Raw genomic sequence first — 54,618 nt, forward strand, 5'->3', positions numbered from 1 at the left:
CCGGAATCAAACTAAGATGTAAAATTCTTAAGAGACGTATACTTGTTATTAAGATACAATATTTGTTATTATTTTTTCGGGTATTACAGTGTAAGTTTAAACTCATGTAAGTTGTATATTTTTACTGACAAGAAAACATCTGCTATATATAATGCTTAACAAGGTTTGTATACATTGCACTTGATAGCAGTTTTTGATCTTGAGGTGGGGGTGTGTCACTTCCCCTTTCTTACATGTGAGCCCATATTTGAAAAGTTACTTAAATTCGATGTCAAGTCGTTATATAGATCGAGTTCTTACTCAAAATATAACGTGAGATGCATTCAAGACATGTGGAGCGGGTCGTAGTCTTAGGTTCTCGAAACAGGTTGCTGTCGAAATGGTTATCTCGAAACAGCTAGGTTGCTGTCAAAATTGTTATCTCCGACCAATATATCTTCGATTCTTAGATACGTAAAGGTGATTAAAGTGTTTGGGTCTTGTGGTTAACCTGGCAATTTGCGAAACTTTTGTTTGGTTTTACAACAAGCACACAAGTAACAAGCAACATAAACAAGGTTCTTCATGATTATCACATCTACCATGGCTTGGCAAAAACAAATTAACCACGCAACCTTTCACCATAACCCAAACCCCATACAGTTTTCCAAAAACACTCCTTCAAGGATTCACATAATGATTCATAAGGCTCATTCTTGCATATGTAACCAGCGGGTTCCGTATTCTCATTCTCTCATCAATCAAAAGACTGCACGCAGGCGCAACCCCATTCCTCTCCGTTTCATCTAGTACACAATCTATGTAACGAGTAGTCATAGTAATTGAAAAGTAAAATCGTGTAGCATCACATATAACACAATGAGTAAATTGATTAGTTAAATCAACACAAGCAGGGAACTATAGCAACTTAACACATTTTTCAGTCAAACTATTAAGACAAAGACACACCAAAAAAGAAGAAGAGATCTAGCAGGCACTAAAAGGTATCGGGTTCCAATACGAGTGCAGTTTCAACATAACTTGGTGGTGTGTAATCCTTCAGCTCCTAAAGGCCCGCGAGCATGGAGAGATGTATAGCTAAGGCAAAGGTTTGATGCCGGTGAGAGGGTTCGAGAAATGTACTGGGTGTAGAAGTTTAACATATAACATAATTGTGTTTACAAACAGATCGAAGCACACACCAAAGAGATGTATAGGTAAGGCAAAGGTTTGATGCCGGTGAGAGGTGTTTTGACTATAGATAGATAAAGGTGTGGTTACAACATTGATAAAATAGGTAACTTTGGTGGACCCTTAGAGCTATTACTTCGGTCCTGTTGTTTTACAAGTAATGAATGTGTGTTACTTGTGTCGTTTTCTAAATGAATGGCTCCGCTGCAACTCGTTGGTATGTTCAGATGGGAGGACACCATCAGACGAACTTCTTGAAGGAGAAATTTAATTAACCTCCTTTGAATGAGGATAACTTGATTTCAACAGATGGGTGACTATTTAAAGAGCCATTTATCAGAGAGGGAAAGTAGATAGGGGGAAAAAGAAAGTTACCATCAGACGGGCTGTTCTGTTCTTTGTTTTATATGTGATGCACCGCCGGCCTTGGTTATTTTATTATCTGCATACGAAATGGAAGCATCATGAAAATTGTACAGTAACTGTCCACACACCTTCAAGGTAAAAGGAATGCATTCGATTCTCAGCCAAACACTAAATCGGAAATGACAAAAGTATATACCATCAGATGGGCAACGGCGACGGTCATCATACCATCCCTGCACACCAAAGAGAGTATAGTAAATGTGAAATGAAAAACGAGCTTAAGATTTTTTATTTGCTATCAGCCGTACCCGTATGTACATTTTCCATAACAAATTGTGTCATAGAGTATTTTCTAATTACAAAAGCACATAAATGTTTCAAAGAAAAGGGCAGGGGTGCATATAACCCCACATGGTCGTGCGCACATGGAATTACCACCCCTAACAACCTTTCCCTCCAAATTTTGAAGTTTACAACACCACCAGCACATACATCCCACCACCACCACCACCTACACACCATCATCATTTTTATATAAACCCTAATGATAAAACTCCACAACTCATTTCATAAACAACCAAATTTCAAATTTTGAAGTTTACAACACCAACAGCACATACATCCCATCACCACCACCACACCATCGTCATCATCATCATCATTTTTATAAAAATTCACATTAACTCCACAACCCATTTCACAAACCTACCAAATTTCAATAATATTCTCGTGAAACTTGAAAACACCATTAACCCATTTCATTAGTATTTTCTTGAATCAACAACTATGGATCATCCCACCTCTGATGACTTCCTAACTGAAGCAAAAGAAATTCTACTAAACGTGTCTATCCCAAGTCATACCTCTCTTCAGATTCTGGATGTATTGGATAACCAATTGGAACCCAAAATTGCTCAATTGAGGGAATCAGTAATTTCCGACCTTCGTACCGAAGCTGCTGCCAGAAGAAACGGACGACAAATGATGAGAGGAGTTGCCCCGCCGCCGCTGCCGCCGCCACCGGAAAGTGGTCAGAAAAGGAAAGACTTAGAACCAGCACCATCAACCCACTCTGACCCTCCTCACCGACAAGAAAAGATGAAGGGCGTTGCCCTGCCACCGCCGCCATCGCCACCGGGAAGGGGTGTGCCACCGACCTACTCCGACACTATCTCCGCTGAGGGATCAAAGTTTCCATCCGATAGGCTGCCGTGGAAACCTCCATCTCGGTGGGTCTCAGATAACATTCGAAAAAGGTATTATCTTTTTCCATTTTTTACTTACTCATAGATTCGTTAATGGAAGTTGGGATATGGGGATTTTGGCCCCACTTTCTTTCCTTTTCATCTTTCTAAATTAATTTCACTGGTGGCATTTTCCTTTCTTTTCTTTTTGTAATAAAAAATATACAATAATAATTATAATTTATTTGTGATTATTCTTTTTTTTTTTTTTTTAAAGTTAAATCAATTAATAGAAGTTGGCATATTTGGGGGTTTCGACCTACTTACTTTTTTATATTTCATTTTAGTATTTTTATATATTTTTTTTTTTATATTTGGGGGTTACTGTAATTATAATAATAAAAAATAGATTATGGGTTTTTTTTTAAAAATTTAAAATATATATAATTATGGGTGTTTTTTTTTATATAAAATACATATATAATGATCAGAAAATTATTTGATATTACATATATTTCCTTTTTAATATACATAGTTTTTATAAAATTTAAAAAAAAATAAATAAAAAGTACTGGATATTTATTTGTTAGGTTTTATTTGAAATTTAAATAAATGAGTCTTGTTATTCTACAGATTTTATAAATGTAAGAAAGATGGATGTCCGGCTTCAAAATACATCTGTGATTCAACAACAATTCCCGGAAAATTTGATGTCACGTACAAACATTATCACACTTGTGGAATCCACATGTTTGGTGTCAAACCTGGGCCTCCAGTTCAGACGCCTTCCGTTCAAACTACTCATCAAGGCAGCACCACCACCACCGGGCCTCTAGTTCAGACGCCTTCCGTTCAAACTACTCATCAAGGCAGCATCAGCACCACCGGGCCTCCAGTTCAGATGCCTTCCATTCAAACTACTCATCAAGGCAGCAGCACCACCACCAGGCCTCCAGTTCAGACGCCTTCCGTTCAAACTACTCATCAAGGCAGCACCACCACCACCGGGCCTCCAGTTCAGACGCCTTCTGTTCAAACTACTCATCAAGGCAGCACCACCACCACCGGGCCTCCAGTTCAGACGCCTTCCGTTCAAACTACTCATCAAGGCAGCAGCACCACCACCGGGCCTCCAGTTCAGACGCCTTCCGTTCAAACTACTCATCAAGGCAGCAACACCACCATCGGGCCTCCAGTTCAGACGCCTTCTGTTCAAACTACTCATCAAGGCAGCACCACCACCACCGGGCCTCCAGTTCAGACGCCTTCCGTTCAAACTACTCATCAAGGCAGCAGCACCACCACCGGGCCTCCAGTTCAGACGCCTTTAGTTCAACCTGATCATCAAAGCAGCAACACTCTAGCCATCAACCAAGGTAGCCATGCACGAGGAGAAACTGTCATCGATGGTAGTACTATGCTTGGTGATGGGGCCTTCTATCAGGGTAGTAGGTTTCGATTTGCACCAGCCGCTAGTAACGCCGGTATGCTTGGTGATGTGGCCTTCTTGCCCTTCTATCAGGGTGGTACAGCTGGTAGTAATGGTACTCTTTTTCTTACATTATACAGTAAGAACAATTATTTATGCTATTTCTTAATGTTCAATTATATATCTGTGCTGGTTAAAGTAAGGTTGACCTCAGCTGATAGCTTGACAAAAAGTACCAATTTGATTATGAGAAAATGTCACAAATGGTCCATGTGGTTTGTTATATTCGTATTTTGCCCATTGGGTTTGTTTTCGTTGCAACTGGTCTTTGCCTTTTTCATTGCCAGAAGCCCGTGGCATTGACTTCTATTAAATTCGGCCGTTAAAACCCCCATGTGCATTACACATGAGGGCAGTTTGGTCCTTTTACATTATAATGAGCCTTATCTTCTTTCTTCTTCTTTTTTCTTTCTTTCTGTTTCTCTATATATTCTTTTACACCGTGTTTCTCTCTCTTTATCAATTTTCTTCATCATTTCTTTTTTCAATTCATCAATCATTCACAAAAAACATCTAAACAATATTAATTTCAAAACCATATCTAATGAATGAATTATAACATCAACTAATCATCAAAATCTCATCTATCCCATATCACAAACAAAAACATACTAGTAAACATAAAATTAAATAATATCTTTAAGTTTGTTGTTGTTCGAAGCCAGCAAAGGGAGCCCAAAACATGCGCATCAAGTTCACATACCATACAATTATACTTCTATCTATATATACATCATAATGTATTACTAATAAAGGGAAAGTTAGACAAAATAAAGAAAGGGGAATCAGCATGTGGTGGTATTAATTTGTGCGTCTTACCATTATATATATGTATATATATATATATACTACACGTGCGATGCGCGATATTTTTAAAATTGTTTTAATTAGTTTAATAGTGCTACTTTGCAAATATTTATCTTTATGTTAGAAAGAAAGAAAATTTCAAGATACTTCGGTTTAAAAAAATTAGTAAATGAAACATTATGATAAAATATGTATAAGAACTATTTAAAATGTAATAATTAGAATAGATAGTTATTGAATGTCTAATGATACTGATAAAATATAAAGACAACAAATGGAGAACATTAACTTAAGAATAAAAAAAATAGTGAAACATAAAACAGTATAAAAAGTAACATAATTTAACCATTGTAGTAGATAAAAATGAATCTCATTCCATTATTACTTGAGTACATATAAGATAATAAATAAATGAATATCTAGTCAATAACATCAAGATTTGTTGCTTTCTGCTCGACCCAAATTGACTTTGATGGGTTTGATCAAAGCACTTCGAGCGAAATCCTGGATGAAAACGGAAGAATCTGCATTTTGATCTAGAAAAATGATGGAATACTTCTCATATGTCTTCCTCAAATTCCAGATCAGCTAATCTATCAGTATCATCTTAAGTCAAATACCCACACAATATTACATGTTAGTAATAATATATACTATACCAAGAGGAGTAATAATGTCATAAAAATAACACGGAATAGAACTTGATTGGTTGGTATTTGCCAGTGCGATTGCTAAATCTGTAGAACTGGCTGAACGGAAGATACAGACGCAATTCTAAAATCTAGACAAGCCAAGTTATCATCCTAAACAACTACCCAATATTACCAATTAACCAACCTGCTTTTTTGTAATGGTACAAATGCCTGAGTTGGGTTTATACTGTATTAGTATATCACTAATATGTTATGATAAATAAGTATATACGTAGTAATTAAGAGACGGGGTCACATCCAAAGTGCTGAACTAACATTTTGGGTTTTGTAGCCAAAATGATCAAATTACTTTTAACTCCTGTATTCGGCTGTAAGTGACGTTGAATGAGACTATAAGCAAAACGACACAAGATCATTCGAAGGAAAGTATGAGACCTAAGACGAACAAACAACTAGTGGACTAAAATTCTAGGCAGGCATCGTGGCTTAAAATAGAAGAGTCTGTCTTTGAGGGGCCTGTAAACTAAGTGAGTAATTTACATAGTAAGAAGAGAAATAGAGGTGCTACCTTTAAATTTGACATAAGTATTGGTGAACATTAAGTATAACCTTTATCTGCAGATCACCCGTATCTACACCCGTATTAAAAATGGAATTTACCTACATATCAAAACACAAATGGAAGATAAGTATAACCTTTACCTTTCCAACAAATAGAAGTTAAACACCCGTATCTAAAGATGGATATGAAGAGCTTCAGTTGTATTAAAATCGGATCATAAAGCACCTAAAAATGTCTCTTTAGTTCACTTGATCAAGGTCACCCATCCCTTTCTATTGAAATTGTTTCAAAGTAAATACATATTATATCACAATCAAAATAAGAAAACTAAGTAGAATAAAAAAAATGTAGATGTATCATATGCATCACTCCTTTCATTTACATCTAAGAACTCGTTTCGAGAACCTGCATACTATACCAATCTTATAATAACATGTGCATTCTTTCAATCATGTACAAAGACATTATCTACCTAGACTCTAAGTAGATAGCATACGGCTACTCCCACATAATATCAACATTGAACAGTAAATTTATATTTAATAAAAATGTTTCTTTAACTTCCTAGCTTAACAAATAAACTTGGATTGAACTTCAAGGTCAAAAGAATAACAACTACTATGTAGCAATATATCTTTACTAAGTAGCAGAATCAATACCTATCCCAAACGTGTGATTGCGTCGACATAGTTTTGCTAATTTAATTTGTAGTTTTGTAGTTGCCTCTGCATAATGTCACAGATTTACCTTCCTCATCACTGCTATTGTTACCCAATAGCATCATGAATGCAATCACATAGGAAATCAAGTGACGCATCCCCTGATCATGTCATTGAAAAAGAAACCAATTAGAAGAGCACATTTAACTCTTTACAAATCATGATCCAGCTAAACATTAAACTAATAAAGATTCATATATTAACAACTAACATTAACAATAGAGTAAACTTCCAAATATCAATATCAATAATAAATATATAACCAAACTTTAAAATACGAACTAAAAATGAGGTTGATTAATAATTGGATTTACCTTCGGACCTGAACCACGAATTTATTATTAAAAAAAACAGTTCGAATAAAACAATACAGGAACATCGCTCTGATATTCGTCAATGTAAGAAATCAAGATTTTCTTTCATCATTGAAGAATATAAGATTGATTAGGGATAGGGATTGGAAGACATTTACAACTTTACATCCTCTGTTCATGTAGAAAAAAAAGAAAAAATAGGGCATGAATGGTGTTGGATGGAAAAGATAAAACTTGAAAGGATAGATGGGGTTGGTTAAACGGGTGGGCTCCAAGGTCAGCGTGTGTCAGGTTTGTTAAAAAAAAATAAAAAATAAATAAACTAAATTTATATGGAAATGACATGTAAGCTAAAATCCTACATGTCAATATTTTAACATAACTTAGGTTAAGAAGGGCTTTCAAAAGTCTCGGTTAAAAGCTATTTTAATAATTATATAGATATGGGGATGGGAATATAAGCTTTGGTGTGGAACACTTACATATTGTTTTTTTTATCCATAAAATTCATAAGGGCCTAAGCATTTAGTCATTAATCAAAAAAAATTAAAAAATTTGTATGTGAGGGGTTCCACACCTAAGCTTGGGTGTCGGACAATCTTATATTCTCCTTTCCCTGTGTGTGTGTGTGTATATATTATATATATGGAATAGTGAGTGTGGGGGTGTCACAAACCCAACCGGCGTAAAGCGGTCCTCTCGACCCTTTGACATGAAATGTTTATGGGTCAACCATGCCCGTTTTGATCTGTTGGCAAACCTGTATGTATTTTGCATGCTGAATGTTTTAAAAGAGAAAAGAGTGTACCTTGCAAGACGTTGAGTTAAGAAGCTAAACACTATATATTTGAGATAGGATCTAAAGAAAACAGTATTTAATTGTAGTGGTTCATCACATTTACACTTTGAGTATTCAGTCCTTCATGTAGGTCTTCAATATCGGCTATGTTGATTAAAATTTAAAATCCCATCTCCCATGTGATAAATACTTTAAATAATAAAGAGAGGTTTTGAAAGATATATATTTGCCTATATGAAAATAAATCGGGATATATGTCAAAAGGATACACAATTTGCTTAACATGACCAAAAAGGGGGGCACACATGCAAGGAAACTACTCATATGATATTAGCCTCTGAAAACACGATGAGATGGAACAATAATAATGAATAAATAAGATTGTGATTTGTGTCCAACACATTCTTCAGTTTCATCTTCGCTGTTCATAGAGCATTATTTGTCCACTTCGGACTCGCGGAATGGTTATGATTGTATTTGCAATAGATATACCTGGGCTCATTTATATACCAATAGAATTATATGTGGCAAAATGGGTGGGTCAACAGGTCATTTTGTTGGCGACGTTAGGCTAGTTGACCAATAAACTTTATGCGAAAGTTTTTCTATAGATAATGAGTGTGTCTAACATGATTAGAATTATTATACTATTTTATACCCCGTTGCTTGCATACCAGGTCTTCAAAACAGGTCGTTTTCTTGGTGTGGTTGGGCTGGCTAACCCAAAACACGGATTAAAAGGTGTCATTTGTTTTTGCAGATATTGGGGTTGCTGACCCAAAACAGTCATTTTAACTGGTTTAATTGAGGAAAGCATAACACGACTTAATTCATTGGTAGTATTCTGTGCAAACAATAGCAAAATTACTAAAAGTATATATGCTGCTTTCGGTTTTTATCAACTGTGACAACTTGAACGTGAGCTTTATAAATAGACACGGAAAGATCAATAACGATCTATAACCCCCCACTAATAACATGACTATGTTTAGACGGTAAGTTAAGGAACAACCCACTTTAGTCGGTACTAAGAGATTTACTCAATTACTTTCTCGTTACCAACGAATAACCAGAAAGTGAACATGTCATAATAAAGCGACCATTTATGTACAGGGTGGTTAAAGAGATAGGGGATAATGGTGAAATTGACACACAAAAAAAAATAGGTGATGAAATTAATGCATAATGAAATTGCATACCTTGCTGGTGTAGAGTGTCGTCGCTCATTTTTAGGCCACAAAATGTTGGACTTTTCCATCTGATTTCACATTCGCATGATAATACTTACTTATTGAACCACCTAGCATGTCAATAACAGAAGAACTATTCTTGAAGCATTTAAGATGTGTAGAATCAACATATCAATCACAAGTCACAACATGGGTTCAATGTTCTAATTTCATTTTTTCTAAAACTTTATTTGCCATAGAAATGTACTATGATTATTAATTGACTATTTGAACAGCAAATAAAGTTCTTTTTTAAAAATAACTATTCGCATAGAAATGTACTCTGCCTATTTGAACAGGAAATAAAGTTTATGAACTATATATCATATATAGACACAACTCACTATTTCAGTTTCTTGTATTAGTTTTTCTTGCATAGTTGAAACTTTCATACTCACGATGATGATAGTATGTATGGCTTTTGATTTCAAACACATGCTTGTTGCCAATTAGGATTTCCGGAACAGGTGACAGAATGGACGTGACAACTGACTCGTCCTGTAGAAGTCAAAACAACACACCATGTTAGACCAAACAATGTGTCAGGTAACACACATAGCTAAAACTATATGCATACTACAGGACCTAGTAGTCAAATTGACCAATTTCTCCCCGGTTTCACATGATTTCATCATTCACATCAAGCTCCAGCCTAAACCGGTCGCCCATTGCATTAGCACAGAAGTAGCTTTGTTATGACATGCTCATGACTCATAAGTCATAACTAACTAAATCCGTAAACACAGAAAAATCTAAAAAGACCTATAACCCCCCACTAATACAATGGATAAGTTTAGACGGTAAATTAAGAAACAACCAGCTTTAGTCGGTGCTAAGAGACTTTTTCAATAACTTCCTCTCATATACACTGTCATAACCTGAAAACCTTGGTGGGGCCACGTTGAAGACCAACTTATGAAACAACATTAGGGTTACTTGTTACGCAACTGACATATTCTTTCTTATATAAGCAATGGGCATTAAGGTTCAACCTATAACATCAAAAGTTTAATCACATCATCTTAGTGACTCAGGTTTAACATTTGTCTTGAAAAGAGAACTAACCAGTTAACCTGTGCTCTAGATCGAGTTTTACAGTGGTGTAATGCCCATTAAAGATCCCCCACTACATACTCCTGCCAATTAAAAGCTATCAAATTCTAGGTAAATAAGTATCAACCATCATTTTAGATTTCACGGTTAGCTTTCATGAAGTTTTTAACCAAGAGATCTGAAGAGTTGGATTATGGGTTTTCACTTGTATACTGAATGGTTATTATATTTTTCCCCTAATTTTTTTGGATTTAAACATAACGAAAAATTGCATAAAGGGGGACCAAAAATCGCCAGCCTTTTTAAAATTTGGAAATAAGGTAATCTTCCCGTTTATCAGCAGGTGCCACATAAAAAAAGACAAACTAAAAAAAGACAAACTGATCAAAGTTATTCCCATATCATGATCTTGACCTAATTAATTGTCTGGGCTGCCAATAATCATCGTATTTGGATATCGAGAATTTCTAAAAAAAACGAAGTTCAATGTTTTCTCCTGGGCAAAAAGGTCACGATTTCCGAAAATAGAAATTGAACAAAATATGGTCACCATTTTAGCAATTATTCCATATAAACATTGGGTCTATTTCTAATCATCTGGTTTGATTAATATGTAATTTGGAAAACCAGCTACTTGGTAATAAATCACGATATTACCTACATAAGTCCTCTCTTGGTAATGATGTGGTAGTGTCCCTGCCAAATCCTCTGGATAGCCTTGGTGCAGCAAGAAAGCCATAGGCGATGTAAAGAATCACACATATGACCCCATGAAAGAGCACATGCATTCAGCATAAAAAAAAATAAAATTAAAAAAAAATATTGATAAAAATTAAATTATAATTAGAATATGGTACCTGGGAAAGACTCTAGTGAACCGATGAAAGCCCCAAATAAGATTTTCAACCAAAAAAAGGGGATATATTTACCTCGGAAGAGAAAGGGTTGTGAAAAAGACTCTAACACATCGATAGTTAGTTAATAATATGTGACTTAATTTATTGAAGAGAATTACACATTATCTAATTATTCTCTTTTTACCTTTTCCTAGTTTTCTACCAATCATTCTTTTTCCGCTTCAACTTCCAAACCCACTATAAGAACCACATTTCAAACTTCTCATCTACCTAATTCATTCTCATTATTAACAATCAGAACAATTAAGATCAACCCACCATTAAAATCAACCTTTCACAAACCTTGCATCATTAACCATCATAAACATCACTCAATTAGTGCATTTAACCTCATTTACGGTCTTTCATACCTGCTATTACAAAATACTATATCAAAACAACTATATGCATATCATATTACATATGATACAATGCTAATGATCATCAAAGCCATAAATATCCTCATAAATTCCATCAAAAATTTTGTACTAACAAAGCAACTATAACTCAACTTTATATTATATTAGATTAGATATATATATATATATTATCCTAATGTTTTTAAGAGTAATACATTTAGTTCCATACAAATTTCCTTATCACTGCATAAGTGACTGGAGTGGAAAACTAAATCACGAAGAAATTTAATGGATACAAAGTCACTCAACCACCTCATGGCAAGATAACAAATTCATGGATGGACACAATAATGGGGAAACAATAATACGTACTTGTGATGATAACATAGATAAAATTATTAACCAACTAGAGTGATCGATTAATATTATGATCTGCTTAGCAGATAAACATAAAACAATTCAGTAGCTTACACAAAAACAAACAAGCTGCACACGTGCATCAGTGAGCTAGAGTCTCCTCCATACGTTGTTCAAATTTGTTTAATAAGGTGACATGCCCATCATATCCAATTCCCAGCGGTCCAGCACAATCATCATCCGCAGCGGCATGATGCTTCTCCTTGCAAGATGGTTTCAACAAGTCCTTGACAGCAACCATATGAGATCCAGGTATGACGTGTACAATGCGGCTGTTGCCTTCAACATTGGTAGCAGCAACAAGATCCTGAAGCGCGCTCCTCCCAAAATGGTACCCACCTACCGTAAAGTTGCACCTTTCCTCCGGATAGAAGTTGACTACATCAAGAGCTATTGAATTCTCTCTATATTTCTCTGCGATCTCGTTCACAGCTGTTGGATACAGATTTGTAGGACTGGCAGCCAAGAAACAAACATAAATAATTAGCCAACAATATATATATATATACATATATATATAGGGAGAGGAAAGTTATTTTTAGTACAAGGGTTTAAAAAAGTACAAGGTATTTCCTCCTTTTTCTTCCTTCTTCCTTCCATCTCCGACCACCACCACCACCACCGTGATCATCTCCGACCACCACCATGATCCTCCGGCGACGGCGACCATCTCCGGCGAGAGTTACACATGTGTAACTAACTTACACATGTGTAAGTACAACTTTTTTTTAGCATTTTAGGGTCTAAAATTTCTAGGTTTTTTCTTTCGCGAGACAACCACCACCAGCCACCATCATCTCCGACCACCCCAACCACGGCGCCGGCATCAAGGGCTTTGCCCGTACCGTAGCAAACCGTCACCATCTCTTGGATCGCCGCCCATCAAATCGATACGATTCCCATATGCGTCCCTTGACGGTCAGCTTAGAACGGATGAGGGCCTCTGGCCCGTACCGTATCCACCCGAAAACGAACCTGATTCTCGCCGGAAAGTTAACTTACACATGTGTAAGTTGTAGTTACACATGTGTAAGTCTCGCCAGAGATGGTCGCTGTCGCCGGAGAATCATGGTGGTGGTCGGAGATGATCATGGTGGTGGTGGTGGTGGTGGTGGGAGATGAAAGGAACAAGCATGTGTAAGTTAACTTAGACATGTACTTTTTGTACTTTTTTAAATGCTTGTACTATAAATAACCCACCCCTATATATATATAAAAATATATATATAACTAGATGGATAAAATAAAAAGCTATAATGTTTTAAGAACAGAATTGCATGCATACCCTCCAGTAATAAGAAGGATCCTTTTTTTCAAACCTGGGCGACACTGGTTCAGTACAGGAATGAGAGATGTTGCCACACATACAACGTCCAAGTGACCATAATGAGGAAGCATATCTAAGAAACAAGGATAGACCGTTCTTTTGAGTCTAACTGAATGGTTCATAAGAATAGAAATCTTACATAGACATGATGATATCATGTAAAATTTAAAAGAAAAGAGTATGTAAATTAGAAAGAAATGAACCTTGAACTTCATCCATGATCTTTCCAATATCACTAGAAGGCCAGAGCAATAGCCCTTTACAATCTGAACTCATTGTGAATAAGCCCACAACGGAGTCTGGATTAGCCTATAACAAAACACACACACGTGTACACAGTAAGTTGTTACGTAAAAATAAAAAACACAATCAACAAAGTAATTAATGAGCACGGAAATAATTTTATCGAGCATGAAAATAATTACATTAAATTTAGTCTTGCAATAGAATTCAATAACTTTACATTGAGCATCAAAGTTATCAAAATCCTCAGCGGCCATCCAACAAGAATTGTCAATACCGATAAATATAACCTGGCATATATATCATCAGCAAATATGTTGGATTATTGATAGCATAAGAAAGAGATAAATGATGAACACAAACACACACACACAGAGAGAGAGAGAGACCTCAGCCATCAAGATCACCGTGTCAACAAACAATTTGAAATACCTCAACTTTCAGAACAGGTTCGAGTCAAATAGCAATAGGATGCCTGCATATTCATACAAAAAAAAACTACATCAAAACAGAAACATACAACATTAGCAACTACATCAAAACATCTCTACAAATATATGTAAGCTAACGAAGATCTTCACATATACTATCAAACAGCTATTTGCCAAAACAACCTACATCAGTTAAACAAAATTATTTAATCTAATCAAATATCAATCATGTTTATCAAAAACCCTAATCTTTGTACTGCTAGTGGACCATCGGATACTATACTTTTTAATTATCAATATATACACAACAAGACACACTAATCCAATAGACTCAAATACATGTAATAAAAATCAATATTGACTCAAATATATCAATATATGTAAACGGGATATAGTTGCCAAGGTTTATTATTGTGCCCTTCATGTGACAAAAAGTAATTATCTTAACTCAAAGCAAATAAGAACGCAACTTTACTCGTTACTCCTCAAACATCAAGATACCTAAACCATAGAATAATTAAGACACTACTACAAAGTAACTAAATATTTAAACATATCGAAAATAAATACATCAATTTTTCTAACTTACATCGTAACTAGTGCGTCTCGATTACAACTCCTAATACTTACAATTTACCCAACCTTAACTCGATGGCTGTTGGGATTAAAGACAATGACCAAATATACATTAACATACAGATATTACTTTAAAAACCTTTTCTTGAAATAACCCATGTTGGCTAATTAATTGGACTTGACATTCACTTTAAAGTTTTAAAATAAACATTTGTATTAAATTAAGTAGGCCATGAATGACATAAATCTGTGACAATTTTACTTCATGTGCTATTATGTAACAACAGTAAGGCCAATCACTAGCTATAAGTATTTTATAATCAAGTCTGTATATATTTGGTCCTACAAGTAACAAAGCTTAAACATATACTTATAGAAACGGCAATAGCAGGTGTTGAAAATATGACCTTATAAGCACTTTAAAGTTATTTATTTTTTAAACCAAAAGCTAAATCATATGGAAAAAAAATGTCGGCCATAACCCTTTATATCGAAATCTCAAAGGATATATCCATATATGCATGACCATCAATCTACTTGCTATGTTGATATTTATTTACTATCCTAAAACCTCAAACATAATATGTATTTTAATTAAAAATACAATAAAAGCATCCTATATTAATGTCTTAGTAACAAAAATATTATAATATGTATTTTAATATTAAAGCAATGCTATAATGACAAGCTAATGGATAATGACTAATCCTTCTAGCAAAATAGCCTAAAAAATCCTCATAACACTCTAAGAAAGTGACATGTTGTATCAACTAATTCTCTTTCCTAATTTTGCTCCCTGATTTTTTCACATGTCATCATCCAATAGTTAGGAGGATTTTTAGACTATTTTATTAGGAGGATTAATCATTTCTCCTAACTAATTACAAACATATTTATACAAACTTGTGAGTGACCAATAACATGAAGAGACAATGAAGAAAGAAAAAAATGATTTTGCATTTTATTGGTTCACTTGATTTGCCACATCAGTTTGTAGTGCTCTGTTTGTAATTGGTTTGTGTATGTAGCATTTCTCTTAATATTTATAGAAAGCTACAGCTTAATGGGTTAAACCCCAGCGGCATTTCGGAGTCCTGCAATGATAATTGGATCCTAGGAGACCAGGGTTCGAGTCTAAGCAGGCGAGGTTTTACCTCCAATTTAACGTCATGCCTTCTGTAGCGGTTAAATTGGTGGGTTTTCCCTCACCCATGGTTCCTGATTTCGTGGATCGATCGCTAGTGACTGTCTGTCCGTATGAATGTAACGGCTAGCCGTCCCATGACACGAGCATTCAAAAAAAAAATAGATAGCTACGAAAAACAACTTTGCAATATTAGTATTTATTATTTCAAAAGAAAAGGAATTGTTCATTACAAATAATATTACAATTTATTCGCATTTTTAGTTAGTGTAAACAAGTTATAAATTTATCACGGTTTTATGTGTGTAAAAATTATGTTGAACTTAAAATACGTACAAATATATTTATCCTCACTAAAAATTTTGGTATTCTAAAATTCATACTTTTAATAGTTACATTTAGTTAGTTTAAGAATGTACATTTATATATGTTAAAAACCAAGTTTCACTCCCTCACAAAATTACTGTTCATTCAACAGTAGGTAACTTTGTACAAATCTTTGTGCAACAGATATAAATGGCTTTTGCATATGAAATAAACCGCGGCCTCAGGTTCTATTTTCTTCTTTTATCTTCTAGAACTTACTCTTACATTCATCTATGTATCTGCCTCACCATTTCTAATTTTCATCTTCTTATGGTATCCGTATATCTATATCTATATCTAAATTTTTTTTTGTTTTCTCTATTCTAATTATAATATGTATGCGTACGCAATATGTGTATAACAAATTAACTAATTGATTTTGTATTTTTACTGTTGTTTTTATTTTTTATTGTTGTGGAAGAGAAAGATGAAACGAATATGAGATGATGGATATGCAACAACTTTCAATAAAATTGCAAGCTTTCTCTTTATATGTCTTTCATATTTCAATATATACAGTATCTATGTATATACTTCAATGAGCCATTTTGCTACACAACAGTATGTGAATAATTAGTAGCCTGAATAACAATCCTTTTTCCTATTACTCTTTAATTTCTTTTTTTTTCATCGATACTCCTTAAAAGGTCGTTACCCGCCACAACATGCGGGTAACAATCCTAGTATATTCTTATGAAGAAAGGATTATTAGAATGAGATCTTTTAATATGAGCCAAGATAAATAAAGAATACATTAACAAACATGTTAAATTAAGGGATATATTAATTAAACCACTCAGTCATCTCTTCGAATTATCTCTTCCCTAAGCGTTTATTGTATAATGGATAGGACAGAGGTCTTCTAAGCCTCTAGTTATTTCATTTTATAAATTCTATAGCTTTCTTACAATATCAGTAGTAAAAAAGATTATAAAGTTTAAATTCATTGTTTATTTTGCTTGCTTGCTATTGTAATAAAAATAAAGCAAACAAAGTAGGAAAAAAAAAAAGAAAAACTTTCATTTGTATTTGTGAACAACTTGGTTAGTAAGAAAAAAAAATCTATTTAAGAAATTTTTATTTACGTTATTTTATAATTTTTATTTCAATTTTACGTATTTAAGTTCTTATCGATTATTTTAAATTATATTTTTATCGTTTTTTTTAATTCCCAGCCGTCGGGAAAAAAAAGAGAGCAAACAAAGTAGTACTACTTGGTCGGCGAGAAGTAGAAAAAAACTTTTTCTTAAAAAAGACTTGGTTTTCAGCCACAAACAAAACTTTTGTTTCTTAAATCTTCCGAACAAAAGAAAATAAGGTGTGAAGTTTAGATTTTGTTTCATAATTGCATTTTAACTACTGTATATCTATTTACGTATATAATAACTTTTTATTTTTATTAATTTATGCATTCGAGCAGTAACATCTAGGACACGGAATACAAGTGTAAGTGTTTGAGTTTCGAATATACTTGGTGGTAAGATGCGATTGATAAAGATCTTATGATTTGAAACTTATTTTAGGAGATAAATAAGTTTAACCCATTATCGATTATAACCCGTCTCTTTCATTCCTACATTTTAAAAAAAAATGTTATTGTATGTAGATAATCAAGGTGATAGTAGATTGTGCCCTTTTTTCTTTTCTTTTCTTTTGTTTTGGTTGTCGTGTTTGTTACCATTTGATTCAAGTTGCATGCTATATGTAAAAAGATTAATGATTTATAAAAAGTCATAAAAGTGTATGTAAACGCTTGAAAGCAGGGGCGGTAATAAAGGGGGGCAACGGGGTCCAATTCTCCCCTCCAAATTTAAATTTTGTCATGTTTAATTTTTTATAGATTTTTAAAAATTTTCAATAGGTTTTTAACATTTTGCCTCCTTTTAGATTTATTTTTCATAAATTTTTTAAGTTTGTCCCTTTTGAGATTTTTTCCTGATATCGCCTCTACCTAAAAGTATATAATCTTCCAATTAGTTTTACTGTAAAAGAATAGGATGGTTTCTTTTAATCTTTACAACTAATTCTTCGTAATAATGTTTAATATCTTTCGATTTATTCTCATTTTATTTGAATCCACGTAAACGTATATTTTATTTATAATCATTCACTTCAACTTCAACAATAATTTTTATATATATATATATATATATATATTATTGAAAAATCAATAGTACATGTATAAATGCACATGCAGACAATTGATATAAACTTATTCCGATCGGTCTTTTCCTATCAAATGGTAGGTCCTCTTAAATCTGGCTCAGGCTCTGGTTGATACTGTGATATACTATATTTATGTGATGATTACGATCTCTAAATATTTGTCCTTGTAAAGCCATAACCACATGTCATGTTCTCATTTCCATTCAAACAGAAAAAGTCAACATAGATCACGCTATGTTATTTCCAAATTCGGAAACAAAAGACACGTCCCTTGCCACGTGGTGAACACAACCCGCCACCTATGTCCACTTTTACTGCCACCTGTACTCACCCCAAGCGGTCACTCATCTCCCAACCTTTTAACACCCCATTTCCGATCCATCAAAAGGGTTATCAATTTATCATCAATCTAGTCTTATCAAACACAAAAATCAGATCAATCGAATGATGGAACCTAGTCATGCCTCAACCCGTCCTGCTGTCCCCGGTGAGAAGACGAAAATGGGCACCTCCCTCGTTGACACCGCCGCGTCTACCATCCAATCTTTTGGTCCCACCAAGCAAATCCATCAACACCTTTGCGCGTAAGTTTTTTTTCCCTCATTCGTTTATTCTTACTATAACAACGCCAATAATTTATTGGCGTTTATGGATGCGTCATGCGTATTTCAAAACATAAAATCCGTACAACATGGGACAAAACATATGTAAATTTTGTTGTGTATATAATTTAGCCTAGTGATGTTGCATTTACAACATGCAACATTAGATGTGCATACAAATCGATTAGAATAATGTGACAATTAACAAGTATTGAACAATAGAATTGATATTGTTTATATTTTGGAATAAGATTTCACTTTTACGCGGATGATATGACACGACAAGTGGAGGCGCACCACTACTGCGGCCACCTAAACGACGAAGTGAGGCAGTGTTTGATCTACGACCGTCCGGAGGCGGACGCTCGGTTGATCGGAGTGGAATATATAGTGACCGAAGATCTGTTTTTAACATTGCCTGATTCGGAGAAACCGATGTGGCATAGTCATGAGTATGAGGTGAAGAGTGGTGTGCTTTTTCTCCCCGGTGTTCCTGGTCCGGTTGAACGGTCGGATTTGGAGAAAGTGGCGAAAACGTATGGAAAGACCATTCACTTTTGGCAGGTGGACAGAGGTGATGAACTGCCCTTGGGTTTGCCGCAGGTGATGATGGCTCTTACTCGAGATGGCCAACTTTATCCTAATCTCGCTAAAGGTATCTATAGATTTCAATCCTATGATCTCATGTACGTAATTATGTCTCTCTGAGTGTTTTGTCCGAGACAAGCTAGAGTTTTTAGAAACAAACCTTACTATATAAAGTAACCGTGGTCACTCTAATAACTGGGTATTGCTTACAGATGTGGAATCTCGCTACGGTATCTTCTACGACAAGGAAAGGCATAACAGAGAATACATGGAAGGTTTAGCCCATGGGATTCACCCAAAAGCAAACGCAGCTGGAATCGGGCTCAAGACTGTGCTACGAGAGATTGAATGCAAGCCTTCCGGCCACCCTAGTCTGGAACCTGTCCCCAGGGTTTTTGTTTGAGAAGTGGATTCTATATTTGGGTCTTTTCAAGAACATGTGACGTGTTTTTAGTGTTCTTTGTCTTAGAATAAAGATACTGATGCTATGAATCGAGCCAGGTTGCCATACACCAGTAAAAGAATAGTTACAGGTTCAGTGTGATTTCTGTACAATAAGTAGGAAACTGTAATAACTCGCCTTATATATCAACAACATAAGAGAATAATTCGACTCATGGAACGCGCTCCAGGACTCTCTGTAATGCGGTTTTTATCCCATCTTGATCAAGTGAAGTTACAAGTTGTATTTCCTGTACCTGAATACATATTAGCCATGTTGTTACTAGCTAGCAATGCCAATGCAGATATATATGTTATCAAACGTAACACACAACCTTTCAAGTTGTGTACATCAGTGCATGATAAGACATACTGTATAACCAAAATTATTGGTGCATATTTTCTGTGTGTCAAGGTCAGATCAAGGTTTCCTATCAGAAAGTGTGTGTTATGTGTTTCTTTGACGCCTACCAAAACAGATATTTGATTTCTACAGTATTTCTGACCTATGAGTCTTGATTGAGTTTCGTTTAACCATATATTAAGCATGGTTATGAAAATACTATTGACCTACTTCAGTTTTGGGCTCGAATCTGCATAAAAGACAGACTTCAGACAGATCTATTAACGGAGATTAGATTCGAGATTAAGAGGGTCGGTCACTTGATTGGGAGGACTTGATTAAAGAAAATAACAAGAACTTGTGTCGGTGGGTGCTCAGCACCCTGTAGCCCGTACTAGCTCCGTCTATGGATCATCCAAACTTGCTAAGAATGCTAGTTGAGTTGTGAGTTGTGACATAGAGCATAACTAATTCAAAGAGAAGTATAAACTATAAACGCATACCTGTCTTCCGGCTCGAGCAAGGAGAGTGAACTGGTTTCCATTAGGTGGTGCCTGTAGAGGATCAAGATATGTAAAACTTGCTATAGAGCTTATGATGGATAGCAACAGTAATGCACCAACTCTGTTTGTCCTATCATTTAGGTTGTATTGCCAACAGTTTACCTAGTTTCTTATATCTTTTAGTTACACCTTTAGCAAATGTACATTCTTAGAAGTGTATGTACTTTATTATAGGAGTAAACTAGGCTTTCAATTATTTATCAGTGTAACACGAAGTAATAGTACATCGTTAAAATGGTGTGTGTTTATTCTGGAACTTAATAAATAGTACGAAACTTACATTGGACAACCAAAGCTGCAGATCTTGTGATACCACGCGTTTCTCAAATCCTTGACGTGTTACCTTCACGTCAATTATCCTGATTAGGGGAAGCGATAAGTTAGAAACTGTATAAGGTTCAAGATTAAGAGATGTGCTAACAAAACATAATTCTCATTTTACCCATCTTCTCGAAGTAGCTCTTCAAGTATCGTTTCGAGTCCTGAAAGTGGCTCAATGACATAATCGGCGGTTCCATCTGAACTAGAATTACTTGAATCATCCTGCATATAAAGATGGATCATTTCATTAACAAATGAAGACAAATTACGGACTGCTATAAGATCAGTGTTAGGATTGACTGGTTTAATATGGGAACATTTTGGTGTTGAAATGTGAAGAAAAAAAAGAGATGAAAACTACTCATCATACTTGAGGAATGACTTTTTCCAAAGTTTCCAGTAGTGGATCTTCCTCCAGTTGCTTTATTGACAATGTAATTCTTGATTTATTCCTACCATATACTCACAAATCAGAAGACCATATGTTGGATAATGGAAAGTTTGCAGAAATAAGTAAAACTAGTTCAACATAATCATTTTCTTTCATTAGTCTTTTAAAAAATCGAGTCTTTTTCCATGTTCATTTAATTGGACTCAATATCACATCAGCTGTACGAGAAAATGATACAATGACCACACTACTTTCAACATCATATAGTGTCAGCTACAAAAACTCATTACCTATCAACACCGATGACTTTGACCTTCACATCTTCACCTTCGTTCAGGATATCCCTAACATCTTGTACTAAATCCCATGACACCTCCGACACATGTACAAGCCCAGTTAGATGATAAGATCCTGCATCAGATTTCCAATTGCATTAGTGTAAACTACAAATATGACCTCTCAATGGAAAAACTCTGGCCTAAGTGGCTAAGCACAAACTCCTTACCGTCTGGGAACTGCAAGTGAGCAAAGGCACCGTAGTCTTCTACCGATCCAACTTTGGCTTGATATATGTTTCCAATTTTTACAAAACTGGAATATTTTGACCAAGCAGCTTCTTTTTCAGAAAATATCAGTTTCCTTTTCTCCTCTTCAGCATGAATCACCTATCATTCGTATTTCATATCTATCCATGTTAGTATCATGATGCAATAATCTGGTATTGCTTGCAAATGGGAATTCAAAGTAGAAGAAAGCTTGTCTCGTGTTTGATTATGCAATGGGATATGTCTTCTTAAAACGGTACCTTAACAGAAATGAGAGAACCAGCTAAAGCTTTTGCTATCTCTTGTATGGGCTTGTCAGGTTCTGCATATTGACCACAAAGTGCTATTAGCAACTAAGAACAAAGTTAATTGTGAAAGCATATCCTTTTCCAAGTTGGCATCCATTGGGACTTGGTAATTGACTGGGTTCCAAATTACGAAATCTGATCATTTTCGGTCTCAAATCTCATCAAGGAAATAAAGATAGGCGATATCTCTGTCTAAGGAGATAAAGATGAACCCTTTCTATACAAGAATTGAGCAAACACTGAATAAATCAAGTCGGTAGCCAGGAGGTTAGGGGTATTTCGATGTACGTTTTATAAGTGATATTATAGGTTGAGAGTTGGAATCAGATGATCAAGTGGCTTGAACATAATTGTAAGTAGAAAAGTAATGACATTACAGTAACTCTTCCATTTAGTATCATGATCCGAGCAACGCAATCAAGAAGCACATGAAAAACTAGCAGCAATCATGCAAGTAAAAAAGTTTTTCGAAGCCACTTGACCTTGGTTCTATATAGTGTTTTGATCATCCATAACATAACTAGTGACATGAATATAAATTAACAGCAATGACTAAGATGTGAAAACACCGCATACCTTTGCAAGAATGAGATGGGCTCAACTGTGGATATGGAAGAAACCCGACGAGAGAATAAAACCGAATTAACAAACCACCACCATTGGATCCTTCAACTCTTCCTTGATACACAATCCCATTATCTAAATGAGCTCTTGCTGCCTTCCAATCCGCAGATCTCTAATTCTTTGCAGAAACAAAGTTTTAGATACAAATTTTGAGTACAACCAAAATAATTTCTTCATGTTCATGAAATTCTTTACACATTGAAGGTTCCTCTGTATCTCTATCATTTAACCTTTATAAGGGGTATTCATGTTTTTCCAATTCTAATCTATCTGTCACGTGATTAGAATCAGGAAAAAGCTACAAACTCGTTCTCGAAATCTTATTAATATAGTCCTACATAAAGTTCTTTAGAAGTACTTGAGGGAAGATTATCTGTGTTTTGTCAAAGACAAAACCAAGGCCCATTATGCAATTTGAAAAATCCGGTCAGAATGCATTAAATGAGATTAAAGCAAATGTGATCATCCGGAAAATCGATATAATGACCAATTAATCACTACCAAACCAAAAATAATAATAGGTAATGAAAGGAGACACACCCGAGCTTGGCGAACGACGTCGTCATCGTCATCAATGAGATCAATGACTTGAGTCTTGGAAGTGTTGTTGTCACCTGCGACAGAAACCACCACCTTTGGGGGTGATGCTGGTTTTTTAGGGGTCAAAGAGCTTCGACAGATAAATACGTTGTTGTTATTACTAGTAGCAGTAGTAGTAGAATAGTTCCAATTCCAATGTACAGGTGGTGATGGTGTATGGGTGGAATACGGCGGTGATCCTACTGCGGCTGAAAATTGCATTTTTCCGGTGACCAAATCAAAGGAAGGAAGGAAGGAAGGATATGAAAAAGGACGCGCACCACATATAAATAGTTAACCTCTCTCTAGTCTAGTCCAGTCCAGTCACTGACGAAGGTATATCGGAAACATGATCTTCATAAGATTAGATTGTACTCGTATCTTATGTTAGTCGTGTCCTTCTCATGCCCACATATATTTTGTCGTTTTTCCTTTTAAAATTACGAGTGTTAAATAATAAATGAATTATGTTTATTTTTCCAATTTACACATATATATATATATATATATTGAAAAGTTATTTTGAAAACTTTTTTTAACGAAAACCTATAAGAACTTTTCAAATCAAGCCCAACCAATGATTATTTTTTATATGAAAATTGTTTTTTGATTGTTTCTGAATAACTTATGTGTAATTTTGAAGTTTATAATTGTGTTGAGGCATGGATTATCATCCGTTATACAATTATGTGGAGATTTAGATTCTTGATTACATGTGCACGAATATTGCTATGATTACATGTAATCGACTTGCATACATGTGATCATAACAATATTCGTGCACATGTGATAAAAATCCAAATCTCCACATAATTGTATAACGGATGATAATCCATGCTCCACACAATTATAAACTTCAAAATTACACATAAGTTATTCAGAAAACAATTAAAAAACAATTTTCATGTAAAAAACAATCATTGATTGGGCTTGATTTGAAAAGTTTTTAAAAGTTCTCGCAAAAAAAGTTCTCAAAATAACTTTACCCTATATATATACATATGTATATATCTTTTTAATTTATGTTATCCGAAAAAAATGGTTAGTAATTTATTTTTAGGTTCGTATGATTACACTTACAATTTATCATTAATTTTCTTATACTAGTTAGATGAAGTTTGTTCTGTTTAGCTTATATAGAAATGATCATTTTTCAACAAATTTTCTAATCTAACAAGAAAATGTTGTGAGTATATTCATGTAATATTACATAGAGAGTAGTTTCATAATTAAGACTAGTTAAGGAAATCATAATGTTCACTAAGCTACTTTGATGATGATGGTTCATTGTTGTCATTAGTACTAAATGTAACTAGGTACACAGTTTGTTTCTCGATAATAAAAGTTACTAGTCATATCCCCACGTGATACGACAGTGTAGTAACGTGGCGGCGGAGGTAGCGGTGGTGGCGGCGATAACAAAGTAACAATATGGTTATTAGTGCAAATATAATTGATGTAAAAAAGGTATTGTAATTATTTTAAGGTTAAGAATGTATGTTGTAAATAATTTCGTTAAAAATAATTTGATATTATAGATATTTAAAATAGTTGGAATTTTCAATTATCAATAATTTAGTTGAAAATTTTTTTTTTAAATAATTAAATGTTTATAATGTAATATAGATTGTACTAGATTTTAGACCCGTGTCCGATCTGGACATGAGGTTTACGATATTATCAATATTAGATCTTCATACATTTAATTCATAAAAACTTATAATTTTGAAGATATACAGTTCTAAGTGTTATAATTAACAAGTTGTAGTACAATAACCACATATTTCGTTACTCCCATTATTAACTGTTACATATTGATTGGATTGTTTGTCATAGTTATTCCACAAGGCACATGCTACAATAATTTCTCTATTATATAACTTTTTGAAACCAATTGTACTCATAATGTGATATTATAATGAAAAATTATTAAGAATTAAAATATAAACATACTTGTGATCCCGTACTTGACAATATTCAAGTATACGTGTTTGATCATGATACGGCCAATAACATGAATATGTTTATTTTCAACCATCGTCCTATGATAATTAGATAACAACTAGGATTGTTTTCATATTGTTTGATAACAATTAGGACTTTTGATTTGAGTAACAATTGTAACTTTAAAAAATTAAATATAAATACTTTTTGTAACATATTTTAAAAAATTAAGAAAAAACTTCTCAAATTAAATAAATATAAAATAAGTATTTAGGGTTAAAAAGTGTAAATTATTGATGGAAAACAAAAAAGTGTAAATTAATGAGACTTTTTCTACAAATTAATATAAATACCAATATAATAATTTATCTGGATAATGATTATTAAGATTTTCAATTTATCGTTAATCTAAATGATGACATAAGCGAGAGTCAATTTGATAAAATTATGCAATTTGATTAGTTAATAAGCCATTAGTTCAACTGTCTTATAGTAAGTATATATATATATATATATATATGGGAAAGATAATTTGAGACCAACTAAAAAAAGTCCAAAAAAGGACCATTGATTTTCGTAACTTACACACCACCATCATCATCTACTACGATAAACAAGACTTTTTTGTAAAAACACTAAGACTTTCCGATGACGGGCCTGCCAGAAAATCATGTGTAAGTAACTTTTTTGTAAGTTACTTGATTTTTGTTTAGTTTAGTTTTTACCAAAGGTGTTCAACTTTATATTAAGTCAATAGTTAGGCATGTAGACAAAACGAACTAACATATCTAAAAATAGATGAATGAACATAAGTGGACATAATCGAACGAACACCAATTCAAAGAAAACATGAACATTTGGTCTAAATATCTAACGAAGCTAGATTAAGTTCTAATGAGTGATATTCTAATTTCAAAAAACTAGACGTCTAGACTAAACTTGAAGGACCTAAAATGTTTAATGAATATATAAAGGAACAGATTTAAACAACCATAAACTAATGAACATAAATGAATGAACTTAACAAAAGATGTGTTCATGTTCGTTCGTTGGACTAAATGAACACAAAATGATGTTCGTGAGTGTTCACTTATTAAATAAACGAAGAAAAATGAACTTCCGCTGAATGGTTCATTGAACGTTTGGTTTGTTGATATGGAATAAGTGAACCTTTTGTATGATCTATAGTTGTAGACAACTTTACAATGCATTGATTATTCTATTTCATATTGGTTAATATTGTTATGGGTGATTGCAAGTAGGTTGCTTGCAAATATGTAGGTGACTGTTAGTGCATCCTTTATGAACACCTAGGATTGGAAGGTTTGGGTTCAAGTCCCATCGACAAAAGGTCTAAAGAAATTTGCCTTACAAAAAAATAAAATAAAAACTAAGTGTGTACGAACAAAAAAATGCCTTATGGCACATGAAAAGGCTTGGAGCCTTTTTTTTAACTATTTTTTTCATGTCGCACTTTTGACTTGTTAGGGATTAAGTGTCATCCATAAGTGACCTATTTATTGGTTAATGGGTTGAAGTTGCTACATCTAATGCTTCGTTGTATGTTTACTTGTTAATAAGAATGTTAAAGTAACATCATTAACTGCTGAAAAAGAATGTTTACTTCTTTTTATTTTAACAAGTGATTTGTATGGGGCTTGGCTACATCAAGAGCTTGGCCCATGCATCAATTAGATGTCAAAAATGTTTGCATATAGTAGGATTTGTAATTTTCACTGGCTGAGGTTTATTTGCTTTTAAATTTACCTTCTGTTATTCACCTTGTTTACATTTATAGTTGCTTATTCACGTTACCTTCTATTTTGTTTTGTTACTGTATTAATGAATGCTTTTAAATTTACCTTCTGTTTTTGTTGATTTGAACTAAAAGCTGATGATTGAATTGGAAAAGTTAGAGGTAGCAAACTAGAAGCTTGTAAATCAGATAAGATGCAAGAATGAGGAATTCAGGAACTTGGTAGAAGCTCATGAAAAGCTTCAAAATAGTCTCAAATTGAAGGAAAAACAGTGGGACGTTGAGAAATGTGAAAGAGATTTAAAGGAAAAAAAATTTAGAGCATATGTTGTTTTTGTTGATCTGAACTAAAAGCAGATGATTGAATTGGAAAAGTTAGAGGTAGCAAACCAGAAGCTTGTAAATCAGATAAGATGCAAGAATGTGGAATTCAGGAACTTGGTAGAAGCTCATGAAAAGCTTCAAAATAGTCTCAAATTGAAGGAAAAAATAGTGGGACGTTGAGAAATATGAAAGAGATTTAAAGGAAAAAATTTTTAGAGCATATGTAGTTTTTGTTGATCTGAACTAAAAGCAGATGATTGAATTGGAAAAGTTAGAGGTAGCAAACTAGAAGTTGTAAATCAGATAAGATGCAAGAATGAGGAATTCAGGAACTTGGTAGAAGCTCATGAAAAGCTTCAAAATAGTCTCAAATTGAAGGAAAAACAGTGGGACGTTGAGAAATATGAAAGAGATTCAAAGGAAAAAAATTTAGAGCATATGTATGAAAGTTTGAAGAAAGAAAAGGTGAAAGTTGAAGAACAATTAAAATTGAAGATTAGTCAATTAAGTCAACTGGAAGAAAATTTTCAATTGCTTAAAAATACTCTTCATGTGAAAGAAAAGGACTGGGGTGTTGAGAAACATTATTATTATGGTGAGATATCGATGCTGGAAAGAAAGTTGGATTCTGAGAAGAAAGAAAAGGTGAAAGTTGAAGAACAATTAAAATTGAAGACTAGTCTATTAAGTATACTGGAAGAAAGTTTTCAATTGCTTAAAAATACTCTTCATGTGAAAGAAAAGGATTGGGGTGTTGAGAAACATGATTATTGTGGTGAGATATCGATGCTGGAAAGAAAGTTGGATTCTGAGATGAAAGAAAAGGTGAAAGTCGAAGAACAATTAAAATTGAAGACTAGTCTATTAAGTATACTGGAAGAAAATTTTCAATTGCTTATGAATACTCATCATGTGAAAGAAATTAATTTTTGAGTGAGGGGTCGGGATCTAAATTTTTTTTCCTAACGCTATTTTTCGGGTATTATGTTCGGGTCGGGTCAAAAATTAAATACTATTATTAAAAAGAAGACAAACGGTTGGTATCTGGTTCGATTCAATTAAGTTATGGGCTAAGTAAGTAATTAGGTTATGGTTTTAGTTTGGGCTAAATAATTTTGAATGGGCTTATGTAAATGTAATTGATCAATTATATTGCTTGGTATATAAAAAAAATTTCACAATTAACATAGGGGGTCGAAACCGAATATATCAAAAAATTTCTACACGAAACATATATACCACCTACATCGCAAAAAAAATTTTGGGGGGTCGGACACCCCTCCCCGCCCTATGGTAGCTACGCCCTTGCATATAGGAAATAAATTATTAAATTGTCTAATACCATTCGTCTCTCTATAGAAAAAAGAAATTAGAAATAGATACCCACTGTAAAGATTATGAGAAGTAATATATCTACAACTATTTTTAGCCATCTACAATAATACATGCATTGAATAATTGTACACTGTCCTGTAAAATATATACCATTGTTATAGATGAGTATAAAAGGATGTAGATCGATATATCACTCCCTAAAAATTATTCTTCGCATATCACATTTGACAAAACAACAACATAATAGTACTTGTAGAGTGGTGGTAAATAATGTACGTACAAACAAAGTAAACAATCTGAGTTACGTAAATGCGTTAGTCATTTGGTATGATGTGTCTCATCAGAAGCTTCAACTTCCAGTGTGATTGATGTTTATTCCGACAGCTTTTACAGCCCATTCGACAGTCATCATGTCCTCCCCACTCGTTTGATTTTCATTTAACAACTTTTTTATGCACAGGATAACATCATCAGGTAAAAGGCAACTCGATCAAGGTATTTGTGACGATGTCGCCGCTAATACTCTGACACTACTGACAGGGGACCCGTTATTTTCTCTGCCAGATTTACCATTATGGACATGGGGGCCCACAGTATTAACGGCGACGTCGTCGGGATTTGACTTTTTTTAGCCTGGTGGGCTTACGCTTCCCGTTATATAAGAGAATTAAAAATCAAATAAGATTTTCACTCAATTTGGACTCGATGTATTCACTATTTTCACTCAAAATATATTTTTTATAACAGAAACATCTTCTGACCCACGACCTAACGTACTTCAAGGGTGGTTACTTATTCGCGAGTGGCATATATGTGAACCAAAAACACCCGACAACCATTAAAACTTTAGTTTTTCAGATCGAATAGATGTAGCCATGTAGGCGTCTTAATAATTACATCTTACTTCACATATACTCCGTAGTATATATTATGTCCGTCCTTCAACTCTACACAAAACGCGACAAAATTGAAAGACGACGGATTTAATAGTATTGGAGATGAGATTTGAACGTTGTATTCTTTATAAATTTAGAAAATTTATTTTTGTAATATGTTAATATATCTTTTCGTATTTGTGTCATCCGATACAACAAAGACCAAGTTTAAGTGTCAGGTAGGCACATCCACGAATTTCGTGGGTACACATGTCCTTTTTTTTTTATCTATATTGTTGTAAAACTTTTTCTTTTCTTTTGTAATTAGTTCGTTCATGAAAAATTACAATCCACCACTTAAATGTTTTTAACTAATCTATAGTTACTAGCTTGTAAATATTAGGGATAACTGCAGAAAATAGAAAGCACATTTTGGCCAATTCATGAAAATAGCAGTGATCTTTAAAAATTTTACTTTTTAGAAATAAACTTTCATTTATTCATAAAGATAGTAACATTTGACACGTGTACATGATGACGTAGACATTTTTTAATTACGTGGCATTTTTTAATGACATGACATTATTTTTTATTTATTTATTATGTAATTTTTATCAGCCGTGTCATTTCCCCCAAAAAATGACATGGCTCCGTTTCAGTTTCGGTTCTGACAAGGTATTTTTTCTCGTCATTTTCTTCTGGAACTAATTTCAGTTTAATTTTATTGTTTTTTGTTGAGTCTCTTCCTATTTCAATCATTGAAAAGCTGAAAAGTTGTGTATAAAGATCTTAAAAGAGACATAGATCTAGCTCTTCTTCATTCGTCTATCTCTAGAAAAAAAATTCGTTTTTTAAATTAGTTGAAGAAATCGAGAAGAAACCACCCCACCTCCAACACCGCCGTCGTCGGTGTTGGAGTAATCCAACAATAAATGAGAGTTTATTGCTAGAAAGTGAAACTTTTAAAGGTTATCGCAATTTTCGTAAATTGGTCGAAAGGTCTTTATATTTTCTGTAGTTATAAAGTATGTCACGTCATTAAAAAATGACACGTAATCAAAAAATGGTCATGTCATTATGTACGCATGTCAAATGTTACTATTTTCGGGAATAAATGAAAGTTCATTTCTAAAAAGTAAAACTTTTAAAGGTCACTGCTATTTTTGTGAATTGGTCGAAAGGTCCTTTCTATTTCTGCAGTTATCCCTAAATATTAATGTGGTGTTTTAACTGTAAATAATTGTTAACAAATGTTATAGAAACTTGTTTTATGCATGTCTGATGACTGGTACCAACGAAATTTAACATATCTTTTAAACTGTACAATATGTAGACTTTTTTTCTCCTCTCAAAGGCGACAATATGAATTTAATTATTTATAGAGAGGGAGGAAATTTTTTTAAGGGAAATGATTAATAACTTAAAAATCTTCATAACTTTTAGATAAGGACATGTGGAAAAATCAGGGGATGAGAATAAGAAAGATAATTAGTAGTATACACATGTCACCATCTAAAGCTATTAGGAAAATTTTAGGCATAAACCATTTTCCAAAAATTAATATTGATAATATTATATGAATAGTTTATTGCAAAAAACCTTGGTTATGCGTGCTGGTCTGACAATGTAAAATAATACGAGTAATTATTTGGAGATTGAGGGAGGTTAATTATTGGGTCAAACATTATTTAGAGCCTATTCAATGATTAACGCCACCTTTAGATCTGTAGGTTTTATTTTAAGAAGGTATCCCCACACAAACTTTTTTTCTTATATGCAAACTTATCATTTTATTTTATCTACCAATATATATATAATAAGATCCTAAATTCATAACAAATATAAATCCTTGAATGAGTTCCAACTTTGATTTAGAATCATTAGATCAAATTTAATTATTTTATGTTTACAGAATAACGACATTAATACTTTCACTTTATATAATTAGTCAAAAAATCCTCTTCTTAATTATGTATTGTAAATGGTAAATAATATGTCGACATACTTGGTAACATAAATTTGCTAACTATTTATGGATAAAAATTAAATTGTAAACTTTGATCTTGTATGTAAGATAAAATCACATGATCCAAAGTTAATGTGATTTGATATTTTATAATTGTTTTTCCGTCTTGAGAAACATATATTATTTAAACTTTTTGAAAAGTTTCTCCTTTTCCATATGGATATATGGATTACTATGTTTCTTTAATTGTTATATATATTTTTTTATACTTTTAAGATGTTTTATAAAAGATGATAATATTATTATTAATTATTACTATTCTTATTATTATCGCTATATATATTATTTAAGACCTATGTTCCCGCAATGCGACGGCAATGGGGAGATGGTGGCGATGAGAGAGTATTAGGCTAAAGGAGGGGGATTAATAACAATAATAAAGATTTTTTTATAAGATTTAATAACTGCGATACTTTAAAAAAGGCTAATGCAATACGAAGTATTTTAAGAATGAAACCTAAAATAGAGCGCCATGGAAATTTTTTTATAAGATTTTTTAATTAAAGGTCGGTCATTTATTAAATAAATATTACAAAAATAAATGATTAATAAGGACTAAGGAGAGAGTAAAGGCTAAAGGAGGAGAATTAATAATAATAATAAAGATTTTTTTATAAGATTTAATAACTGCAATGCTTTGAAAAAGACTAATGCAATACGAAGTATTTTAAGAATGAAACAAAAAATAGAGCGCCATGGTATTTTGTTTTATAAGATTAATTAAAGGTCGGCCATTTATTAAATAACTATTACAAAAATTAAGGATTAATAAGAAGAGAGTATTAGGCTAAAGGAGGAGGATTAGGGGTGTTAAGTGTACCCCAACCCCCTCTTTTAGTTATATTATATATTATATACATTCAAGTCTTTTAGATTATCAAATTATTATTTAACTAACATAAATAACTATTTATTAATCACTAATAAAAGAAAAACCATGTCATTCACTACATTAGATACTAGATTAAACTTACACGCTTGTACAGAATAATCGAGAACATAAATAAAATATACAATGACTAATGGTTACATTATTATTCAAAGTATTTAGGATATAATATTTTTCTCTATTTCGATTGATAAAGATCACAATTGCATTTTTTTTTCCTGATGGAAGTGGTAAGGAAGGGGGGGGGGGGGGAGTCGAACTCGAAAAATGAACTGTATGGATCGAGTGGAAGGCTAAAAAGTTTTACTCTATCAATAGAGAGGTTTATCTCAAGACTAATGTTTCAAACTAAGTGATGTACTTTCAAAGAAGAGACTTATGACAAAAAAATCAACATTTGTATGTATTCTTTATTTATTAATATTTTGTAGGAAAAATTACAAATACCCTTAAAAAAGTTTACATAGTACCAAAATTAGAGTTGGACTCCATCAATGGTTATATATCATATATTTTGCAAAGTTTTTATAGAATAAAATTTAAAATCAATACTAATGCGTTGCCTATGATGGATTCTAACTTAGGAATTCAAAGTATTTAGGATATATTATTTTTCTTTATTTCGATTGATAAAGATCACAATTTCATATTTTTTGTGTGGAGGGATTAGGGAGGAAGGGGAGGGGGGTCGAACTAGAAAAATGAAATGTAAGTCGATCGTCAGGTAAAAAAGTGGGTGGTTTAGATTTTGGTGGTCTGAATGCTCTTAACTTAGCATTGATATTTACAAATGGATATGACATATGGTTCAAAACATGGATGCTGTGATGTTCAAAATCATCTATGTGATTCATGTTTCTGAGTTTGCTTTCTTATGTAAAACAAATGGTAATAATATATGGGCAAATATATGTTCCTCATTCTGTGAGATATACTTGATTGCTAGCCCCCTTAAGATGTTATTAAAGAACAGTTGGGAGTAAATGTAAGACAAGATTCTGGAATGATCATTGGCTTAATGGTGACAATCTTACAACTCGGTTTAGAAGGTTGTATACGTTGACACCATCTAAAGAATGTGTCATGTGTGATATTTTTTATGACATGAAATCAAAATCCGAATGACATCGAGATATTTGTGATGACATGGATAAACATTAACTTTTGGCATGAATAATCTATTGAATCAGGAAGACTTAATGAACAACACAATAAATGTTTGTGAAATTATCAAGGTAAAAAAAATAAATGTTAATAAAGTGAAATTGAATATTCTAATTCGTTAACTATTACTTAAGAAAATTGTATTTTTGATATATTTAAATATAAAATTATATTTACACCCGTACACGAATGTCCTTGAAAGGATGCTAAAAAACTAATGGCGACAGCTTATCTATAGAGTTCATTTTTAGATCACCAAGATAGTTTTTAATAAGGAAAAAGGTTGAAGGAAAGCTAGGACCCGTATCCCTTATTTTGGATACTCACATATATCGCACTGTAAGACTTTAGGTGCTCGTGAAGCATCTCCACTTAAGCATTCCCAAGGATCAAACTCTCATCATTTAAGACTTCACCTGTAAGCCTTAAGCATCATGAGTGACGGATATTACTGGGCTATTGTCATGTCGGTTTTTATGAAGTAACCGCAATATATATGGTAGGTATAACAATACCATTTGAAACGCTAAATATATACTACAGAATATTATAAACATTGTATTATAATGCGTATTAAGAAAATGAATTAGAAAAATATGTGAAAAGTTGGGAAAGGAGCTTAAGATCATTACAAAATTTTTGGTTAATCCAAAATCAAGATCAAAGGGTTCGGTTAATTTCCGGTTCGGTTAAACGGGTTTTTGATTATAATGCATGGATCGGCTATGGGGTGGTTAACCTCATAAAATGAAAATTGTTCACTGGCCTTTCTTTTGGATTTTCCAGCACCATAAATATGAAGTTCTAAAGTCCAAAAGCAACAACAAAATAAATACATATTTACCAACACAAGTAACCAATAAAAAAAAGAAGTCTAGACTAGATTTAAAAAAAAAAAATCATTTTTCCAGCCTATTTAGTAGCCTAAAACAGCCAAACAGAACAATCAAAATACATGCTTAATCATGTTAAACAACCAATGCAAGTTTTATCAAAATTCAATAGCTATAGTAGTTATTAAATTAAAAGAAAGAACAAAACACATCATGCGTACATTAGCAATGCAAAGTAAATGCAATTTTCATCAAAATTCACTAGCTACTTTAGTAGTTATAAGAAAGAAAAAAAAAAAAAAAAACCTAAAACGTTACACACCGGAATTTAAACAATGGTGCGTCAAGAGTAACGACACAAGATACAAATAAGAGTTAATTTCAAAAATCGTCCTTGTGGTTTTACCAAAAAATCATGTTTCATCCTTTAAACTTCAAAATGACACTGGTAGTCCTTTATACACTGATAATGGTCACGTTTCGTCCTTTAGTCGACTGTGGAAAGGATGAAACATGACCATCATCCGTTAGATTAAAGGACGAAACGTGACCATCATCTGTTAGATTAAAGGACGAAATGTGACCATTATCCACGTATAAAGGACTACCAGTGTCATTTTGAAGTTTAAAGGATGAAACGTGATTTTTTGGTAAAACCACAAGGACGATTTGTGAAATTATTTGCAGCCGTTCCGAGAAACCAGTGACTCGAGCCAGCTGCCAAGCCAGAAGTATAAAGGCGGTTAACCGAAGTGCGTATTATCTGGTTATTAGAAAAATGATATTCTAGAAAAGCTCCTACATATAAATCTTTTAAAAAAGAATATTAGTTTAACAATGTGGATAAACATGATTAGACATTTACTAATTGTTCAAGCTTACTTTACAACACAAATTTATGTACCGATATCACATTCATATTGGCTCCGATATCACAACACAAATTTATGTACCGATATCACAACATAAATTTATATACCGATATCACATTCATAATATACCATCTCATTGTCAAATGGTGAGGTCCTAACCCAGACGGCGGATAGTCGGTTATTTAAATTAGATCCCGCTATCTTGTGTCGAGCAACAATATCAAAGGAAAAACTCCACAGGCGAGTTAGGGTTTTTGTTATAGATTGGTGCTCGCACAATGCGGATGTGATGAACTTTTTGCAGTGGAATGTGAAATGGGAGGAGGGGAACGAATGGCGAGTTAGGGTTTTTGTTATATGTTTATCTAAGTTCTTAAATTTAATACAACAAAACAATGTTTGTAGGTGGGTCCACACATTTGTAAGCTAATGTTTTGTAGTATTTTTTTTTATTGAGTAAACGACACAGATCGGCCTGTGGTTTATTAAAACAATCGTGTTTCGTCCTTTCTAACTCAAAACATCACTAGCAATCATTTATAGGAAGATAAGGTTCACATATAGTCCTTTGACTAGCTGACCGTCATCTATCCTCCGTTAAACCCCCACGTGTTACCCACGCTTGAATCGAAACTTTTACAAAAATAATATAAAAAATAAAAATAAAAGAAAACATTCTTCGGTGGTGCGTGTACACAATATAATTACTAATTAATAATAGTGAAATACACACTGCTTGAAATACCTAACTCAATTTTTATACACACTGCTTGAAAATGCCTAACTCAATATTTTATTTTACCTTTTAATTAACTTTTTACGAGCTTGATGTTCTTGATCATTCTAAAAAACTCAAATCATAACAAATGAGCCTCTATATACTAGTAATTGCTAAGGAAATCATGTTAAAAATAAAACTTATGACAAATAAATGTCTAAGGTTAACCCAAAGTCAAAATTATGTCAAAGATATTGAACCAATCATCTTGATTACCTCAAATCTATAAACTTCACTTTTAGCTTCAAATTGAAGGATAAATGCCTCAAAATGTAGATAATTAAGATCGAAAAATTATAGTATGCATGAACTATCAAAAACTTTTATTGTATGCATGACCTTTATAAAAAATCAAATCATGTAACCAACTATAACTGAACAATCAAAACTTACACGTAATAACTCATATGAGGTTCTACGTATACTATAATACAAGATTTGAACAATATACAATATAATTTTTCAGTCTTAATTACATACATTTCAATGCACCGTATACCTTCATTTTATTAACCCCATAGCCCTACCATCACAAGAGTTACTTAAATATATTTAAGTGCCTACAAATAAATGAATAGTACTATTTTATAATGGCAAACCCTCTTTTTATAATAGCATTAAAGTGATCCTTTACATAGAACCAGGCACAAAAGTAAATAATCGAAATAACTAGAGTTAAAATTGCCTTTCAAAAAGACTAGAATTAAAATAGTATCCCAAAATATCCTTTAACTCGTATATTATTAATCCCATAACATTTAAAAGCTTTATAAACAAAATACATATGTGTGGACCTTTTTTGTGGCACATCATCATAAAATTAATCATCATACTATGAAAATTTAGTTTATAAATGTTTACAACTATTTGTTAGAACCACGTTAGTATGACCGTCACTGATCATGTATCATTTTCTTGATATGATAATTGACAATAACTGAAATCCTTATGTTTAAGTAAATATATGATGGGCGTATTTACTCTTAGAGACGTAGTGTAGGGTTTTCCATTAGGTGATTGTAAACTAAGAGGACTAATGGTGCACACTTTAAACACCAAAAGGGTTGAATGTGTAAATACTAAAGGGTTGAATGTGTAAATACTAAAGGGTTGAATGTGTAATTACTCTCATTATAAATAGAGGGTAATTAACCCTAAGTTAAGGTTAATCCCAACACACATAATACCCTAATTTTCGTGTTTGTATTCCTCTCTAATTCGTGTATCATGTTCCAACCGAATTACTTATCCCATTATTACTCAATCACCTTGTTATGGGAACCCGAAAGCAATAACAATTATGCTTTAATGTTCTTACAGGTTCCACAGGACGATTGTGGATATTTTATCATTCGAGTCGAATCATGTTTATATTTACATATAAATGGAAATTTCAAAAACTATATCTTTCGTTGTTAAGAAATGCCCTGCATCATGGACTCATGGTATCATATCCGTCAAATCTTCTACGACCCGTGACACACTTGACATAACATCGTCATCATAAAACTCATGAAACTTTATTCGAAATCAAATCGAATACAAACAATAGTCGATTATAATACAAAATACTTTTTCCATTGTACCTAATTACATATTGTCATGAAAAAGATCTAATCACTCAAATATGACAAAATCAACTTTCACATACTAGTTTTGATAACATATTGTACAATGTACTCTTGTACATAAAAGTTGTATCATTAGTTTTTTTTTTAATTATACAACACAACTTGTATATCTAAACACAAGGTCAAATGAACATTCCTTCCTCTTCACTTTCCTTGTTTCCCCTATCTTTTTCTTTATTATGTTATCAGCCCCCCATCTCTCAACCCCATAACTCTTACACACACAAACACTTCTCTCTCTTACTCTCTCTCTCACACACACACATCACCCCTTTATCTTTCACAAACTTGAGTGAATTCCAAGAACTAAAAAAGACTATTATTCCCCTCCAAGTTTCAATCTTTCTTACTTAATTTCAGAAAAACAGGACACCCATTTGGAGATTTGCCAACCCCATTTGGTAATTCAGCTTAATTATGGAAAAAGATAAGTTTTTCACCAATGGAATCCCAATCCCTGAATCTTGGAATTCCATCTTTGGTATTGGAATGGGAATCCAGGGTAGTGAAGTGAATTGTAGTACTAACCCAGAGCAACTTCCAAATTGCTTTTTTAACACCAATAATGTTGACAATTCTATTAACCAAAGAGATATTTTTGAGTCTGCTTTGAGTTCAATTGTTTCATCTCCAGCCAATTCCAATTCCAATTCCCACTCTGGAATTCCATTTCCAACTAGTGGGAATGAAAACATTGTTCTTAAAGAATTAATTGGTAGGTTAGGCAGTATATGCAATTCAGGTGAGATTTCACCAATCAATGGAAACAAAAATTCCTGTTACAACACACCTTTAAATTCACCACCAAAGCTTAATCTTTCGATAACAGGTGGGATTTCAGTTCCAGTAGGTAATCACCAATTACCACCAGCTCCATTTCCAACAGATCCTGGATTTATTGAAAGAGCAGCCAAGTTTTCAAGTTTTGGTTACAAAAATGAATTCCCACAATCAGAAACTGAAAATGGGATGAAAGGACAGAGTACTAATGGAAGAAAGAGAAAAGAATTTCTCAAAGGAAAAGAAACACAATCTAGGAATAGTACTAAAGATGATGCCAAGGTTATTTTTGTCATTTCCATGTAAACTTTTTTGCAGACTGTTTCAAGATTTTAATATAATAAAAACATATTGTGTTTTTCTTTTCTTTTGGTTGCAGGTTGTGGCAGAAGTAGAAAAAGAGGAATCAGATGCAAAAAGAAGTAAGTCAAATGAAGAAAAAAAGGAAAATGAGAAGCCAAAAGAAGCACCAAAAGATTATATCCATGTTAGAGCTAGGAGAGGTCAAGCAACTGATAGCCATAGTCTTGCAGAAAGAGTATGCTATATTTCCCTTTCCTTAATTAGCATGATTATTAATTTTATAAGTTAGTGGAAGTATGACTGTCTATATCTTGTCTCGTACCTCCATTTGATGGGATTGGGTACAGTTATTAATTGTATATGTTATATAATCATAAGCCCGACTCAAAATCCTTTTTTGGACAAATTCAGGTGAGAAGAGAGAAAATCAGTGAGAGGATGAAGTTTCTTCAAGATCTTGTTCCGGGTTGTAACAAGGTAAAAATGATGATTATTTTTTTTTGTTGACTTTTTAAAGTCAACATTTTGAAGTCAAAGTTGAAGCATTTGGACTTCAAGGTTGTAATTTGAGATGGGGTTTTGGTTTTATAGGTCACAGGAAAGGCTGTTATGCTTGATGAGATAATAAACTATGTACAGTCATTGCAGAGACAAGTTGAGGTAATTAGAGGTTATATAATCTGAAGTTCTTATACTATGAGCAAGATATGTACTACAGTATATTTTTACTATTTGAAGTTTATCGGGTTCTCGTACGTTTGTTGTAGTTCTTGTCGATGAAATTGGCGACTGTTAATCCTAGGATAGATGTGAGCATGGAAGCACTTTTATCTAAAGATGTAAGCACTTCTAAGTTCTAACATTTTTATATAAGCATTGACAATTTAAACGGGTGTATTTGGATAGGCGTTTTGAAAGTAATTATTATTACTTGAAAAACAAGAATGAAATTTGGGGTAATTTTGTGTAGTTTTTGTGCAACATTCAGATGTTTCGCCCTAGGGTGTCTGCAACAAATGGTTTGAACCCTTTTGATGCCTCAATGCAGCAATTTCCTTACGGATTTCAACCTCAAAATAGTGTCATAGTTCCTGATGGACCCGAAACTCAATTTTCCATGAACCCTTTGATGGCAGCAATGCACCGTAATTCAATCATGAAGTCATCTCACATTGATGGTTTTGGTGAGGTAAATTTAATTATCAGTTACTACAATAGAGTTCAAGATTTTTTTTTTTTTATGTACTCGTAAATGTATAGCAAGGTGTTTATCAATGGTTCTGGTGAAATGGAAAATTTAGGCTTCAACATTATGGGAAAATGACCTTCAAAGTGTTGTAAAGACGGCATTAGGCCAGGATCAGCCACAAAGCTTTCATGGTGAGTTGATTTTTCTTTTTCTTTCTGATATTTGACTTCTTGTGAGTTAAAAAGTCAAAATGTTTAATGTATATATGGACTTATTACAGGTCAAATGAAAGTTGAGCTATGATAATGAATCAACTTTACATTAAAATTTTAAAAAGTCAATGAAGCCCCAAGAGAGGCATATATAATTCTGTATAGAAAGATAGAAGACACATTGATGGCTTCATCAAGAAATTGATTGTATGCAAGAATCTGGTGGTGGCTGCGGGCTGGGGGCTGGCCGTGGTGGTGGCTGGTAGAGCATTGTACAATTAGTAACTAGTAAGATGTTGTAACATGGTGAAAGAAATATTGTAGGGGTGGATGAGAGAAAAATTAGTTCCTTGTTCAGCCTTTTTTTTTTTTCTTATTTTCCTTATCAATTTTTTTTTAAAATTAGAAAGTTTAATCATTTTTCTCTTGATTTATTTCCCAACGTTTGATTGGTTCTACTCTGTAAACTCATATAATTACTCTGAAGTCTAAACCATGAAATATATGTTAGCATTTGTTGAGATATATTACTTAACAAATAAAACGTAAAGAAAAACACCATGTTTCTTTAGTTTTTTTGTCTTTTCAAGAAACTTTAGGTTTGTCAAGATTTATAGTAATCATTTTCCTTTTTATAAACATATTGCACATACAAATGACAATGCTGCATTTAGATCATTGTTTCAACTTTCTGTGCCAAACAAGAAAACTGAAATGTAAAAAGAAGACTGAAGTAAATAAATAAACTATTGATGGTGTTTAATGTTTTACCTAGTCATATTCAATAGCAATAATTATAGAAAAACATTTATAACCATAGTAAAGATGTCACCTTTAAAATTTAATGTTTGAGTTGAATGTGTTTAAAGGATGGGCTTCAAATTTTGCACCTGGGTACGTAATTTGTACACATTATACCTATTTATTAATCATTATACAACCTACACAACATATGGTATGTGATCCATACACTATCTTTCATGTACCGTACAACACCCTAAAACATATTTAATGGTGTACAAATTAATCATTAAATAACTAACATAACATACTTGGTGATGTGCCAACTTTTTTTTGAAAGGTGAATTTCGCTAGAGAACTTCGTGTCGTGATTCGACAGCGGGAGGTCTAATATACGTTGTCTTAACCAGGTCCTCGTTAGAGAGCTCCCTCGAAGTAGAAATGCCTATTTCAAATACCCGATTGGAGGAAAACCCCCTACTAATCCGCCCGAAGGCACGACAATCAAATACCCGATGGTGATGTGCCAACTAATATACAAGTTTTGGTAATTTGAAGAGAAGTAGTTAACTTGTTCAACATGAATAATTCTAAGAGCTATATATATAATTACATACCATAAAAATTTGGATGTCGTCTTTCTAATCCATGAATAACTCAATTGATTAACTTGTGGCAAGATTTTATATATAATGAAAGGTTTTGTATGTGTGATTGTACAATAGCTCTAATCTAATCTAATTAACAACATTGATGGGTATTAGTAATATTAACTAGACGACTTTATGCAATCCTAATAAGGAGCACGTACAGCAAAGTTGGTATGAATATGAATTTGGTTAGTATAATACATTAATGGCTTTTAGATCTTGATGGAAGCTCATACTTTTTTGTCATTACATTATTAGTTTATAGAGTTGAGATTCAAATCATTATCATCAATGCATAATATATAAGTTGAAAACCATGAATTGATATTATAATACAAAGACATGTTGACGATTTTTAATTCAACATTATTAGCTATACTTAATCAAATTAAACTATAGCCTTATAAGTATTGTGACTTAAAAAAAAATTTGGCCCAACGGTTTTGATCTGCAGAACCTCTAAAGTCTAAATGCAGGGTTCAATATTTAAAATGCATGTCTTGAATTCTAAATCAAAATGTGCGTTAACTATTAAGGTGCATATATATATGTGTTAAAATAGGGCTGGAAAGACTCGAAACAATCTCATGACTTGTCATAGATCCAACACAAAACTAAATACCGTAGGTTGTGAATTTTCGATCTGTCAACCTGATTGCTGTTCAAACGGTTTCAAGTGGCCTTTTACGTTAAAAGGTCGACCCATAATGGTTTAAAGTATATGCACCGTACCGTATCTTACAAGTCAAATTGTCAACAGATCTAACCTGAAAGCAATCCGCTGACCCATCTTTATATTGAAATGAATTTGTTTGACTTTGACCTAAATCAGCCTCGCAACTCATTTGACATACGTTATCAAAAACCACTCCGACAACCTACAAATTTGTTCGACCCAAAACCAACTCAACACCGTTAACCACGTTCACAGGTTATCTACAAATTAGTAGGTCAAGTGTTTGATTGATTTTGCAAACTAATGACGATATGAGATTAAATTCGGTCATTTCACCATGTTAACCAAAATCGTGATGATTTATGGTCCTAGTAATTAGAAATCATTAGGATGACTATCAACCATTTCGAAGAAGCATAGTTTATTATGGTCATTTTTTTTAAGAATTGGGCATTTCGAATTTTGTCCGTTTCTTTCTTTATTGAATTCGAAGTGATAACATTTACTGTTTTTGGGGTAAGTCCAACATTCTTCCAACTGTAGAGTCTTGAGTTGTAACTATAAGTTCTTGTCCCATTCTAGTTTCCCCGATTGATACTTCTCTTTCTACTGTTTTTCTTATTAGTCATGTCATTTTTTAACAATGATCATAAAGTACAAAAATTTTGACTTATACGGCAGTTTTAAATCAACCAGTAATCTAAATGAGAAGTTGCACTGAATTCTCAAAATGAATAGATGAACAAAAATATGTACTATGAATTAATTAAACTTAGACATTGTACCTAAAAGTTGCTAGTACTATTGTAAATGTACAAGTACATTCCAAGGCAATTTATGGCAATTCATGATGATTTTATTAACAACAAAAAGCCAAACCAACTATTACAAACCTACCCAATCATTTTCCCATTCACATAAGCTTTCCAAACCAAAAACAAATATAAATAGATACAATATAAAAAAAATGGTTTCTCTTACCATATACCAAAACCTTCTATTCAGATTTCAGATACGTACAATGTGCAACTTTCAATATATGATATACAAATTAGTAAACCATAAAGGCTATAGATTTTATCCTTTGGGAGTCTTACTATTCACTGACTAAAAGAAGTCTTTTTGTTGTCTTTTGAATTGAATTAATGAATAGTTACTTTGTTTGATAAGGCAATGTTGAAGTATGGTACAAGGGAATGTAACTAGGGATAAGGGTTTTTGTTGAATGGTGAAATTGAGGTTGGCCCCTCTTTGAGTTAATGAGTTCCTATTACATACCAAATAGTGGTTGAGCCAACTTTTTTTCAACATTGACATTGACTTCACATTGTTTTAGAAGATGATAATTCGGTGCAAATAGTAACCATTACCAAACTTGTCATTAGGTTTCAGTCTGCCTACCCTTTTAATGAACCAAAGTGTTTTCATATCCTATAAAAGAATAAAAAAGCCACAATGAACGTATATCGGATGAGTTTTAGTGCTATTTGTAAGTTTTTGAATAACATATCCCCTAACAAGACCCTTAAGCAAGAAGTCGTCGATGATAATGATATTCGCCTAATGATGAGCGACCATCTAGTACAATAATTCATTATCTGAAACAAAGACAACACACTTTTTAGCTAATGTCTTAATTGGAATGTAGCTTTAAGAGAACTTTAATAATAACGATCTCGAATACTAAATTTCCTTAATTGGTTCAAAACAAGTTTGAAAATTTTTGCGCCACATATGCTTATTATTTGGTTTTTCTTGCAAACTTACTTATTTCTCAAAGTGATGTTTCACTAAAGGCTACCAATTATCTCAAATCTCTAATCTGTAAGGGGTAATGGTGTAGTCGGCAAAAAAAATCGGCAAATTTTGTTGGCTACTTTTGGCTTATTGGCTTGCTATAGCACTTGCATTGGCAAATTTTATTGGCTCTTTTTGGCAAGTTGAATCAGCTAGTATTTACTGATTGTGGCAAACATTGACAACAAATTTTGTAAAGCAAGATTCCCTTTATTTTGTTTGTTTGTGATATGTTTTTTTTTTTTTTGACAAGTTTTGCCAAAAAGAAAGCTTGAGTTAAAACTTGCCAAAAACTTGTTTTGGCAACAATTGACAAATTTTTGTTTTGGCAAAGACACAGGTCAACCATTCATTGGGTTAAAACTTGTCAATCTGGCATTACACCTTTGCCCCTAAGGTAATGCTAGTAAAAAAATCATATTGTTAGGTTCATTATTAGGTTGATTAATCATTGTCCTTTTAAAAAGAGTAATGATATATCAACTTAGAAATCAACCTAAAATCTTTTACCAGAAAGTAAACTAAACTGTACCTAATTAAAAGTTAAAGGACAAAATATTACTCTGCATAAAAGTTGTCTATATGATTACAGGAAAAAGGGAAAACAAAGTAAATAGTGTTTTTGTAATAAATAAAATAAAATTAATCATCATCATTTGATTATGAAATTAACTTTATGTAAATTGCTCCAAGTATATGCAAATTAATTGATAATAAAAATAAAATTAATCATCATCATTTGATTACAAGGTCGTTGATTACAATAGTTTATGCAAATTGCTCCAAGTATATCAGTTACTTTCGAAAAGTAGCGGTAGATATTGCTTGGGCTAGTTAATTGATAATGATATACCCTCTTTAAAATCATGCTTATAAATTTATAATACTATATGCATCTACATACACTACAAGAGGCATAGAAGACCGACGCTGATAGGCTGAAAAAACGTTTGTGACCAACCCAACCAAAACCACTTGTTTTGACACGTATTTGAAAAACGGCTAGGGGTTTAACATGATTGCATCAGAATACTTAAGTGTATATTTTTTAAAAGGAAAAAGAAGATTAACTAAAGGGGGAAGATGTTTGTTACTTTGTGGGGTTGATTTGGTATTAAATCATGATTAGAGAGAAGGGGCCACTAACCAACCAGGCTGTCACCAATTACATATTCATAAATTACACTCTTTGCCTTTCACTTTATGTCTCTTTCTTCCACCCCGACAAGTTTTTACTTGGGTTGGTATCAAGTTAGAAATTAGCCTAATTTTATATCACCATATTTCTCTTCTTATTCATCAAGTCTTTCCAACCACTAGGGAAAACAAGAGAGTAACTTGTTCATTTACTCACTTAAAACCATAAAGCAGCTTCTACTGTAAATGCATAGAAAAGATGATTCGCAGAAATCTATCTACTATCGCCATCAAACACCAATATATAGTGTAATTGATAAATAATGATAAATATTCTATGTAATTGATAAATAATGATAGAATTTACTACGAAAACAGTAACATGCTTTTATTCTGCTAGCTTAAAATGATATATTTCAGCTTTAATCGAATTTGCCAAAAGTAGGCTAGCCCGTAGTAAGCAATTTGCCTTTTTTACAATCCAAAATTGAAGCGTTATTATAGATATCCCAGATAAGATGTACTAGTAAACTGTGATTATTGTTCATATCTCAATTTAGTTGCACCGTCAAAAAAAAAAAAAAAGAAGTTAAAACTATAATAATTCGGATCTACCAAGCTAATTATCGGTATTTAAGACTACAATTTTTCACTCGTAACCACCTTCTTCTTCCCTCTGCATCTAATATTCTAATCGTAGAAACATGGGAATATCGCCATCATGTCCCACTCCCTGTCCTATGTCCTTTTCTAGAATTCCAATCCTAAAAACTAAACAGAATAAAGAAAAAATAAAAGGATTATCTTTTCTTTTTAAATACGAGTAATATATAAGGCTAGGATTGTTATCTACTAATTTGTTGTTTTCATATCTTATTGTTCAATACTTACATATACTCTTAGCGGTCCACAAGTAGGGGAGATACATATATCAAAAAAGACAACACCCACAACCTACTTGTTTAATGGTCTCCACACAAACAGGATTCAGGGGGGCTCCAAAGATGGTACTTGTAAACTCCTTGTCTATAAATAAATTATAAACAAACAAGCAACAGACATGATCTACTTGAAGATTGCCCCCTATCCAATTGACACCAAAGGCCAAACAAATTAAATGGATCTCAGATTGTAAACTTTGAGTTTCCAATTGTAATATCTATCTAAATAGACCATTTGTCTTTCTACAATTGGGACCCTACATACCCTATCTATTATCTCAATATTAAATCAAAATTGCTAAAAAGAAAACTAGGCTGGATATTATTGTAAAGCTGGACTTAAAAAATTTGATTCATTAACAAGATTTTTCTATCAGTTATGAAGAAATAGCATATTTCTGGTTTGTATACAACAAGTTTCTATTAGTACATACAACTCTTGACACCAAATGGCCATACTTATATGTTGCATCGGTCATATCCAGAGAACCAGGAAGAGGGTTCTGGCAATGTACTCGATTCTACATCGCCCTCACTATATAACTTCTCAAATTCCTCTATGGGTTTCTGGTCAACTGAGGTGTTTGACTCCTCTCTATCATATATCGGCATATCATAAACGGGAGCTGATGCCTTGACCTTTTGTTTTTTCTTTATGTTTTCAATCTGCTTGAAAGCATTTTCCGTTTCCCGTTCAGCCTCCATAGCTCGTGCCTGCACATTTAATGGAATGTGTCAGTCTGACGGAAAAATTAGATGCCAAATCTAACACTAGATAAAGTAGAAACACTAATCTGAAATAATTTTTAAGCTCAGGTAATGTCACTCTAACTGCATATAGCTATCAAAGTATCAATTCTGACATACATAATCACAAAGCAATAAGCATAATGGACTCCGGGACTAAATCTAGGGTGTCAACCTCCCAGTGCCCTTGTTTAATCTGACACATTGTGAAGAAACCATTACAAAAAAGAGTATATAAATAATCACAGGCCATAAGACAGTTGGTGAAGTTCGATGTTGTAGCATTCTATGAATGGAAAAAATTTTATTTGAAGTAAGGTGAAAGGGTAAGATTTATTAGCATTGATGCTGGCTATGCAGGGATGGCTCATCTACAAATTGTAGCTTAACTACAACAAAAAGACCTTCTCTAATGGAACTAGAGGTGGCAATATCGACCCGTTTACTTCTGAATGCACTTCAGTGATACTTCATGTCTAAAGAGTCAAATAAAAACATCAAGAGAACCTTCTTAACCAATTTATCTTAAAAAGGAAAAGATTAATTTTGTTATCATATTTGACATACTAGTTTGCCTCCATCTCATTTTGACCAGTTACCCAACATGTCCGCCCACCCATTAAAAACGAAAAGATTATTTTTGTAATCATATTTGACATACTAGTTTGCCTCCATCTCATTGTGACCAGTTACCCATAATGTCCACCCACCCATTACTAATTTACCATAATAACTTCAAAAGAACAAGAAACGGGAAACTCACTTGTGCAGCAGCCATGGCTTCTTCTGCATCCTTGAGTCGAACAACTAACTCACCCGCAGCCTGTACAGCTTCCGCAGTGTCGCTTAACTGCTCTTGAAGGCCTTTAATTTCATCCTTAAATCTTCTTCTTTCTTTCTCTCTTTCAACTTTTATTGTTGAAATCTCTGAAGCAAGAGCATTAATAAACCTAGACTCATCTCCCCGCACTCTTGCTCTTGCAAATGCTTTCTTAACATCTTCAACTCCATCTTGAATTCTTCGTTGTCTTATAAGCATATTTATATGCTTTTCTTCCAAATCGGCATAATTTTCAAGCATTCTTGCATGGCCCTCCATAGCCGTTTGCATAGCTTCATTTAATTCCGCTGAACATTTTCTTTCAGAATCAAGGTCCAGCCTTTGCTTTTCAACAAGCATCTGAGTTTCTTGTAGCTTATATTTCAATTCTTCTACAAGTGAAGTCCATTTACTTTCTAATTCATTGAAACAAATTCTCTCTGATTCAAATTTCTGTTCAGCACTCTCTTCAGTGGACTCCCCATTAGTTATTTGTAGAATAGGGCTTTGGTTTTTGGTTGACTTAGGTGAAGACTCGATGTAAGATTGAAGTTGACTTCTTAAATCCTGAATTTCTTCAAGTAATACATCTCTTTCTCCCATATCAAAGAAATTCCTATATCGTTCCAACTCGTCATGTACATTCTTTAACTCAATTTCTTTTCTTAGAATTTCTGGATGATTCTCATATTTTTCCTTCAGAATCTGTGTTTTATGTAGGAAAAGAAGCACAACATATTAGTAAAAGGGTTTGAGACTAGAGGTGTAAAATTTGTTCCAGTTACTTAGATTGGGTCAATTTGGATTGTGTTTTATCCCAAACAGGTTAATTACTTAATTTTTAACAATATTAATCATATAAGCTCCAAGGGAATTAGTCGAAAGTGGTCCTGAGTGTAGTCTTCACGCATACAACCTTCTAAATAGCTGTCGTTAAATCTTCAGATTATTATTTTTTAACAATATAAATCATAATTATAGAATGTACAACATTATATGATGAAATGTTTGCTTGTCCATTACACCCAGCCTGTACCAGAAGTAAAATATAACCCATATCAACCATCCCTGTTTTGACCCGACATCCAACCAGCCCTGACACCTCTAACTGGAACACATACCTCATGCTTCTCTGCCAAAGACGTCAACTCATCATTCACAAACTCCTCGGCTGACAAAACACCGTCCATCAGATTCTCTAAACGAGCAATTTTGTCTTCTTGCAATTGACCGATGATAGCAGTGCATTCTCGTTCGTGTTTGTACTGTTGCACCTGTTGTGAAATGAATGTGGAGCGGTTAAAGGGTAACAAAGTTATTTCATGGTGGCATCATACGTTTCTAATGTGCCAAAACAAAAGAATATAGCAAAAGGGGGACAAGTGAAAATGGATCTAACAGACTGAAGTCGACGAGAGTCTAGTTCTTTTATGTATACATGTATACAATACCACTAAGGTGTCACCTAGTTGACTTTTTGTTTTATATCAAAGTTTTAGATTATTACTGTCATAAACTCATAATATTGTATTGTATAATAAGCACACAAGTTAATTACATAAAGTGGACATAGTTTTGTGGTTCAACTGCAACTGGGGCCTGTTTCAACCCGTTTCAACCCTACCATTACCCAACCCGCCTGACCCTGCCATCTTTGCACCTATAAAAGCGCAAGCATACCAGTCGATTAAGTTGCATGATTTCAACGTTTTGTTTGGTGCAGTACTCTTCCAATGCCATTTCTCGTCTTATTGCTCCCGCCAATACCTTCTCTACAGCCTGAAGGAATGTTAAAAACTAATAAGACCAATAATGAGAAAAGAGAAAAAAATAGAATGGTTAAAGTCGTACTTTTGGAACAACAATCTGCTTCGATTTATTGTGCACCAACGGTAATTCATCAACGGGAACCAGTTGCAGATTCGAGCCATCATGAACTGTATCTTTTACTTCTTCTGAGCTTTTACACTTGCAATTGCTACATAAAAACTCTTTCTCCGGAAACATCGTCTGCAGACCTACCTCTTTGCTAACTGGTTTTGATTCACATGCAACAGGTTTGTATGAAAACCTGAACGATGAACGTCCCAGCACAGAACTTTTTCTGTGTTTATCAATTACTTGAAGACCATTCATTAAACTGGCCGCCAGACGGTTAGTTTCTGCAAAAGCACTGATGCTTGTAAGGTCTTTCTGAGATGCAGTCAATGTCGCTAAAGTCCTTACGCTTTTTCTACTGCTGCTAATAACTCGCGGTGAAACACTTGGAGTTGGAGATTTGGGAAGGGTTACTTCTGATGGTACTATGGTAAGATTAGGCATGTCACAGTCCTCCAAGTTCTTTGGAGAAGAAGATGTGTCATTGGGATTCCCCAAAGAATCTTGATCAGATGATTTATCTAACAACTGGACATGAATTTCTTGATTATCGCAAGCAGCATCAACGGAGGTGTTAACTGCATAAGTAACATCTGTGTCAATGTATTTTAGAAGAAGGATTCTGCTTTGAAACATATCTAACTTATGATCACAATTAAGATTTCATATTTACCAGATTCCATATTTATGCATGCTTTAGTGGCTGCTAAAATAACTTGCTCAGCTTCCTCGACTATTTCCATTTCTTCATCATCATCATCATCCATATGTGGCATCATCATTGGACGATTCAGACTAAATTTCAGAAGATTCAGGCTTCTGCGAGCATTCCAACCACTTGAATAGCCCGCACCTGGGTCTGCTTGGTTACCATTTGATTTCATCCGTAGTAATTCATCCTGTTATATGTTATTTAGAGTTATTAGTCGTATAAATTAAGCTGAGTACCTAAGGTAGCAATCTCTATCGGTCTACAAAAGTTGTGTTATATCGCTGATATGTGAAATAAAAACCAACAGTAGAAAACAGGTCAAGCCTCTAAAGTTTTCCAAAGAGTATTTTCAATGCATAAAACTTCTGAAATCATTTTCATTGGACAAATTAGATTATTATTGAAAATAGTAATACATAATATTTATGATCATTTTTTTTTATTTTACACACTAATTGCTCAGACAAATATACTTTCAGAGCAGGGATTGGGTGACCTGACCTGACCCATTTAAACCCAGAAAAAGATATATTTACCCTTGGTGATCCATAATCCCCATACTTTATAAAATGTATTGTAAACTAGAATAAGCATAAACTGTACCATAAGTTGCCATATGACTATAACCAGCACTGATTCTACCCAAGGTGACCCAAATCAAATTCAGCATACCTTGAGGTCGGTCATATCAATCAGACCCATTTAAACCCATAACAAAAAGTTACATGTTTTCACCCATGAAACTCCCCTCCCTCCGATAATGGCCTGACCTACCAAATTTCAACCACTTATAATTACAAAAGATATCCTAAACATAAATGCAGATATAGCGTACCTTAAGCTGCCTTATAACTTCACGCAATGATTTTACGTCATCCTGCATTTGTTCATTGATAACTGCTTTGTTCTTGATAGCCTTTGCACGTTGGGCGAATCTCAATGTACTAAAAGTTTCGCTCTTACAGCTGTAATTAAGTTTAAAAGGCAGCACTAGTTCATTTCAAAGGATGCAGGTGTATATCGAGTTAAAATGCACCAAGAAGACAGACAGATTGAAGATCAATGATTCATGTTACCTTTGTGCTGGGGAGATGGCACAGACCATCGCAAGTTTTGCATTACCACCAAGCGACTCTTGTAGTAGAAAAGTTAACTTTGAATCTCTATAAGGGATGTGCCTTTGCTTCCCTGTTTGCGAAACCTCTGCTAGAATATTAATCAGGTTTCTGAAAAGCAAACACAAATATGATTTCACTAATAAATACATAAGCACATACAAAAACATGTAAGGCAAATTGAACGCATACCCAAGTTGAGAGAGTGAGCGATTAATATTCCCAGCTTCTTTTAAGCGTTCTCCAGCTGCACCGGTCAACTTTTGCCTTTCTGACCCGGCAAGGTCAACAAGATTTATTCGGCTCGTTTTGAAGGAGCTTAAACCATCCTTACTCTGCAGAATTTGAATTTGAATTTTTTTGGAAATCAGAACACACGATACTGTACTAACAAGTTTATATCATGTATGCTATCAAAGAAAATATATTGAAAATCTACCCTCTTAATCGAAAACTTATCTACCTTGCAACGTGATTCCACAACACAGGTAAAAACACTGTGTGAGCGGGAACTCTCCATATTTATACTTGTAGCTCCAGTCCTCCTATGCGATAATCCCTGCATGGAACGATCATGCTAAGAATGACATAAAACAGAGACAATATAAAGAATCCAGAAATAAATGATTTATGTTGATAACTAGAATCGCTTTGATTGACAATTACATTGCCACTTTTTTAATGATCAGTTGTAATCGTTAAATATTATGCAATACGACATCATCTAATCAACTCGAAATATCTATAGCAAGCAAAAAAGGTTGCCCAAACATATACAAACCTTCTTCAAAAGCTGCTTCACATCCTTTATACAACAAACAGATTCCTCAGTCAAGTTTTCTACGTAGACACCTGTTTTGGTATCTTCTCTTATCTGAAGGTTTCTTTGAGTTGGATCCAACAAATCGGTAATTTGTTCATTATATATCTGAAAATACAATGTTTCAGAATAAGAATCACTGTAAAAGCAAAAGTCAAATATCTATGATACTAAACTATTACGTTACCTCAAGAAAAGAGCAACGACACTGATAAACGAGTTGCTTGTCAGAATGTTTATTTTGCTCCTATTCAAATTTGTAACCAAGTCATAAGTAACAATAAAAGTAACAATAAAAATGATGAATAGGACAATTCTATTTAGACTTGACATGTGAAACAAAAGCTCGACATTCAATCTCACCTCATCAATGCGAGAAAATAGGTGTTCAAACACACGTGGCGTCAAACCTTGTTCATCATTAGATAACTCCTCTTCTAACAGTGCGTTGGCTGGACCCCATATTGTATAGGTTTTGCCACTCCCAGTCTACTCAATTTTCAAAGAGGGTGCACAGTTAATACAGCTAACCATGAATAACTCAACACATAATCACATGTCTATACAAGGAGGACCATATATGACAGATTTACCTGTCCGTAAGCAAATACAGAGCTGTTGAATCCAGCTATACAGTTCTCGACAAGTGGTGCACCGACAAGATGGAATAAATCAACCTGAAATAGACAAATAAAACACCAAAGAAACAGAATAACTACTTCGCCCTTATTGAAATGTAATAGACTTTCATATAAACGATGATATGCGGTAATAACGAAAGACTTGCCTGAGTAGAGGCCGCATCTGCAACTGAATCAAAGGTAAATGTTTGGCCAAGTATTGTGAATGAATTGACCGATGTCTTCTGGACGATAACTTCCCCCTCTTCTTCGTTCTTGCTAGGTGGTCTTATTCTCACAATAACCTAATTTCAACCAGATCACAACAAATTAAATAATTACGGCTAGCAGTTATCAAAACAACAGTGATCTTGACATAAGCATACATTAACATAACATATACATTCATATACATAGACATAGACATATACACACACACAAATATATATATATAACCGAAAATTCACACTGTTAGGGTTTTAAATAACTAATTAAGATCTTATAGATATATCTGAACTCTGGTACACAAACACATATATGTATTAGGGAATTTACGGTGTTAGGGTTTCAAACAACTAAATTAAATCCAACAGATATACCTGAACTCCTGTATCAGAGGATCCACCGACGCCGCCGTCAACAGCAAAATCATTACTCAACTTCCTCTTAAGTGTGTTTGACGGAGGAGGTCGAGGCGGAAGCGGCGATTTCAGTTTACCAACAGTAGCGGGGGAGACGACCGCTTTCGACGATGGCGAAGAATCCAAGGCTGAATTGATATCAAACGGCGGTGCATTTTCCTTCGACCGTTTCCGATTAGCAGGTTTGGCCGATTTGATTGGACTAGGGCTTGACGGATCCAAAAAAGCCTCTTTTAATATCGGAGATCTTGATTGCTTGATATGCTTCATTTTGTTTTACGAACCCTAATTTGATTGATTGAATGATTATGTGAGAAATTATGGGAAAAATTAGGGTTTGGACGGACAATTATGCGAGAAATTATGAGAAAGATAGATATACAGAAATAGAGAGAGAGTATGTGCAAGTGAGATGTAGCCGTTGGAATGGGGCAATGGGGTGTTTGGGCGGATGGTGATTTCAAATTGAATATTTTTGGGGATCGATGAAGTTAGCTTTAATTGTTGTGACCTCCTTGTAATATTTGTGAAATGAGGGTTTAGACCCTTCAGATTTTGTTTATATATGGTAACTACCCTTTGTTAAGTGAAGTAAATATTTGCCTCTTCAACTTATCTATACTTCTACTAGCATTGTACCCGTGCAATGCGGCAACGGTGGTTTAGTGGTGTCCGTGACGGGTGGTGATCGATGACATCGACAATTGGTGTCGATTGGTCCAACCGTAAGTTGATACAATGGTGATAGTGATATTTTAGAAGATAAAGGTTTAAAGTGTAAATTAATTCATTAAGGGTAATTTTGGTAATATTTAATAACCATTTCCTTAAGGGTTG

The 54,618-nt window shown here is 33.6% G+C and overlaps 6 protein-coding genes and 1 long non-coding RNA gene across 13 annotated transcripts; 3 read left to right on the top strand and 4 right to left on the bottom strand.

Annotated features, from left to right (window-relative positions):
- The first annotated feature begins 2,322 nt into the window (after nucleotides 1-2,322).
- On the top strand, nucleotides 2,323-4,512 carry LOC122596357 (formin-like protein 3). Its single transcript, XM_043768925.1, has 2 exons — nucleotides 2,323-2,792; nucleotides 3,354-4,512. Exons 1-2 carry the CDS (start codon nucleotides 2,323-2,325, stop codon nucleotides 4,510-4,512), a joined length of 1,629 nt encoding a protein of 542 aa, XP_043624860.1.
- Nucleotides 4,513-5,341: 829 nt separating this feature from the next.
- On the bottom strand, nucleotides 5,342-11,091 carry LOC122584590. 4 transcript variants are annotated; one of them, XR_006321568.1, is made up of 7 exons: nucleotides 11,003-11,087; nucleotides 10,358-10,428; nucleotides 9,637-9,790; nucleotides 9,263-9,363; nucleotides 6,891-7,051; nucleotides 6,238-6,329; nucleotides 5,342-5,622 (listed from the first exon to the last, which is right to left on the bottom strand). It is a non-coding gene; the product is annotated as an uncharacterized LOC122584590 (long non-coding RNA). The 4 variants fall into 4 exon arrangements; XR_006321569.1 differs by lacking the exon at nucleotides 10,358-10,428 and having other exon boundaries at nucleotides 11,003-11,091; XR_006321567.1 differs by lacking the exons at nucleotides 9,263-9,363; nucleotides 9,637-9,790; nucleotides 10,358-10,428; nucleotides 11,003-11,087 and adding an exon at nucleotides 7,265-7,481 and having other exon boundaries at nucleotides 5,342-5,609.
- A 980-nt stretch (nucleotides 11,092-12,071) lies between these two features.
- On the bottom strand, nucleotides 12,072-13,599 carry LOC122597168. Its single transcript, XM_043769799.1, has 3 exons — nucleotides 13,548-13,599; nucleotides 13,303-13,417; nucleotides 12,072-12,472 (listed from the first exon to the last, which is right to left on the bottom strand). The coding sequence occupies exons 1-3, from the start codon at nucleotides 13,561-13,563 to the stop codon at nucleotides 12,100-12,102; spliced, it is 504 nt and encodes a 167-aa protein (XP_043625734.1). The 5' UTR covers nucleotides 13,564-13,599; the 3' UTR covers nucleotides 12,072-12,099.
- Nucleotides 13,600-18,658: 5,059 nt separating this feature from the next.
- LOC122584737 (oil body-associated protein 1A-like) lies at nucleotides 18,659-20,153 on the top strand. Its single transcript, XM_043756791.1, has 3 exons — nucleotides 18,659-18,854; nucleotides 19,124-19,527; nucleotides 19,673-20,153. The coding sequence occupies exons 1-3, from the start codon at nucleotides 18,715-18,717 to the stop codon at nucleotides 19,861-19,863; spliced, it is 735 nt and encodes a 244-aa protein (XP_043612726.1). The 5' UTR covers nucleotides 18,659-18,714; the 3' UTR covers nucleotides 19,864-20,153.
- Nucleotides 19,944-23,916, bottom strand: LOC122584736 (30S ribosomal protein S1-like). The gene is made up of 10 exons (XM_043756790.1): nucleotides 23,537-23,916; nucleotides 22,949-23,108; nucleotides 22,325-22,386; nucleotides 22,025-22,184; nucleotides 21,810-21,930; nucleotides 21,499-21,580; nucleotides 21,250-21,350; nucleotides 21,088-21,166; nucleotides 20,748-20,798; nucleotides 19,944-20,158 (listed from the first exon to the last, which is right to left on the bottom strand). The coding sequence occupies exons 1-10, from the start codon at nucleotides 23,795-23,797 to the stop codon at nucleotides 20,075-20,077; spliced, it is 1,161 nt and encodes a 386-aa protein (XP_043612725.1). The 5' UTR covers nucleotides 23,798-23,916; the 3' UTR covers nucleotides 19,944-20,074.
- A 14,277-nt stretch (nucleotides 23,917-38,193) lies between these two features.
- LOC122604304 (transcription factor bHLH62-like) lies at nucleotides 38,194-41,011 on the top strand. 4 transcript variants are annotated; one of them, XM_043777208.1, is made up of 9 exons: nucleotides 38,194-38,744; nucleotides 38,832-39,064; nucleotides 39,162-39,320; nucleotides 39,497-39,562; nucleotides 39,677-39,745; nucleotides 39,853-39,924; nucleotides 40,056-40,274; nucleotides 40,387-40,465; nucleotides 40,555-41,011. In XM_043777208.1, exons 1-9 carry the CDS (start codon nucleotides 38,420-38,422, stop codon nucleotides 40,575-40,577), a joined length of 1,245 nt encoding a protein of 414 aa, XP_043633143.1. In that variant the 5' UTR covers nucleotides 38,194-38,419; the 3' UTR covers nucleotides 40,578-41,011. The 4 variants fall into 4 exon arrangements, with proteins under 4 accessions (XP_043633143.1, XP_043633126.1, XP_043633130.1 ...); XM_043777191.1 differs by having other exon boundaries at nucleotides 38,194-39,064; XM_043777195.1 differs by having other exon boundaries at nucleotides 38,194-39,064; nucleotides 40,074-40,274.
- Nucleotides 41,012-46,750: 5,739 nt separating this feature from the next.
- Nucleotides 46,751-54,187, bottom strand: LOC122597660 (kinesin-like protein KIN-12B). The gene is made up of 16 exons (XM_043770235.1): nucleotides 53,740-54,187; nucleotides 53,308-53,445; nucleotides 53,114-53,197; nucleotides 52,884-53,009; nucleotides 52,708-52,767; nucleotides 52,482-52,628; nucleotides 52,164-52,259; nucleotides 51,893-52,035; nucleotides 51,662-51,811; nucleotides 51,421-51,550; nucleotides 50,547-50,772; nucleotides 49,847-50,451; nucleotides 49,676-49,774; nucleotides 49,117-49,269; nucleotides 47,939-48,700; nucleotides 46,751-47,142 (listed from the first exon to the last, which is right to left on the bottom strand). The coding sequence occupies exons 1-16, from the start codon at nucleotides 54,049-54,051 to the stop codon at nucleotides 46,888-46,890; spliced, it is 3,486 nt and encodes a 1,161-aa protein (XP_043626170.1). The 5' UTR covers nucleotides 54,052-54,187; the 3' UTR covers nucleotides 46,751-46,887.
- Nucleotides 54,188-54,618: the final 431 nt, after the last annotated feature.

The sequence above is a fragment of the Erigeron canadensis genome, chromosome 1, assembly GCF_010389155.1.
Source record: "Erigeron canadensis isolate Cc75 chromosome 1, C_canadensis_v1, whole genome shotgun sequence".
In the NCBI taxonomy this organism is placed as follows: Eukaryota; Viridiplantae; Streptophyta; class Magnoliopsida; order Asterales; family Asteraceae; genus Erigeron; species Erigeron canadensis.

What these genes read in the sequence shown, in the direction of transcription:
- LOC122596357 (XM_043768925.1), top strand. Translation starts at nt 2,323, where the DNA reads ATGGATCATCCCACCTCTGATGACTTCCTAACTGAAGCAAAAGAAATT. An exon ending in TCAGATAACATTCGAAAAAG is followed by an intron (nt 2,793 to 3,353) that starts GTATTATCTTTT and finishes GTTATTCTACAG; the next exon opens with ATTTTATAAATGTAAGAAAG.
- LOC122597168 (XM_043769799.1), bottom strand. An exon ending in ATCCTTCTTATTACTGGAGG is followed by an intron (nt 12,473 to 13,302) that starts GTATGCATGCAA and finishes CTTGGCTGCCAG; the next exon opens with TCCTACAAATCTGTATCCAA.
- LOC122584737 (XM_043756791.1), top strand. Translation starts at nt 18,715, where the DNA reads ATGATGGAACCTAGTCATGCCTCAACCCGTCCTGCTGTCCCCGGTGAG. An exon ending in ATCCATCAACACCTTTGCGC is followed by an intron (nt 18,855 to 19,123) that starts GTAAGTTTTTTT and finishes TTTTGGAATAAG; the next exon opens with ATTTCACTTTTACGCGGATG. An exon ending in TTATCCTAATCTCGCTAAAG is followed by an intron (nt 19,528 to 19,672) that starts GTATCTATAGAT and finishes TATTGCTTACAG; the next exon opens with ATGTGGAATCTCGCTACGGT.
- LOC122584736 (XM_043756790.1), bottom strand. Translation starts at nt 23,797, where the DNA reads ATGCAATTTTCAGCCGCAGTAGGATCACCGCCGTATTCCACCCATACA. An exon ending in TGGAAAAAGTCATTCCTCAA is followed by an intron (nt 21,351 to 21,498) that starts GTATGATGAGTA and finishes CTTTATATGCAG; the next exon opens with GATGATTCAAGTAATTCTAG. An exon ending in TGCAGCTTTGGTTGTCCAAT is followed by an intron (nt 20,799 to 21,087) that starts GTAAGTTTCGTA and finishes GATCCTCTACAG; the next exon opens with GCACCACCTAATGGAAACCA.
- LOC122604304 (XM_043777191.1), top strand. Translation starts at nt 38,420, where the DNA reads ATGGAAAAAGATAAGTTTTTCACCAATGGAATCCCAATCCCTGAATCT. An exon ending in GTACTAAAGATGATGCCAAG is followed by an intron (nt 39,065 to 39,161) that starts GTTATTTTTGTC and finishes TTTTGGTTGCAG; the next exon opens with GTTGTGGCAGAAGTAGAAAA. An exon ending in AAGCACTTTTATCTAAAGAT is followed by an intron (nt 39,925 to 40,055) that starts GTAAGCACTTCT and finishes AATTTTGTGTAG; the next exon opens with TTTTTGTGCAACATTCAGAT.
- LOC122597660 (XM_043770235.1), bottom strand. Translation starts at nt 54,051, where the DNA reads ATGAAGCATATCAAGCAATCAAGATCTCCGATATTAAAAGAGGCTTTT. An exon ending in CTGTATTTGCTTACGGACAG is followed by an intron (nt 53,010 to 53,113) that starts GTAAATCTGTCA and finishes AAAATTGAGTAG; the next exon opens with ACTGGGAGTGGCAAAACCTA. An exon ending in AAGCCATGGCTGCTGCACAA is followed by an intron (nt 47,143 to 47,938) that starts GTGAGTTTCCCG and finishes TTAAATGTGCAG; the next exon opens with GCACGAGCTATGGAGGCTGA.